Source organism: Brachycentrus maculatus, unplaced genomic scaffold, assembly GCF_059751285.1.
Source record: "Brachycentrus maculatus isolate JH-2025_06_01 unplaced genomic scaffold, ASM5975128v1 h1tg000424l, whole genome shotgun sequence".
Lineage (NCBI taxonomy): Eukaryota > Metazoa > Arthropoda > Insecta > Trichoptera > Brachycentridae > Brachycentrus > Brachycentrus maculatus.
Genome location: NW_028281172.1, coordinates 1 through 62,500, shown reverse-complemented (window position 1 = coordinate 62,500; position 62,500 = coordinate 1). Strand labels below are relative to the sequence as shown.

At 34.5% G+C, this 62,500-nt stretch overlaps 3 protein-coding genes across 11 annotated transcripts; 2 read left to right on the top strand and 1 right to left on the bottom strand.

The window, feature by feature from the left end:
- Positions 1 to 1,000: 1,000 nt before the first annotated feature.
- LOC148302649 (uncharacterized) lies at positions 1,001 to 27,777 on the top strand. 9 transcript variants are annotated; one of them, XM_088271291.1, is made up of 23 exons: positions 1,001 to 1,131; positions 2,821 to 2,974; positions 3,998 to 4,213; positions 6,287 to 6,394; positions 6,518 to 7,707; positions 8,151 to 8,254; positions 8,704 to 8,900; positions 9,099 to 9,203; positions 9,285 to 9,505; positions 10,491 to 10,604; positions 12,892 to 12,958; positions 13,073 to 13,186; positions 18,102 to 18,249; positions 22,963 to 23,075; positions 23,164 to 23,609; positions 24,350 to 24,589; positions 24,675 to 24,904; positions 25,175 to 25,293; positions 25,373 to 25,491; positions 25,571 to 25,667; positions 26,144 to 26,266; positions 26,381 to 26,549; positions 26,632 to 27,777. In XM_088271291.1, the coding sequence occupies exons 2-23, from the start codon at positions 2,840 to 2,842 to the stop codon at positions 27,042 to 27,044; spliced, it is 4,788 nt and encodes a 1,595-aa protein (XP_088127417.1). In that variant the 5' UTR covers positions 1,001 to 1,131; positions 2,821 to 2,839; the 3' UTR covers positions 27,045 to 27,777. The 9 variants fall into 9 exon arrangements, with proteins under 9 accessions (XP_088127417.1, XP_088127411.1, XP_088127415.1 ...); XM_088271285.1 differs by having other exon boundaries at positions 6,284 to 6,394; positions 24,338 to 24,589; XM_088271289.1 differs by having other exon boundaries at positions 6,284 to 6,394; positions 8,701 to 8,900.
- Positions 27,778 to 35,583: 7,806 nt separating this feature from the next.
- LOC148302648 (coiled-coil domain-containing protein 6-like) lies at positions 35,584 to 45,075 on the top strand. Its single transcript, XM_088271297.1, has 12 exons — positions 35,584 to 35,900; positions 36,342 to 36,477; positions 37,343 to 37,433; positions 37,758 to 37,907; positions 39,225 to 39,368; positions 39,604 to 39,743; positions 40,062 to 40,139; positions 40,522 to 40,636; positions 41,983 to 42,078; positions 42,696 to 42,788; positions 44,266 to 44,349; positions 44,464 to 45,075. Exons 1-12 carry the CDS (start codon positions 35,876 to 35,878, stop codon positions 44,650 to 44,652), a joined length of 1,341 nt encoding a protein of 446 aa, XP_088127423.1. The 5' UTR covers positions 35,584 to 35,875; the 3' UTR covers positions 44,653 to 45,075.
- A 6,813-nt stretch (positions 45,076 to 51,888) lies between these two features.
- Positions 51,889 to 54,790, bottom strand: LOC148302647 (uncharacterized). Its single transcript, XM_088271295.1, has one exon. The coding sequence runs from the start codon at positions 54,492 to 54,494 to the stop codon at positions 51,978 to 51,980; it is 2,517 nt and encodes an 838-aa protein (XP_088127421.1). The 5' UTR covers positions 54,495 to 54,790; the 3' UTR covers positions 51,889 to 51,977.
- Positions 54,791 to 62,500: the final 7,710 nt, after the last annotated feature.

Here is a 62,500-nt window from a genome sequence, read left to right as displayed (position 1 = left end):
TTTGTAAGTCTTCGTGTATTTCACTTATTAGCACGATATCGTCTGCGAATAATAAGACAATTAGAGGACTGCTCATTCCTTGGTTAAATAAATAGTTTATGGCCAAGATGAAAAGTAGCGGGCTGAGCACCGATCCTTAATGTACCCCCACTTTCATAGGAAATTCTGGTGAAGTTCCCAAAGTGCACCTCAATTGCGTATTTACGTTTTCATTCATGTTCTGGATACTAAGGAAATATTTTTCCGGTTCACTATGGACTCTTAGTGCTGCCCATATCAGGCTTCTAGGAACTATGTCAAAAGCCTTTTCTAGATCTACGAAGACCATGTGAAGGTCTTTTTTGCCATCTCGGTATTTTTCGGCAAGGATTCTAATAGTTTGGATTGCGTCCACTGTTGATTTTCCTGATTCAAAGCAACACTGATTTTTGTTTATTTTCACCAGATTTCTAATTCGTTCGTATATTTTAATAATGTGGGACATCAGTTTCATACCCCTGTAATTTTCGCACTTCCTGGAGTCTCCTTTATTTTTATAGAAGGGGAGAAGAGAGCTTTTTCGGAATCCATCAGGCATTTAGTGATGCTCGAACTTCTTGCGCCCAACCAAACGCTGTCCAAGAATATACTTAAACCGACACCAAAAATTAAATGGTTCAATATCTCCAAAGAAAAAGGCAAACAACTAACATCTAAAGTTGTCCGATCGCTGGACTATATAGTACCTACTCTGGTACCTAGATAGACATTTAAACGAAGAAGATGTATTATAGACAATAAAATAGAAAAACTTCCACTATTTATGTGTATTTTTTATAATAGGTACCTACTCGTGTTTTATAAGAAATTTTATTAGGATACGTTTACAAATTTTCAGTAAGTAAACGTATCTATGAACGGACCGTTACGTCAGTAATTTTCTATAGAGAAATAAATGTTATCAAGCCAAAGAAGATTTTTGAATAAAGCGCCAATTTCGACATTTTTATGTACAGATGGCGCAGTTTTACATACACGCCATAATGTAATGAGCGTGAACTGCTATTTATTATAGGTTTTTTGTAATTAAACTGTATTAGCGTGTTTAGAAATACAGTAAACATTATAAAATAATGATCACAATTATAAAAGGTATGTGAATGATTGTATTTTATCCAATATGGGCCGATATTTTTCCATTTACGGTCGGTTTTAAAATGTCAATGTAGGTTGCATAGGCGAATTTAGGGCAGGTTGTTATGATGATTGAAGAAATACAGTTATGTTCGGTTTAATTTTGCATTTCATCCTTGCAGAAGTGGTATATCTTTAATTTTATCGTTCAAATTCCTGTAATTTATAGAGATTTTTAACTTAGACCGCGATATTGACGTAGACGTACCTTGTCGATTGTTCAACACACCGATGTCATCAGACAATATTCTTGACCCGAAGTTTTTTAATATCCACAATGAAAATACTGTGGTTTTCTCATGTATTTTTATTATCTATCCCCTTATATTTCTAAAAAGAAACATTTAAACTAGTTTTATTTTCAATATTTCAATATAAGTGTCATTAACTTTTCGGGATCGGAGTATTTATAATGATTAGTGTCTTTACTAGTAACCTTTATTCTAATGATGTTATTACGATACTAATAATGGTTTTCCTAGATATTTTTCTTATATTTACTTCATAACGGTTAGTTTTATTTTTATTTTGCGACCCTAACACTTGCGACCTGTCACATTCTAGGTGGCAATGCAAGTTTTTTTTGTTAATGTCTTATGTTTAGACTTATGGAATTTTGTTTAAGGATGTGTCAAAAGAGCCTTTTAGAATTAAATATAATCTATAAATGTACCTACTGTAAAAACGTGTAATGCAGTAACTGAAAATAATGCTCTTGCAAGAAGTGCATAATATATACATTAGTTTATACTGCAAGCGGCTGCGCTCATCTACAAATCTATAGGAGTAATAAATGTATTTCTTGTACTGAAATATATTTTTTCCGTAATCGTCTGTGTAAATTTTGTGTATTGGTGAAATCGGTTTTTAACCCTTTGCAGACCGTGTTTTTTGTGTTCTCTTCGTTAATGATTTGTTTGTATTATTATTGTACAATTCTATTTACAGACGTTTGCACAAATCACATCATTTAGTCTATTTCCATGATCTGGGTGTAGCAATATAAAAAAGAAATAGCAAAACTTGCAATTATTGTTGATAAAAGTTGAATTAATTAATTGGATCATTAATCTTCTTTACTGTCATTACCACAAGCATATAAATCTGCGGATAGTTTAATCATATTATTACACCTTAAGTGACCATATTACACCTTAAGCGACCATATTACACCTTAAGTGACCATACATTCCATGTTAGTTGGAACTGTTTAAATGTTGTTAAGTTTTGGCCAGTTTGTCATTTTATCCTGCAGCCCGTTATCAAAAACAGTTATCAAAATGCGGTACAGTGGTTTCAAACCTAGAGTCTGCAACGCTAACCGCTGGACCATGATCCGACTGCAAACATACACCTTAATATCAAGCATTAAAAATATTATTTTGATAAAACTCCAATATTCTCTGATGGAATATTAAAATATAAATTATCATCGTGTTCTGAGGATTTGTACAAGTAATCAACCTTAAGCTACATATAAGACTCCTTTATAAAGTGAATTTTTGTATCCTTAATATGTGACGTATTTCAATTCTGAACCTAATGAAGAATCCAAAATATGTAAGGGGATCGAGAACATCCCATTTAATAAGGGTAGGAAGGTGAAGGAAAATAAGGAATCACTTAAGGTCTTCTTAATTTTGACAGATTAAGAAAATTGATCCCAATGGCGCAGTATTACCAGATTGTGCCTAATCAGGTGACACTGGAAGACCTGCAGAGGTTCTATCCCAATATCTGCGTGGATGGTTCTACAATCCAGTATGTCCTCCCTGACGATCAACAGTTTACGCAGCAACAGGTAATCCAACATTCTTAACTCTCTTTTTTCCCAACCTACTTTGGTAACGGAATATGTATATATTTATATACATAAAAAGGGTGTTTTTAAACTGGCAACATTGTTTTTACAGACTGTCAATTTGATAGTTGACAGTTGATTTGTTGTCAGTACGTTTTGCCATTTCACCTTGAATAGACTGACGCCAGAACAGCGCTTTCAAATTGTGCAAATGTATTTTGAAAATCATGGTTCGGTTCGCCAAACTTATCGTGCAAGTGATTCGGAAGACCGTTGATCGTTTTCACACCACGTACACTCTAGTGGATAATACACATCCACAAAGACGACAAACAGTGTGCACAGAAGAAGTTATTGCTGCTGTGGAGCGTTGTATTAAGGAGGATCCGAATGAGTCGATTTGCCATCGTGCACAGCAATTGGAGCTGTGCCCATTCACTTTATGGAAGATTCTGCGGAAAGATCTTGTCTTAAAAGCTCACAAGATCCAGCTTGTGCAAAAGTTGAAACTGCGTGACCATGTTGAATATGCGTCGTAGGCTTGGTGAATGGGCGGAAAACAATATTCAGTTTGATTATCTTTTTCAATGCAAAATTTTGTTCACCGATGAGGCACATTTTTGGTTAAATGGCTATGTCAATGAGCAGAATTGCCAAATTTGGAGTGAAGAAAACCCAGAAGTGTTGGGCCTCACTGTTTGGTGTCATTTATGGGCAGGTGGAATCATTGGCCTATATTTTTTGAAAGACGATGCCAACCTGATCGGTGCAATCAGTGGAGAGCGCTACAGAACCGTGATTACTCACTTCTTCATACTTCAGTTGAATGTCATTGATGTGACAGAGCTGTGGTTTCTACAAGATGGCGCAACATGCCACACTGCAAGTGCCACCAAGAATTCTCTGTAATAATAATCAGTGTAAACATAGAAACCCTTATCAAATAGTACTCGATGTGTATGTTGTGTCTGATGAAAAGTCAGGAATCTAGATTAAGGATAATAATGTTTTCCCGGATGGCAGGTGATATTGTCGGGGGAGCAGAACCAAAGCATCATGGTCGGAGCGCCCCTGGAAGGGGGCGAGGTGGAGGGCTATGCCGCGCCTCCCGTGCAGTATGTCCTGCAGCGCGAGCCACCACCAGCTCCCGTGCCCCCGCCTCCCGCCCCGCCGCCTCCTCAGCCGGTCCCACAATCCCCTCAGCCCCCTCCGCCCCCTCCGCAGCAGCAGCAGCAGCAGGTATTTAGCACTTCCCTTGTAATATGGCAACGTTTTAGCATCTTTTCCCGCATCCAAACAGAGCATAATTGCTCATTTTTGTGGGATAAATACGTATGAAAAAATCACAAGACGGTCAGTACTGTCCTTATTCGAATCTTTAAAGAAATAAGGGAGATACAAATGGTTAAACTTCCTAGATTTCAATTGGTGGGAGATCACTCAACTTAAGAAGAGATAAAAGAAGATGTCATTATGTGTTTAAATCTTCTGGACCACTGTTCAATATAATAAAGTTTGTGCAAATATTATAAAGTAATGTACTGCCAACTTACTAAAATGTATTTTTTCCATAATTTTTTTATTTTTATATTTTCGGAAACATAGAGAACCTAAGAATGTTTAATATTCCTCGGGTCTAATAACAGCCAGTAAGTTCACTCGCGAGTGCCCAACTAGCAAACGAGAGAATTATATACCTATAATACATAATTTTCCCGTTTCAGCAGGTGATGGGGCGCTAGATCCCATCTGATCTGACCCGTATCACAATATAAAAAGAATAGCCAAATTTATAGAAATGCAAATAAATTTTGATACGTTTTTGATTTTTAATTTTGAGCTGTTCAAACTGGTTAGCATTCCTTAACTTAGTTGTGAAATTCATGCCAAATTATACATTTTAAATATTGATTCTTCAAATAGTTTTTAATACAATATTACCTATATGTATATAGAAATAGTTTTTTATTTATTTCTTTGGACTCTCAATCAAAACTGGTTAGCCTTACTTGAACATCTCTAAACAGTACATTTATTGACTTTCAAATTTTTATTCCTAACTGTTTTCAAATTTCAAAATTTTTTTTTTCTAGATAAAATGCCACATGTAAAGGATATTTGTTTTATTATTGTTTACATGTATTTTGCAACCACATGTACAGCACGTTCGTAGATTTTATTTTAAAAACACAAAAATTTAAAAATAAAAAATGCATGGCGGACTCTTCAGCTATTCGAATGTGATTGGGTAATACACCGGGACTGTTCGTGTTCAATGAAATTTTTAAGTATTGTTTTATTATTTTAATTCGTCCGCCTCCTTAGTGTAGTGGTTAGCAAATTTAGGTACTATGCTGGAGGTCTCGGGTCCGATACCCAGGGGGGTTGAAATGGGGTGTTTTTTCACTATAATATTTATTTTGTATTACCCTGGATTGCTACCTGAAGCGCAGGACTGATCACCTTGACTTATATATAATAAACGATTGAATCAAAATCGCATCAATTTGATGCAGTGACCTATGCACCATTGGGGTGGGGAAAAGAGTCAGTAGTAATAAAATATTATATTAATATTTACTATTTATATGGAACTAAATTGGGGATTATAATACTATTTTATGTATTACTTTTAAATCAAACACAGATTTTTTGAGTCTACTTACTTGTATTTTATTAACAAAAACACATAAAAAATTATATTGTGACAATTGTTTCGCCTTGTTAGGGCATTATCAAACGAATGTGAAGATCAAATGGACTATGGTCCTTATGTAGCTATACAATTCTAAGTGACAGTTTTAACACGTGCAGCAATAATTTATGGGAGACAACATTAGCTAATGGGGGATGTAGGTATCTACCCTTGTATTTATTTTCTGGGAAAGGAAGAATTTATTGACATGGCAATTTTTTTAGAGAATTAATATTTTAAAGCTTAATACAATTGTTGGTAATATTATTTTTAAGAATTTATATATGTAGATGTAATTATTACTTTATCAATAACGCATCATGCAAGCGTTTACATAGAGAGAGATGATGTACAATAATGGTCTATTTAAATATGTTTAGCAGTAGTGAACACATAAGGTTGGTTTGTTCATTAGGTAATGGGGGATGCAGGTATGTACCCTTATATTTATTTTCTGGGAAAGGAAGAATTTATTGACATGGCAATTTTTATTTTTATTTTAAGAAAGAATTTACATATCTAAAACAAATAAAAATAATAATAAAACTTATCGTTTATTTTATTTAGTCTTTAACTTCATGTGTTAAAAAATCAATAAATTTTTGTCCTTTCAGCAGATTTACTATTCTGGAGATCTACCGGTAGAAACACAAGTTCTTCAACAAGCGCAGCAAATAATTGATTCTTCTCACATGAACCACCAGCCCCATCAGATTCAGCAACATGTGAGTTTTTTTCTGCGAAAATACATGCTCTGATATAAGAGTGTGCCATACAATAGATTCTTATTATTATCGGGCAACAAACAAATTGAATATCCCCGAAATAATTTAATTATCTTCTTTTAGCATATTCAAGTAGGAAGCCAACAACCGATCCACCATCATTCTCTTCTGCACATGCCTCCTCCACAATCACCGGTTGCCCAACACCAGTCCCCTCTTCACTACACCGATCAGCGGAATCAAAATCCTCAACTGGCTCAGCAGCAACACCAACTTCAATTGCAACAGCAGCAACAACAACAGCAAAGGCAACTTCAACATCAACAACATCAACAACTGCAACAACAGAGACAACAGCTGCAACAACAGCAGCAGCAGCAACAGATTCAACAACAGCAATTACAACAACAACAGCAGTTGCAACTGCAACAACAACAGCAACTGCAGCAACAGCATCAGTTGCAACAACAATTACAGCGACAAGTATCTCCTCAACACATTCAGCGACAGAGTTTGCCGCAACAAGGGCAGCCCCGGCTCCTGAACCACCTCTCGATGGTGGGGAACTCTCGACTCGCTTCTCCTCAAGGAGCTAGACCGCCGCGTCCACCCCGGCCTCCGCGCTCCGCGCCGCGCCTGCAGCAACGCCCGCCGGCTCGCCTGCAGCCGCCCCCGTCCCCCCGAGCCGCGACCCCCGCTCCGCCCCTGCCGCCACCGCCACCGCCGCTGCTGCAGCAACCGCCGCAACAGCAGCACGCCAAGGTTATAAACCAGCAGCGTTTCATCGTACAGCACGCTCCCGCTGCGACTAAAAGAATCCTTTTGAACAATCCCACCGGCGATCCGGATGATCTAGAGGAAAGTATCACAGCCGCCGTTTTGCAGAAAAACCCCACAACCGAAGTTGCCTCCGAAATGATCGATCGCCGCCCTTTCCAGAGATCACCCGTACTGCAGCAGCAGCAGGCAGTAGGCGTCAGGCAAGCTCTGCCGCAGGGGCACATAGCCCAACAGCAGCAGCGCGTATTTGTTCAGCAGCAACAGTTCACTAGCGGAGGACAATACCCGCCGCAGACGCAGCAGGGCTACAGCGCAGATACCTTCCAGGAGCAAGGGGCGGCTCGCCAGGTCCTGTATGACTCGCAGCAGGGAAGGATGAATGTATACGAGGGTGCAGGTCAGCTGGAGATGGAAGAAGATGGCGATGATTCCGGATTCATTACTCAATCCAACGGACAGAAAGTCTCCATGGCAGAGTATAGACGATCCCATCTCCTGAAGAATAATGTCCAGCAACCGACTACTCCTATTAGGTAATTTATTATAATTTATACAAAATGTCTGTTGTTGAGATAGCGTGTATCGTAGTAAAACTGATTTATGTATTAATTTTTAAATCAAACACAGATTTTTGAAGTCTACTAAGTTGTATTTTATTTTAAAAAAACACACCAAAATTAATATTGTGACAATTGTTTCGCCTAGTTATGGCATTTTTAATTTATTAAACTAGGCGAAACAATTGTCACAATATTAATTTTTATGTGTTTTTTTTAATGAAATATACAACTTAGTAGACTCAAAAAATCTGTGTTTTTGATTTAAAAATTAATACATAAATTAAAATGGAGTTTTACAAATGAAATGCCAAATTATAAATAAAACTGATTTAAATTGTGTTTTCTTAGCAGGATTTGTTCATCTTTCCTAAAGCTATATTAGTAATGTTAATGTTATTTGTTAAATTATGTTACAGAGGTACTATGCGCGCCGCTCGTGGTGGGTCTGCACGCCAAACTCTGGTCCCCAGGAAACAAGATCTGCCAGTTCAAGTTGTTTCACCCTTCAGGCCGCATCAAGGTTACCTATTTTCCAAATCATTTCCCACTCTTTGGCACAGCAGCTCATTACCACCTGTTCATTGTGCATGTCTGTATATCGTTTGCAAGGATTTGGTGTGTTTTACATGAAGGAAATGAAACCATTTTACAATGAGGTGTATGTATACAATGGAGACGTACGGTGGGCAGTAATGGGTTAAGTATCTTACAAACTGACCTCGCCGTATTACATTATATATTCACAGTTTTGACATTTTAATCAATAGAATTAACACGATTCCGTGTATTTGCATGTTCTATTGATTTCTATAAAAAATGTGTTCAGCCAAAAATGTTCGCAGCATTGAATCAAAAGTGAGGATATTGCACCACAAGTGTCGAGTTCATATGACATTTTATTTTAGTGGTGCACTTAGCATTAAGAATATGTATACCATGGCAGTTCAAATGAATTGTTTGCAATAGAAGCATGCGGATATTCGAGTGAGCAGCAGCAGCAACAACAGCAGCAGCAACAACAGCAACAGGAGCTGGGTGGCGCGTCGGACGGTGCGGTGGAGCCGCAGAGCGCGCGCATGCTCATTCTGCTGCAGAACGGGGAGCAGCGCCTCATTACCTTCACGCTGCCCAAGGAGAGTTGTACGGTGCAGGAACTACTTGAACAGGTCTGTTAAAATAAATATTTAACGTGTGAACCAATTATATCGAAAAAATAAATTCTTTTTTTTTTTGTAGTTTTGTTAGCTATTTTTGAGAAAAATTCACCTCTAGGATGTTTATATCAAATTTCACCCTGTCATCATTTTATAAATTTCTGTATTTTACACCTACAAATTTCTGTTTATGCAATGTTTTGTTTTCAGGTTAATGTGCCGTTCACAGCTGATACTCCAATAAAGTGTATTTCTAATACTGGATGCGATATTGACTACTTTGTATCCATCGGCTCCCCGACCAAAGTGGAAGACGTGAGTTGATAATTTACTTAAATTCTCTATTATAATTTCCAATTTAGTTTAGTTGTTAAAAATTGAGTATTGTTAATGCAGGTAACTGAGGCGGCCAGTCCCTTGACCTCGGGGGGCAGCAGCGTGGAGCCTTCCCCCGAGAAGAGCGCCCCGGCGCCGCTGGTGCCCTGCGCCGCGCCGCCCCCCGCCGTGCCCGCCCCACCGCCGCCCCCGCCCTCGCCGCCCCCGCGCTACGTGGACGGCATGCTCGCCCTCTGCAAGTTCTGCGGGTACACAGGATTCGACTTCACCAAATGCCAGAGGTGAAAACTGCCTGCACCATATCCATTATTTCTGTGACGTCACAAAAGAGTGATCCTTTTCATTCTGATTCTTTGTTAGCCCAGTAAAGCTCTTAATTTGAAATTGAAGGCATCATAATTTAAAATTTTTTTTTTTTACTAAAATCACCCATTTTCCATAAATAAATTGATGCGCTGGGATGTTTTAAACATAATTTATATTTTTTGTTGACAACACAAGCAGTTAATAAGATTATAAGTTTTTTTTTCTTTTTTTCTTCTACAAATTAAAAGACTCTTTTTTCATGTTTGTTAATCACCTGTTTTTTTTTTTTACCAAAAAGGTAAATGTCTATATATAATGTCAATTAAAATGTATTAATGAATAAAACATGTAAAACGTATCCTTAAAAACACAAAAATGACTAGAATTATTTTTAAATTCATTGTTTTTTTGTTAAATTTTTAATTCAACATAAATATTTCACTTTGTAATATCAAGAATAAAACCAAGGTGGTATGCACTGCGAACTGTCATATTAGTTGGCAGGTTTGTTTGATACTTTACATTTTTTTCTTAATTTTATTTTTGTTTTATTGAATTTTTTTTTTATTATTATAGTAAATTCAAATTATTGTTGTTGGATTCATTTAAAAGATTTTGCTTTAATACTAATTTTTACTTACATATTAACTTGAACTAATTATGAAATTTTTCAAACTAGTATAAAAACAGTGTTGGAGGAACCAGAAAATTGTATTATTTTTTTAAAAATTAAAGTAGTTTCAAATTATTGTTGTTGGATTCATTTTAAAGTTTTTGCTTTATGTACGTGTATGTACTAATTTGTAATTACATATTACCCTCCAGACCTATTAATAACCCATTCTGTTTGATCTTGATCTGTTTTGAGCTTGAGTTTGGTCTTATCATATGGTATCGGTTAGTTGTAGGTTAAAAAGTTATGATTACATATTTTTAAATTGTTTTTTTTATTTCTTATAGGTGTCGGCGTAGATTTCCAGAAGAACCTAAAGCAATTCCAATCGCTACAAATAAAAAGCCTGAAAAGAAAGAACCTGAAAAGCTTCCTGTGACCCTGATCAAAGAAAACATTAGGTATTTTTTTTAATTGTCATATTTTTATTATATTGTCACATAATATATTTTTTATTACTGTTTCAAAACAATGATTCCCTTATAATATTAGGTTTTACTCTTTTTAAAAGAAGAAACCGCATTGACATTATTATCTAATGCCAATTTTATTTATTAATTTTAAGTCTGGTCTAAACATTTTTTTTAAAGTTTTTTTTTGAAATAATTTTTTATTATGCATTCATAGTGTATTGGAAATGTACAATGCAGCAATCTTTCGGTATTTGTTAATTTACAACATTTTGCAAGCTTTTAATTGTGCTTTGAATCCGATTAGAATCTGAATAGTACCTTTTTTACAAAACTGAGTAATGCTATTTTTATTTATCTTCATACTTTTAATCATGAAAAAAACATAGGCATTCTACAATTTACTATGTATTTCAAAAATTTACTGGACTAAAATTCGTAGGACTTTAAAAATATCAATAATTTTTAAATTAGTGCAAATTTTCTTGAAATTCTTATGAATCAGCTAAAGTTATAATATCTACACTAAATAATTTTTTTTAAATTTCATACCCCTTGCTTCAACATATATGTCTCCCGGCCTTCTACCTCTATATGCAGACAAAGCATTGTCCATTTGTTGAATGATATTGTTTCCTATTGAAATGTTGGTAAAATCTTTGCATGCGTGTTTGTAGAACAATAACTTACTGGCTGAGGGTATCACAATACACCTTTTATTAAATTTATAGATAATGCGTATCTCAGCATTGCATTAATTCTTTATATCACTATTCGAACATATATTATACATCGTTTTGCCGCACAATCGTCTGAGTGATCGCATTTCGACTGCATTCAGTCTACTATACCCTTCTTTTGCCAACTCCTTTTTCTTATGTTTGATATTGTGACAATTAGATAATTATTATGATGAGATGTATGTTCACTGTTGGTCAATCTATTTTTATGAAGGACTTGTATATGACATGCAGACTAATATTATTGTACATTATATCTACTGTTTTTATGAAGGACTTGTATATGACATGCAGACTAATATTATTGTACATTATATTTACTGTTTTTATGAAGGACTTGTTTATGACATGCAGACTAATATTATTGTACATTATATCTACTGTTTTTATGAAGGACTTGTATATGACATGCAGACTAATATTATTGTACATTATATCTACTGTTTTTATGAAGGACTTGTATACGACATGCAGACTAATATTATTGTACATTATATCTACTGTTTTTATGAAGGACTTGTATACGACATGCAGACTAATATTATTGTACATTATATCTACTGTTTTTATGAAGGACTTGTATATGACATGCAGACTAATATTATTGTACATTATATTTACTGTTTTTATGAAGGACTTGTTTATGACATGCAGACTAATATTATTGTACATTATATCTACTGTTTTTATGAAGGACTTGTATATGACATGCAGACTAATATTATTGTACATTATATCTACTGTTTTTATGAAGGACTTGTATACGACATGCAGACTAATATTATTGTACATTATATCTACTGTTTTTATGAAGGACTTGTATACGACATGCAGACTAATATTATTGTACATTATATCTACTGTTTTTATGAAGGACTTGTATATGACATGCAGACTAATATTATTGTACATTATATCTACTGTTTTTATGAAGGACTTGTATATGACATGCAGACTAATATTATTGTACATTATATCTACTGTTTTTATGAAGGACTTGTATATGACATGCAGACTAATATTATTGTACATTATATCTACTGTTTTTATGAAGGACTTGTATATGACATGCAGACTAATATTATTGTACATTATATTTACTGTTTTTATGAAGGACTTGTTTATGACATGCAGACTAATATTATTGTACATTATATCTACTGTTTTTATGAAGGACTTGTATATGACATGCAGACTAATATTATTGTACATTATATCTACTGTTTTTATGAAGGACTTGTATACGACATGCAGACTAATATTATTGTACATTATATCTACTGTTTTTATGAAGGACTTGTATACGACATGCAGACTAATATTATTGTACATTATATCTACTGTTTTTATGAAGGACTTGTATATGACATGCAGACTAATATTATTGTACATTATATCTACTGTTTTTATGAAGGACTTGTATATGACATGCAGACTAATATTATTGTACATTATATCTACTGTTTTTATGAAGGACTTGTATATGACATGCAGACTAATATTATTGTACATTATATCTACTGTTTTTATTGTTTTAGTTCTCCGATTGAACCCGTTAAATTAAACTTATTGAAATCTTCTCTGAAGGTGGTTAAAGCTTTAAATGTAAGTATGAAATCCCAATATTGATGTTTTCAGACTGTTCAGATCTGTATTTCTAAATCCAAGAATAAGCGCTACATTAGAATGATTAATTACGCTATTTTCTAATTGTTTCAGGAAAAGAAAGTCAAAGCCCGTAAAGGAAGATTGAAACAAATAGATCCAGACCCTGTGATATTAACTCTTAGCTCAGATGATGAGGATTCCAATAGTTCTGCTCAAAATATGCAGGTATGTATATGTATGTGGGAGCTTTGTAGTTATACAGTAAAAGCTTGTAATTTCAAATTGACACGGAATAATTAGAATAAAATAACATAACATTTAATTACAAATAAGCAATTTAAAAAAAATATGCGTGCAGCACTGTACACGTTACAGAAGTGAAACTTTAAAAAAAAAAAAGAATAAGAAATTTTATGTGAGAGACAGTGAAAATCTCAAAAGAAATACAAAAATACAAATTTTGCATAAATAATTCAATACTTACGTTGTCATCGATAAGTGTTTCAATTGGTAAAAATAAATATCAAGCCAGGTATTGAACTTTTTACTGTGCAATAGATTTTTTTAGTTAAAACCTGAATGTTTTTTCTCCATTTGAAAAACATTTAGTATATTTAAAAAAATAATTAAACAATACCTTTTCTTCAAAATGCTAAAACAACACTTTCTGCCCTGTAGCGGGTAAATATAAAGTTGAAAATTTGCCGCTTTTGCTGGGATAAAGTACATTTTCTGGGCATTCCGAAAACATGCGCAACTGAAAATTTAAGATTTTTGATATGTGACATTGTTGAAGGGAGTGAGCGAAATGTGTAAATTTTCATCAAATATTGAGAGATTTTCGTAATTCTTTCGGTTGTGTGTAGGGAACATATCAAAGTACTCAAATAAAATATGGAAAATGGAAAAAATTTGGTCGAAGGAAGTTGCAGGAATGTATTGGTATCAAAACCGTCTAAAGAAATAGAATCATCTTCGGAAGCTTCACTTTTACTACAAATACGCATTCTTAGATAATGTAAACATTCTGATTTCATTCTCACTTTAACCAAAAGAAACATTTTCCAAGTTCCACAAGTGTTTTCATCATCGCTACTTGACGAATTCGACATTGTATGAGAGAAATCAACAATTTTTACTAATAACAAATTCAAAAATTAATCTTATTTTCACGGTGATATACTTTTTAAAAGATTATTTATGATTATTATTGACGATTTAAAAATTAATTTTGTGCGCGCACCGCTACACGTCTACACAGGTCGATTTCTAAAATCAATCTGAGTACAAGTCGATATTCCGACGGTACACAGTTTTCACGCAGTAACAAAGCGTCGATATATGGACGGTCTGCAGTGAAACGGTTAAACAATACTAAAAATACATTGTACTTATTTTAATAAAATGTTTTTCAACCATGTTTGTAATATCCTAGTTAATATGATTCTAGAAAACCAATAGTTCCTATTCGAAACTTGATTTTCATCAAATTATTTGGTGAAAATTATGTTTTGAAGAGTGATTTGAATCTTTACCATGTAGGTAAAGATTAAGTTAGAACTAAATCATTGCAGATTTCACTAATAGGTTTTTACATGTATTTTTATGTAATTAAAGAAAACACTTTGTTTTTTACCACTTGAGTTTTTATTAAAGACTACATGTTTCAGAAGTTAAACTTCCATCATTCAGGTCTGTATAATAACTAAAATATAAAATATAAAATTTTTCTATAAATAAGGAGAGGGGAAAGTAAGGGGAAGGGGTTAGTCAAGGAACGGAGTTTGAAAACAAAGGAAAAATTGAAAGCAATGGCGAAGAATTTTGAAACAATATATTATTTAATAAATTATCATTAGAATTCAGGTTTTTTTGTATTTCTAAATTTTCAAGATAATTCATAATTTGGCCTTTATATGGAACAAGGTGTAATAATTTTAATTTATGAGAGTGAAATGAGTGATTAGTATCTATTATATGATTTGCAAATTCCGAAAAATAATTACTAACAAGACCGCTATGATGTTCTTTAATTCTAATCTTCAAATTTCTCGCAGTTTGGCCAATATATTTTCTATCACAATCTCCACACGAAATTTCATAAACACCACTTTTTTGTAATAAATCAATTTTAGATTTTGAGTTATCGAGGATTTTATGTAAATTATTATTTGTATAATATGCAGGTTGTATATGGGAGGGTAAGATTTTTGAAATATTTTTAGTTATTGAACCCGTATATAAAATTTTTCGCCAAGATTTATTTTTAATTGAATCATTATTAGGAGCTGAATATATGTATTTTTTGGTTAAATTATTTTTAATTTTATTTTTTAACATTTTATCTATTAGCGCGCTATTATACCCGTTGTTTTTTGCTATTATTTTAATTGTGTTTAATTCACGATTATAATTTGAGTTACTGAGGGGGATATTAATTAGTCTATTTAATAATGAATGGAAACTGGCCATTTTATGTGAAATGGGATGAATGGAATCAGCTGGAATGACTGTGTCAGTGTGTGTTGGTTTACGATATATATTAAAATCTAATTTATTATTTATAACTTTAATCGATAAATCAAGAAAATTTAGGGTATTATCGTCATTTTTTTCCATAGTAAATTTAATATTATTATGTAATGTGTTGATGTGAGTAAGGAAAGAATCTAGTTATCTATTGTTGTATTAGCTGATATGTTCCTTAATGATTTTGAGACAGAATTATTAAATTCTAGTCTTCCTATTGTAAAAACATGTATTTTTAGATGGTTTAGATACGTTGATGACATTTTTTGTATTTTTATTTTTTATTCCATTCATTATTAAATAGACTAATTAATATCCCCCTCAGTAACTCAAATTATAATCGTGAATTAAACACAATTAAAATAATAGCAAAAAACAACGGGTATAATAGCGCGCTAATAGATAAAATGTTAAAAAATAAAATTAAAAATAATTTAACCAAAAAATACATATATTCAGCTCCTAATAATGATTCAATTAAAAATAAATCTTGGCGAAAAATTTTATATACGGGTTCAATAACTAAAAATATTTCAAAAATCTTACCCTCCCATATACAACCTGCATATTATACAAATAATAATTTACATAAAATCCTCGATAACTCAAAATCTAAAATTGATTTATTACAAAAAAGTGGTGTTTATGAAATTTCGTGTGGAGATTGTGATAGAAAATATATTGGCCAAACTGCGAGAAATTTGAAGATTAGAATTAAAGAACATCATAGCGGTCTTGTTAGTAATTATTTTTCGGAATTTGCAAATCATATAATAGATACTAATCACTCATTTCACTCTCATAAATTAAAATTATTACACCTTGTTCCATATAAAGGCCAAATTATGAATTATCTTGAAAATTTAGAAATACAAAAAAACCTGAATTCTAATGATAATTTATTAAATAATATATTGTTTCAAAATTCTTCGCCATTGCTTTCAATTTTTCCTTTGTTTTCAAACTCCGTTCCTTGACTAACCCCTTCCCCTTACTTTCCCCTCTCCTTATTTATAGAAAAATTTTATATTTTATATTTTAGTTATTATACAGACCTGAATGATGGAAGTTTAACTTCTGAAACATGTAGTCTTTAATAAAAACTCAAGTGGTAAAAAACAAAGTGTTTTCTTTAATTATTGTAACATGTCTTACCACAAAGTTAATGCCGAATCAATAAATAAAATATTTTTATGTATGTTAAGATCTTAGCACATCTTTTGATAAAATTTTATTACTTTATTCTTTATGAAACATTCAGTAGCAAGATTGCTATAATTTGCTAAATAGTGTGTTTGTGCTGTGCAATAAGCTAAAACATGGAGAATGATAGCAAAAAAAAGTCATTTTATTTTATTTTTATTTTCGTAAAGGTCATGCATCACAAGCTCACAAAAAGTTATGTGTTGTGTACGGTGATGAAGCCCAAAAAGAATGGCAGTGTCTGAAATGGTTCACCAAATTTTGTTCGGGTGATTTTTCAATATAAAAAGACAAGCGCTCCGGACGTCCAGTTGAAGTCCATGGTGACCAAATAAAGGCCATAATTGGTATCCATTGCCATAGTTCAACACGGGAGATAGCAGAAAAGCTGAATGTATTGCATACATGCACTTGAAACCACCAAAAACATATTAGTAGTCAAAAAGTGATTGGTTTACCTCATAAACTTAAAGAGCAAGACTTGACGAGGCGTACCTTTGAAATATGCTTCTTATACGCAATGAAAATGACCCATTTAAAAAACACATAATTATTGGAGATGAAAATGGGTCATTTATGATAATATTGTAAAAAAAAGATCCTGGACTAAGCAAGGGGAACTAGCTCAAACAGCTTCTAAGGCTGACATTCATCAGAAAAAAGGTCATGTTTTTAGTTAAGTAGGATCATAAAGGAATTATTTTTATTGAGCTTTTACCCCGTAAGCAGACCATTAATTCAGAGGTTTATATTGAACAGCTGACCAAACGAAACGATGCAACCAAAGAAAGTAGCTGGCTGAAAGAAAAGGTATCGTCTTTCACCGTGACAGCGCCAGACCTTACAGAATTTTGGTCACCCGGCAAAATTTGCTGGAGCTTGGTTGGGATGTGTTACCTCATCCACCTTATAGTGCCGACTTAGCAATATCAGATTACCATTTATCACCAATTGTCGCGAAATTTCTTACATGGGAGTAAATTCAATGATGACAATAATGTACAAATTCAGTAAGAACAGTTTATGTAAAAAGAATAATGATACTACCTAAAAAATGGCAAAAGGTTATAGATAATCATGGACATTATATTTGAGATTAAAGTTATTCTATGTATGGAAATACGTTATTTTCTTTTCTTTGAAAAATCTGCAATGAATTAGTTTCCAACCCAATAATATTTATTAGTGAGTAAGATAACGTAATTTTTCATTGTGTTATGTATGTTCATAATGGGCTGGTACCTGAGCCGTATGACTGATACAATAAAATGTACCATATGCACCATTGAGTTGGAAAATAAAAAGCTTTTCTTTGCATAAGTGACAAACTAAACCCGTTGTTTTCCAAAATGTACTTTGGTGGCGGGTAATTTACTTTTAATGTTCATGTTTGCTTTATCTCCTGTAGGGTTCTGGAGACATGGTACTTGGGATGTTAGCCACTAACCCAGTCATCTCCCACGCTGCTAGCTTGAAAGAGCCAAGTCTTCAGGATCTTGAAACCACTCCAGGCAGCGCCCTCAATAATGCTCACCAGGATACTGGGCTATTCCAAGGTAAGTCAACCCTGTTATTTTATTTGTTTTAATGCTATCCTTATTTAGCAAATATGTACATTAGAGTACGCCGTTGATGTATGAAGAAAATTATTTTTTTATATATCAAAGACAAATGAGTCTAAAAAGTTGCATTTTGGATTGCACATAACGTAAAAAATATTTTTTTTAAATATTTGGCCCTCAAGTAGAGCTCAAAGTTTTCGGAAAAGCCATTTTTTGCATTTTATCAGCTGTCATTTCGTATTTTAGTAATATAGACAGCCTAATTAAATGTTACGATATGTAATACAATTTACTTAATCAGCACATAAGTTACACTTTACATTTTTTTTAAAAATGGTTAACGTTGTTTTAGTAAGTCATTGTTTCCATCAGTATTCGGTCGGCGCGCGGCGCTCAAAGGGATTGAGCGCCGCGCGGATTGAGTTGCACTGTCCGTATTTTCTTTACATCCCGGTGCTTTTAAAATGTGTTGAAATTTTATGTGTGATTTAGTTTTAGTTTAAGATTATCTTTACACACAATTAAAGTTATTTTAAATACATAATTATGTTAATTAAAAACGAAATGAGTTCATCTAAACCCTGTATAAAATAAAACTAGAATTATTTTTTAATCACTTTTATTATTAGTGTTTTTCTCCAACCGGTTTCACAAAGACCCTTGTCATCTTCAGGGATAGACATGCAACATGACCCCTTTCATTGTTGAATTCGCAAAAAATTAAGAATCGGCTCACCTGATGTACAAATATAAATTGCTACAGATATTATATGTTTTTAGATTTAAAAATGATATGGTGTTCAATAAAAATGCAAAAACTTGGACAAATATCAACCAATTTTAATTATTCTTCTTTTAATTGTACAAGTAAAGAAAGATATTTACACTTAAAATACTATAAAAAAAACGACACATTTACAACAATAAAAATATAAAAATACAAGATTATGTCACTTCACAATTCTGTTTTCCCGCGCATAGTCCATGTAGCCCCCTTTTCAGCGAGCGCGTACAAGGTTGGATCACCTGATATCATTTCTTTTGCTGCACATTATGCACTCGAGTAAATTGCGCCTGGGCAATTTTTCTAAACATTGATAGTTGGATGAAGCTGGATGTTTCGGTTCACAGTTTTCGCGAGCCATCCATTCTTTTTCAATATCTTCTATAATTTCAAATATAAACTGAAATTATTTCTGTCGTATGGTAATTTTTTTCTGTAGTAATGGATTTACATAAAACATAAATGTTTAGCACCATTCTTCCCAATATGTTGAATGCAATATTTTTCCAGTATTTTAGTATTCTTTATTCATCCAAATATACATACAACATTTTGTCTGATTCGTCCACTCCTCTCATGTTTTTATTGTAATCATGAATTGTTGAAGGCTTTTCTTTTTCTGATTCAAAATTACCTCGATTTTTATTTACGGTTACATCTTCTTCTTTATGTAGATCCTAGGGATCTGTTGTGCCTCCGCATGTCGCTCTTGGGATGTCGACTCCCAGCTGTCTTTCCATCTTTTCGGAGGTCTGCCTGGGGGTCTGCTTTCTTCAGGGTTGCCTTGGAAAGCGATACGTGGAAGTCTGTCTTCTGACATTCCGTTTATATGTTCCTTCCAGTATCGCTTTCGTTGTCGTCCCCACCTCACGATATCCTCCGTCTTACACATGCTTTGAATGTCGGGATATCTTACTCAGTCTCGCAATGTGTTTCCGTTTATGGATCGGAGAGTCTTCATTTCGGAGGTTCGAAGTCGAGATTTTGTTCTGGAAGTATCTGCTCTTGCCTCAATTCCATAACTGGCTATTGGTCGAACACATGTTTTGTTGTAACACGGTTACATGATTTACAATAATGTCACTACTGTGGTCACTTTCTCTATTTATCGGAATTTTTTTTAATTGTGTAAAAATACATTTTTTTCTGAATCGTCCTGTTGGTTTTTTGTGGGACACGTAAATATACGGGTTTAAATGTAGGCGCAAAATATCACATCACAACTAATGATTCAAGTGATAACTTCCAATGAAAACACTACACTATGCAGGGTCAGATATGCCACGTAATCAGACTGTCAACAGTTTCATCGATATTGAAGCTCAATGGGGGTAGTCTAACTGGCAAATTCCGCAAACATTTGAAGGTTAAATACTTTCTGGGTTATTTAAGTTTGGTGTCGGTCGTCTTGCGTGTTAGATTATTGTTTTACAATTTTTAGTGCTATTTGTCATACTTTTTATATTCTTAGTGTAATACACATATTGTATTATAAGACATTTTTCCCATAAAAATGTATTCGGAAAATAATATAGTGACAATAAAATGTTTGCAAACAATTTATTAGATTGTTCTTGTGACAATGATGGTAAAGTGTTATTGGAAATTAAATCTTGTAGTGATGACGAGGACATACCGATACCTAAACAAATTTAATTTTTTTGCAAAATACATATTAAAAAAAAAACACCTACTCTGCCACTAATTAACCCGCATATCCCCCCGACAACAATTTATTGTGAAATTGATGAAAAATTGCTGTAAATTTTTCAAAGATAAATATTATTACATGTTTATTATTTTTATTTATCTCAAAACGGAATACAATTCGCATTTAAATCTATATATTCCTGCTATAATTAATCAAAAGTTTTTTTTGTGTTAGTCTGCCTATGCACGCGAGTTTTCCGCCGGCTTTTCTCTCGAAAAACGTACCAGTGAAAAACTCGTGTGGTAACTAGCTGTCTTGGACATGGACATGAAAACTCGCTACGTGCCCTAATTAATATAATTTTTACAATGTAGTTCGAAAATAAATACTTTTCCTTATGGCATCCCGTTCCGTCTCGTTCGATTGTTTTTTTTTACAATTTGTAGATTTAGTCGAAGGGTGTAGGGGTCTAGAAATATTTAATAAAATACATTAAAATCTCGTGAAGACGAGAAAAAAATTACAAATACTGTGCATAAGCGGGTTCGTAAATAAATCTGTGATATAGAAATAGACAAACACTGTCGTGTTTGTCGTGTCGTGACAAGAATGAGAGGCCGACGTGCCGAGTGAAGAATGCGTAAAAAGGGTATGAATCTGAATATAGGCCGGCTTGAGAGACTTACTGGGTATCTTAACCTTTTTCATAAATTTTGCGTGTAAAGTGTGAGCAGCCGTGACCTAGCTTTTTTGGAGCGAATATATATTGGTGGTGAAATACATGTTATTTTATTATTATGTAATACAATAATATAGCAAAAAAAAAAACAATATACGTGCTTCCGACCTCCGTTTTTATTTTAATTTTCATATTTTACCGCTGAATAACCGCCAGGCCGCGGATTGTTGGAGTCGGCAGTCATAATTTAGTTTATGGTTTATCTATGCTTAAGCGGCCATATTATAAAATTTCCATCTGACGTTTGGTATATTTGAGGTTTTCATTAAAATAATGTCCGTCGGGTCTTTTGTAAAGAAAAAAGGTTAAAATTGTTTGTTTTTTTCTTGGATATGAAAATTATATGCGCGTAATTAATACATTTTTGTGACGCCATTTCGCCGTGTCAGAACGGCGTGTTTTAAATTTTGACATTTCGGTTAAATAACGTGGGGATTATTATTTTCATGCGCTCGCGTGGGCATTTCTTTTTTATATTAGCCAACAATGTGTACTTGTAAACATTTAGATTTTATTTTTGCTGTAATGTGTATTGAGTAATATTAATAAACATTTCCCGTTTATTATGGCGGGGACCTTCGCTTATCCTTAGATTTTGTTCATTTCTCTTCTTTACTATCAGTTATTTCAGTTGTAAAAATGTGTTTCAAAAGTATATCGCCTTAATTTTATTAATAATAACGCAGTTATATGTACGAAACACGGAAATTTTATTTAAAGAAGTGTGTGTTTGTTTAAGGGGTGTCCTGGATGTTTAAAAACGGCACTTTTTGTAAAAAAAAATCTACGGGAAAGAATGAAATGAAGTTATTGAATTTTGAGGTTAGATTTTATATAAAATAAATACGAAAAAAATATTTAATAGATTTCTAATCCTATTCCACGGGCGTCTTGTTGCTGCATTCTTCAATCTGCGTGAAAGATTCCACCTCGTAATTTTGACTGAATCGGAAAACTAAAACAGTATTAAATTATCGTATATGTCTTCTGGGTAAACTAAAAAAATAAAATAAATCATCGGTTATTTTATGACACCGTTTGTCAACTGTTTCTTACCGCCGAGCTCCCATTCTTTCTTTATATTTTGAAGTAATGAACCCATGCGTTTTTGTATGTACCCCATGCACTAGTTTTTCGCAACAGTACAATCATCAACCTACGGCTTTATCTTCAAAATATCAGCAAAAAAAATTAAAAAGTGCTACCAATATAAAAATGTATTTTGTCAAAATTTTTCATAAGATCTTAAAAATATTTCTGTGGTAGAAATCTGACCCTAAAATTTACATAATTTTAGCTTTACTCGATGTTTTATTTTATAAAGCTTTATAAAATGTACCGTGAAGTATTTGCAAAAAGCATTAAAAAATTATTCTTTTTGGTTGAACCCTTCAAATAAAGCCCCAAAGATAATGCCCAGTGAATAAATAGTAAAATGCGTTTATTTCATTTTGTATATGTTTTGTTATTCATACGTATTTCTTTTTGTGAGGTTGTTTTGTATTTATTATTCATTTAGAATGTTTCCTTTAGATGAGGAGAGAGAAGATGTAACAGAGGATATGGATCAAGCCCAAAATCTTTGTACTGTACTGGAGTGTCGAACTGTTCGGATTGGTTCACACAGATTCACTCCTAAAGACAAGGTTTGTACTTAAGTTTATACATATAATATTGGAATGCCTTTCATTTTGTAGTGACGGCAGTTAGTATAGTAAATGTTGCGGTGTGCAGGTGCTAATATCTAGCAAGGGCGTCCGGATCGTGGCGCCGATGGTCGACGGGGGTGGCTGGGCCGAGCTGCAGCTGCAGGCGCGCGAGGTTGTGAAGGTGCTGCTGCACGCCGGCAAGGGCTTGCCCGTGCTCTTCCTCTACACCATGCAGTGTTGCGGGGCCTACGTGCGCAAGACCCTGCGCATGACCGACACCAACGGGCCCTACTACAACTCGGTAGCCAAAGAGGAGCAGTTCAAGCGAATCACACTCCTGCCCAATGTCATCAGCGACGACACCAAGATCAGCCTCAAGCAGATATTCGGCTCCGCCATCGAGGACCTCAGCTCGCAGGAAGCTAACGACATCCTGATCAGGACCTGCCCCAAGGAAGTCCAGCAGACTGCAAAAATGGTCACCCGAGCAAATAGCATTCATATTGCCTCCACTCTAGGAGGAGCTAAAAGGTAAACACTTACCTTTAACCCTTCCCTTACGATTCTAAAAACTTCCGCATGTACCGGTGATATGTATTTTGTACACCATATGAAAATGTTTAAAAACGTGAGTATTCCTAAATGTTGCTTTTATTGACCATATTTGAAGTTGAAATGTAACAATTTTGTAATGTTATCTCTGGTAAATCTAAATAAAGGGGGGGGGGAAAAACATCGCAAGTAGCTAGCGTAATATACGCTAGCTAAATAGCCAGCGTAGCGTCACGACCGCCATATAAGATGATTTGCGCAATCCTGGCGGAGTTAAAGTAAACACACATGTTACAACATGCGCGTATGCATATTTAGAAAAGACGCCACACGCACACATACTGAAATGTTTTGTATCGGTGATTTTTTTCCGATTTTTCACAAATTATTTATTTCCGTCGCTGCAAATGAATAACTTTATATTATAATACTTTCATATAATACAAAATTATATTACGAAGGAATACAAAAATTCTGAGACCATATCTATTATATTTTATATTGATATTCTCAATTGAAAAGTCGAGTTGTAGTAAATACATATCACCGGGAGGGGAAGGTTAATAATACTCATATCTTTGTTAATTGCTATTGGTACAGAGATGATATCCACTACCGTACAAATACATTAGGGTGTTTTCATAATATAATTGTAGCCAATTGTTGATATTAAGTATTGTAGAGTAAGTTCATTACATCTTAAGAAGTATTGTTTTCAGTATAAATCCTTCGGAAATCCGCCAAATACTTATTTATCCCCCTGGCAAGGGAGGTATCTCCATCAACACGGAAGATTACATGTGCCTTGCTCAAGACCAGTTCCTCAACGATGTCATTATTGACTTCTACCTGAAGTATCTATGCCACGATGTCCTCTCTGTCCAGCAAAGGGAAAAGACTCATGTATTCAGCACATTCTTCTACAAGAGATTGACTACTAAACCCACCAAAGCCAACAGGTACGCAATTCTCTCTACATATCTTCGCAGTAATTTGCATTGGTTTTTTGCATTAAAATATATTTCTGTTATTTTTTCCTTCTAGAAGATCGAACCCCCATGAGTGGGATTCTTCACTTACGCCCGCCCAGAAAAGACACGCAAGGGTCAAATCTTGGACAAAAAATGTGAATATTTTCCAGAAAGACTATGTTGTCGTTCCTATTAATGAAAATTGCCACTGGTTCCTCGCCATCATCTGCTTCCCCGGGCTAGATGGATGTCGCTCCATAGAAGGGGATCGCCTCGTTTCTCCGCAGGAAATTAGAAAAAAAGGTAAAAACTAGTTTTCATCTCAATGTAACCTTACTTACATACTAGTAAACAATTTTAGCCATTATTTTTTTAAGCTATTTTTATTATTTGAAAAATCTTTTATCGTATTTACATTTTAAATAGAAGACTGTATTACTTAAATACAATAGTCCTAATTTTTTTATTAAGATTAAAATTAAAATTTAATACAACTATTTTGACACATTTGTATGGGACGTGAGGTCCGAATCGCTGGTTGCTCGAATAAATGAATTAATTGTAAACTTTCAGACCGAAAAACAATGATACAAGTTGGAAAGTCCGTAGTTACGCCAATCCTCAAGCAAGAGCAAATAGGACTCAACTGTGATGGAGACAATCTCAGTGAAAGGGATGAGGCGGAAGCTGAAGTAAGTTATATGATTGAGTCTGCGGCATTTAATACCCAATGAGTGATGTTTTGTTCAGTAGAATACTCTTATGTTGTAGGAAAGTGACCTGGATATGCTAGGTAGTGAATCTGATAATGAGGAAAGTGAAGCAATTGTTAATACTTCTGTCGCGAAAGAAGTGGAGGACTCGGGTGAAAAGTGTGAACCTATTAAACAGTAAGTAAATTAGATTTATTAAGCTACTACTGCAGGTTACAGTAGAGTGAGCTACAAAAAGGGGAATTCTTTGTTACAGACCGTGTATACTGATATTCGACTCGTTGGCTGGAGCTTCGAGGTCGAGAGTGGTAGCTACACTGCGTGATTATCTCACCTGCGAGTTTCATGCCAAGGTAAACATATTTTCTTTCAATTTACTCTTCAATACTAAATTACAGTTTGCTAGTATTCAAATATTCATTAAAACTTTAACAGGTTAGTAAGTATTTGTAATATATGGATTGACATGCGGGTGTGGACTATCCAGCCCGGTCAAGTTATATACGTATATATATATTTTGTCTGTATAGTGTGCACCTCAAGCAGAAGAAAGATGAATATTGCTCTGTGTGATTGACAACTAAAATAGTATCGCATCTATCTGTATTCGTGCAAGCTTGTGAAGGCTTCTAATAATATAAACTATATATTGTATACTGTGCCCCTTATACACTATTCCAAGCAGATAATAGGAAGAAAAAATATACACATATTGTTCAGTTCATTTGTAACATTCTAGTTAGTGATTCGGTGTTTATTTTTCTAATATTTTGAAACTTAATAAAAAAATTCTTTGGGCATGCTTAAAATATGATTTGATTTGTTTCAGGTGTCATCAGAAAAAACTTTTACAAAAGATAATATTAAAGGTTCCTGTCCTAAAATACCGCAGCAAAATAACTTCACTGATTGTGGCCTTTACTTGCTTCAATATGTAGAACACTTCTTCAAGGTAGGTATTTACTTTGGCCATTAGTTTCCATCTGTACTGCTGTGGCTGGCACTGTGATAACATAAAAAGCAAGATCTGAACAAATTGTAATCACCATTCCTATTTCACTTACAGCACCCGATACTAGATTATCGCCTTCCTATCAAACAACTCTCTAATTGGTTCGATGAAATAGTGGTGACTAGAAAACGGGAAGAAATATCCAATCTACTGAAAACCTTGATGTTGCAGCGTAATGCGGAAATGGTCTTTCTGCCTGATATTTCTTTCCCAACTCTGGATGGTATGTGTGCTTGTTATTTGCTTATTTCATTATGCTTTTTGTGTCAAGCTATGGGTTTTGTCAACGCGTAGTCATATTGCAGGGAAACTGGTAGAGTCCAACGAGGAAAACGGAGAGTCGAGCGATCCGCAGTCCAGCGACCCGCAGTCCAGCGATCCGCAGTCCAGCGAGTCCGGCGCCAGCGAGTCGGGGAAGGCAAACTCCAGTAGCGGAACTGTCGCAACTCTTTCCATGCACCCTCACAATATGGCCGTTCTCAAGTTCATTTCCGACTCGCAAGCAACTATTAAACATCAGGAAATGGTCAAGGATATACAGAATTCTTTAATCAATCATAAACTCAACAGTGATAAAAATACTTTAAACCAGAGCAGTGATAATCCTTTAGATACCTCCACAAGTGATATAAACTCTCAAAAAATTAGGCGATGTAATAATAAAAGTGACAGTGGTGCTACGGAAAGTAAAAGAATTAAAATTAGTGAATTCAATTGACTTCAGACACATTAAATCAATGTGGAAATATGTGACTGCAACTTTTAAACTAACTGAAGTTGTCATGTGATGATTTTATATTGTATCCTCGTTGGCTTCTTCATTTTTCCATTTTCATAGTTGGACTACTTTTGAGATCATAAATGCGACATTATTAATCCTCTCATTAATGTTTAGGACATTTTTGTATTATATATGAATATGCTCATTCGCATGTGACCACTCAGGTGGCAAAGCAATATTGTCTTGCACAAATGCATAGCTGGTGGTATATTATCGAAACATACTTTGGAGATATTGACACTATTGTATCGTCAGGTAGACGCATTTCCAAATCATTTCTGAATCTCCAAACATTCTTTATTTGGACACATTTATTTTAATTTTAAAAAAACCTCATGAAATGCTGCTACGTACCCCGAGAATTTAACTTGAACAATATTAAGATGAGCCATCATTAATTTTATCATGCATGAACTTTTGTTATTTGAAGTATCACTATAATTTTAAAAACGTCACAAATCTTCTTTCTCAGAGGAGTATAAAACAAAGAAGCATAAATCTTTCCCCTTAGTTGAAGTAAATAAAAAATGTATACAAACTACCAGAAAGTGACTGCCAAAATTAAACCTTTAAATTCAAGGTTTCTTGATATTGGTTAAATCCCCTTTGTCCACTATCTGGGATTATAATGGAAATATTTTTATTGAATTAAAGATTTTTTTTAAATCTACATATATATTTTTTTATGAAGTTCCGGGTAATTTATGTTTTTAATTCAAATATTATAAATAAAGATTGTATCATTAATTTATACTTTTTTCCTATACATAATCTGTTTACACTTTTTGTTCAAAAGTGTACACAGTTTTAAAGTACTATGTATTATTAATTCGCTCCAGTTACAAAATCCACTTTGAATTCTTAGTGGATTTAGGTAAAATTGATCATCATCCACACACAATCAAACTTATATTGTTAATCTTTATTTATCAAACCTTATTGCCACATTATAATTATCCTTCCTAGGCAGATTTTCATAATACATATTATTATTTTTTTTCAAATGTTTGCATCTTTGGATGATTAATTTTTGTCTCAATTTAGAGGAATCTGATTATTATAATTATTACAATGAAATTGTGTTCGGGATTGTTTTTAAGGATTCCAAATATCTTCTTCTTCAAACCCTTACCGCACCACAATGGTGCATAGGGCACTGTATCATATAAACATAGTATTATCTTGATCGTTAACACGCGAAAGAAAGTACATCAGCCTTCCGCTTCAGGTACCAGTCCAGGGTAATGTTGAATAAATATTAGAGTGAAAAATCACTTATATTTATTTGACCCCTTCTGGGAATCGAATCCGGGACCTCCAGAACGATGGCCAAGCGTGCTGACCATTACACTACGGAGGCGGACAAATATAAAAATATCTAGCACTATCTAAAAAAAAATTATATAAAAGACATCTATTTCCTACTGGTTGTTAAAAATAAAGATTTTGATTTGATATTTTTAATTGGAGAAAATGGGAACTAAAGGTTTTTTTTCTTTTATAGTCATCAATGCAATATATTTTGATACAAACTGTTCAGATATACACATAAATAAATAATTATAAAAAAGCTCTGATTATTTGAATTATATTATTGAACTAAATGTATTTTTTGAACAAAAAATAGAAGATTTTGCATAGATTGTGTACTGCCTTTTGTGTATGTAATATTAATGTGACTTCATATGGCTTTTCTTTTAAAACTCAAACCAGCAATAACTGTCTTGTGTACGAAACTGATATATCTAAAAATGTAAAATGCCTAAATAGTGGATCATATCTTTAGGTGATTATGGAATAGGAGCTTTTGTATTATTTATTAATCATTTTCACACATATTCACATTAGGGTTTGATATCCTGCTAATGTAGTATATTTTATTAAATCGATTGAATGTTAATTAGATGAAGTAGGCTTTCATTTGTAAATAAAAGTGTATATGCCTAATGTATATAAATACTGAATACAATAATAAGAAAAACTTTTAAATAATATTTTATTCCTCATTCACCCCTATCAATGCATTTTTTGTATATGAATTATTAAACTTTGCTCTGTAAATATGCACTTTTTAAAATCATTACATGGGATGGATTATGTTGTTTTTATTTAAATAACATTTTTTAACATCAAAAGATATCACAATTTTTTTTTAAACAGTAAGCGGGTTAAATATTGAGTAAAATTTAACCTATTGAGATTCATTAGTATTTGAGAGTTCCACTATTAATAACCTTTCAGTTCTCAGATGAACATTTTCAGAGTCATAGATGATAGGCTTGTATAAGTGCTGTTATGCAATCCCGAGCACTCTATTCTCCATTTCCTATGATCCATTGCTATGATTCTCCATTTCTTCCTAATAATTAGTTTTTACTGTGCCTACTCTATTTCCTTCCCCATATAGAAGTAATGATATTCACCCTGAGCTACTTCATTTAGGTCATCTGTATCATATCAAATATATTCCACTCCCAGATCAGGATCCAGAATCCTAGATCTATGGTTGCAGGACTGATGATCATCTTCCCTTTATATAATAAATTAATTTTGTCGATCCAATTTTATGTTTTATGGACTATTGGGTGAGCGAAAATATAAATTTGGTGATTTCACACTTTATTGAGTTATCTGCCTCCACGGTCTAGTGCAGTGGTTCCCAAACTCTTGACCCATGGAACCCTTGTCATAGTCAAATAGAAAACTACATAAATGCGTAATAGAAAAACTACAAATTTAACATTAATGTCTTGAATGGTAAATGGTGATATAAAAATAAAATATAAACAAAACAAATTTTTGAAGAATGTCAGTTTACATACATAGCAAATAACAATTCTTGGGGATTTATTTCTTTTTTTACAAATGTCGCATAAGTAAAAGTAATTCGTTTCCTGGTAACGTTGACTCGTCAAGCTGTATTGAGAATTCATGTGTTTTTAAATAGTCACATAAAAAGCTTTCTACACACAGCCATTTCACCTATCGTGCTTCCTACAGTATTATTACTCAGTGGAATTCTTTTTATAATATCAAAAGCTGGTTAGTGCAATACGGTGCGTATTACCTCACTTACACCTGGTGGAATAAGTTTTTCGTCAATAGTGTGCGGCTTTCTAGACTCTAGCAATTATTAAAGATAAATAAAAATGTGTCACAATTTTTTTATTAACTTGCGTGGCCCCCTGACATGGTATAGGGACCCCCGAATCAATTTTAATATTCCACGGACCCCCTGAATGATCCTGGAACCTCTGGGGTAAGGATTACCTTAAGGAACCAATGGTCTAGTGGTTAGCACATTTGTCTACCTACATTAAGCCCAGGTTCAATACCCAGAGGGATAATAATGCAGCTGTGTTTTTCCCATTTTAATGTTTGCGTCTTTCATATTTCCTAAACTGGACCTGAATCGCAGAACTGGTCACCTCGTCATTATTTAATCAACAATTAACATTGTATTACTCAAATATGGTGCCTTATGTAGCATTCGGAATGGATATAAATATAAAGGTACCTAGCTAAGAAAGTAAAAAATAAAGAAAATTTAAGACATTTTGGACATTTATGAAAAAATAAATACACAACTTCAAGAGCATAAATCATCAATAATAAAATAAACAGGAATTCCTTATTTCAATGGTATGAAAAATATTGGAAGGGGGAGGATTTGATCACGACCAACTAATAAGAAAAAAATCTGGAAGGTATAACTTTTTTCTGCAAATTAAATAAGCTGTACCGCATTTTGAAATTGCATTGTATGAAACACAAGCATCTAGGGGGGTAATAATTCCCTTCTGGGTATGACATTGTGAATAACTGATGAAATCGTAATTTTAATGTTTTAAAAAGCACACTTTTTTTTTTCTTCATAAAAATATGAAAATAATTCGTAACTATTAAAGATAACTTTAAAATGTAAATGTGTAAAATATTTACACTACGAACACTATACAATACTGTTACGCTTAACATATCAATTTAACAAAATATTTATATTATGCTTTGTAATTTACAATATATTTGCGTACGGTGCGTAAAGGGTTAATGTTTTGTTTTATAGGTTATGTTTATATTAAACTGTCAAAATTTCAGGTTATGTTTTATGTCACGTGGTATTTATTATGACAGATAAATGTCAACACTCCGTTAAAGTGTAAAAAAAAAACTATGTTAACACGTGTCCATTTCTAGCTTATTTCTTGAATATCTTCAATTCTTTTTAGAGAACCAAATCAATATAGCTCAGTGGACCGTTAAAAATTTTAAATATTCTTTTTCACTCTATATTATTACATTTATAAAGAATTGTCACTATTTAAAATACATAACCTCACAAAAATCCGTTAAATTTGACCTTGAGTATTTTTTTTTTATTTTCTCGCTTTAAGACGAATGCGTTACAGCCGAAGTAGGATACATATTTTTTATCTCACTCGCAAACGTGTAAATTTCTAGTGCGGTCTCTATTCTGATTTTTTAGCTTTTACACGGAACGTACTATACGGTCCGTTAGGAAATTTAATATCCGGATATTAATTAATGTCACGTATAGTTTTACCATAGACTAGGATTATTAATCTAGAAATGGAACATTTTCGCAACATATAAAGTCCAAACTGTCAATAACCATAGAAACACACCACAATGCTACGAAATAAACAATCGTATGTATCATTATTTGGTATATATGTGCGTGCCTACGGCAGTAACAGGCAGTAACCTGCGGGATCAAAAAAAAACATTTCAACCCGAAAATTTTTCGCGCCATAAAAATTTGAGGGTATTTAAAAATCTGTACGCAATCGTATATTTTTAATAAATGCAATCGAGAGTTTTTAATATGTTTTCACACACCATACTGTTTGAATAAATAGATTAAGTTTCTAACAAATCCCAGAAGCCAAGAAAAAACCCGTTAGTTATTAACGGCTGCTTTTAAATGAGGACTCGGGAATAATTCATGATTTAGAATGGTTTAAACGACTTGTCAAACGGTAAAAACCTAAAAATAATTTATTAAAATTTATATGCATAGGTACTTTACTAATAGAAAACAAATGTAATTATATTTTACCATATTTATTCGAAACAAATTAACAACACGCTGATTATTTGGGATTACTATTTGGACATAGAGAAGGGGTTTGATCGATAATTTCGGAGGGAAATCATCCTGACGGCTACGTTCTGGAGAGATAATGGGGGGAAATCGCCATTGATCGTTCTCGCGGGGCGGCGAATACGAATTCCGGGAACTCGATTATCCGCGGAAAAGGAAGCCTCGTGTATCGTGTTACCCCGTTAACCGAGTTATAGACTTACAAATAATTAAAAGTTAACAAAACTAATTATATTATGACTTATTATTAACTAACTGATTCTTAATTAAACTGACTATAATAACTAGATTAACTTATAATTATTATATAAAATAATTTATTAATAGAGACTCCTTTCAGAGTAGTGGTTGACGCGTTTGTCAACCACTCGAAGTTCAGGTTCGATTCCTGGCAAGGTTGATTTTAATTTTATTTTAATATTTATTTATTTATTTTTATTTATACATCCATATGTATTGCCAGTACATATGGGAGTACCTTATGGACACGTACAAGGAAAGATGGCGGAAATTAGACAAGGTAGTGTGGCGTTCTATCCTCTCTCTGCCTTCCACTCCCGAGAGGCGGCGAGAGGGTAGTTACAAAGGGCGGCTTAATATTTATGATCGTAGCTTTGGGTCCGTGGGTCGGCCCGTTTTTAACGACCCTAGACGCGGACGCCGAAATGCATTATTGCTAACGGCCGAAAATTCCCTAATTGCCGGTCTTACCCATCGTAAACATTGATGGTCTGTTATCATTGTTCCGAAGAAAAAATTTTTTACAATTCCAAATTGTAAAATATATTTTTCTAAAGAAAGGTTAGGCTTTGAAGAAACCCGCCGTCGTTTTATTATTATTTTTTTTTGTCTGATAACGAACAAATGATCTATCTGCGCGCCTAGAAGTGAAAATTTTAATGGGAAGAAAAACGATTTTTAATGTACATAATATTTTAAACACCCAGATTATGCAATATATCAAATTATATTAATAAACCCTTACCGCACCCCAATGGTGCATAGGGCACTGCTTCATATAAACGCAGTGTTATCTCGATCATTTACACATGAAGGAAAGGTGATCAGCCCTCCGCTTCAGGTACCAGTCCAGGGTAATATTGAATAAATAAAGTAAAGTGAAAAAATCACTTATATTTATTTGACCCCCCCTGGGAATCGAACCCGGGACCTCTAGAACGGTAGCCGAGCGTGCTGACCATTACACTACGGAGGCGGACAACAATTATATACTTTTGTTATAACAATGTATGTAAGAAAAATAAACTAACTCACCATCACGCCACTTCCTCGTAAGGGTAGGCAGAGAGAATAGAACGCCACACCACTCTATCTTTGTAAACATTCTTCGCCTCTTCGCCTCTTCGCCTCTTCGACACTCATGCGTCTCCTCATACACACCCGCCGATTATTCCGGCAGCTTTCAAGTATTTGACACACCTGATCATGCTAAGTTTTCCTCGGTCTTCTTCTGCTTCTTTTTCCAACTACACCAGAACGGTCCAAATGTCCAAACCATCTCTCAACATACATTTCATAATTTAATTGATAATGCTTATCTCAGCTTTGTATTCTTTCATTATTTCTCCATTCGAACATGCATCATACATCGTTTTGCCGCACATTCATCTGATGGATCGCATTTCGACTGCATTCAGTCTGCTTTCATTCTTTTTTGGCAAACTCAATGCTTCGCTTCTATACATAAGGGTTGGAACCAGGACTCCGTTGTGTACTGCCAGTTTAACTTTCGCTGGTAGGTTTTTATTTGCTTTAACTGATTTCAATGCACAGCAACGAACAGCACTGAAGCATTGCGTTTCCCTTTTACGCAAAATTATTGTTTAATTTCGATGACAGCTAAATGATAAATAAACTCTCCAAATTTATCTGAAGAAATTCTTGAAAGTGCCACTGTCGTCTTATATGTAAAAAAATATTTTACAGTGAATGATATTTTCAATTTATATATTCGCCAAAGCCAATTTTTTAAATTACCTAACGTCTAAGTGACTCTGATATCTAGGTACGGCTTATACAACACCGCTTATCATGCGGTGTTGTGTGTGCAGTGTATGCAGTGTCATAGCTCTTAGCAAAGATTATATACTAGCTCTTAGGCTTTAACTTTTTAAGCTTTATTGCCTACTCGTGAGTGGATTTACTCTTTATGATCAAAGTTACTATAATTTCATGTAATTCATGAGTGAAAATTTTGGTTGGTTGGAAGATATTACTTTTTAGCAATAAGTCCGCCAATGTACTTATTTATTTTCTGTACATGAAGTTTGACTTTTCGTATTTTATCATATAAGTATTGATGGATTTTACCCACCACGTATTACCTGCTATCTCGATCTACGAGTTAGGGTATAATTTATTAAAAAGAACTGTATTTACTAATTTCAAGGGACAGGTTTATATGTGAAACATTGCTCTCCAGTTATTTTAATCAGTGAAAAAGTGTATTTTTTTGTACTTTTCATTTAAGTCTTCATTATTTGATATTAAAATGCCAAAAATGTGATTTGAGTGAATCTGAGCAGTCTCAAATAATTTAATTGAATTCGGAAGGGTTGACCCGGGTAAAAACAGCTAAAAAAAATAAATGCTCCCAGTGTGCGGTCCAAACAACATTTAAAATATTTTTTGAATCTGCTTCTTATAAAAACCGCCCAAAACTGGCTGAAAAGGGATCACTTGAAGTCGCAAAGACTAAATATTAGTTAATGAATAATTTAAAAATCGTCTTTTAAAGCTATCTGCTGAACTGAAAAATGAATGCAAAATAAATTTTTTGGCACGCATCGTAAAGAGACGTCTTCAAAAATCTAGATTAGTAGTATGCAAAGCGAGGACGGAACTATGGCTTTCTGGGGTCAATAGGATAAAAATATTAATCTGGACACAAGAACACTAAAATTGGAAGACAGAAGATTGGAATTAAATACTTTGGTCCGATGAAACTAATATTAAAATAAGTATATTAATCTAATGATGTTTAAATAAATAAAATAATAATAACACGCAGGTAACAGAAAAAAGCTGTGTTAGTAATGTATTAGTGCAAAGGGAGACACAGTTTTGTATCAAAAGTTCATGAATAATCTCATGTCTGATTAATTTGTCGAAGTGAGTATAGAGGGCTATTTTGTGCAAGTAAATTTGAGTTTTCCGAAAAATGAAGACTAACAGCAAATAAAAAAATAAGCGCTGTCAAGTGCTGATTTTTTACTGTTGTAGGTAAACCTAAATAAATACATTTATATTTGAGTAGGTACTTGCCATCATTCATGCTTTACATAAAATCATCCAATATTTTCACAAATCTTTACTTTTGTCTTTGGAATTATAGTGGACAGCACAAAAAATATTGAAATCACGGAATAAAATGAAATAATAATACTATATAGTTACGGGACGAGCCTTTCAGAAAATCAAAATACTGAAAATGTATACGCAATAGTATAAGTAATTTTAAATTCATTACACTGCTGCAAAAAAGCAGTTTTACATTTAAAAAAAAAATTGACGTTTATTTTAGATAAAGTTTACTTTGAAACTTCAAATAGGAGTGGAGCTGCACGGGGTGTTATAAATGTCATAAAGTACATTCAAATAATATAAAATACCTTCGCTAAAAATGGATGTAAATTCACCTATACCTGGTAAACACACCTTACTCACATTGAATGCTTTTATTAGAGGATATTTGCTTTATAATGGAACCCGGATCTGCATAATTTTATTTTTCCATTGTGGCACGGACTTCTACCATTCTATTTTAGGTTATTAAAATATTTAATGGTATGGATTTTATTTTATCATTACTTTAAAAAATCAGAAGTTATGTGGCTTATTTGTTATTTCATTAAAATGGTATTTGTACGTCAAAAAAATGATAGGTATGTCTGTTTTCTTATTCCAAACCTCCTGACTATTAGGCGCTGTATTGGGCTAATGGCGAGTTCTCTTGATGTTAATTAATATTAACTATGCGATCTGTGATGTAACAGTTACTTGTTTAAAAAATCACAAATATATATTATAACAATATGTCTCGGTGCTAGTGAGGTGAAAAGTAGGTGTAAAAGTTATTATTGTTTTAGACCCTGGCAAGATGGCAGATTCGGCATCTGAAAGTGACTCCAATTCATTAGAAGGAGGTGCCATAATGCTTCCGCCTAGCCCCGTGTCCCGGGATCAGCTTCAGAAGAGGATAGATTCTCTCCAGCAGCAAAACCGGTATTCTTAGGCTTTTAGATAACCGAATTAATAGCAAATTACCTATTACATTAAACAGACAAGTTTTCCCCACTATGTATCGGGACTCCTTTCTGTTGTCAGAAGGCTGAACAAAATACGTTGAATTTCTAAGGTTACATTAAAATTTATTGCAGGAACAACTGTAGTTTAATTTCACTAGGGTAACTTGCACGATTAAATAAAGTATAGGTTTTATGCTGCTACAAATAAGTTATATAAATTAAATAGATTTTCATGCCTGTTTTTACTGTCTTTCGATACTTGTGCCGAAGTTCCAGCCACCATTGCAGGAGTTATCGTCAGGACCGTGTGTTAATAAATATTAGGGTTTATAGATTATATATTAGGTGTAGACATCTGAATATGGACTTCGGTGAAATCAAATCTGTGATAAGTCACAGGGACTTATCGAGGAAGGTGGTGGCACTCGCCATAAAGCTAGTAAATGACACACAATGCTGAACACTTAAGAAGTGGAACGGAAGGTCTGGCATAGCATTGCCAAGCAAGTGGCAGTCCATCTTCTCTTGTTAAGTTTCCTGTGGTTTTCTCACCACTAGAGGAAGATGTGGAGAAGTTCCTATGAATAGGTGACAGCCGACTATCCTACTCAACCCTCAAGCAAAGCTGATCAAATAGGATAAAAAATCATTTTACTTTCTACGTCATAAGCGAGGCTTAATAACTTCAACTCTAATATATAAATATCTTAAGGCTGTATGTATCGGCACAACAGCATAATATATTTTTTAAAAGTTACTCAGGATTTATTTTGTATTTATTATTTAATTCTTTACCAATTTTCTAACTACCATTGTGTAACTACCATTTATTTTAATTTCAGAGTGCTAAAAGTTGAACTAGAAACCTACAAAATCAGGGTTAAATCATTGCAAGAAGAAAATCGAACCCTTAGGCAAGCATCAGTCAGTATTGTAAGTATTTTTAGATGTGCTAATATTTTATTTTATTTTGTTGACTTACTATTTCCTTAACTTACCTGGCTGTCCATTGTTCGAAGGCAAGGTGGCCTATCCTGTGCCCCAGATTCTTGATCTTAGAATATATTTAATAGGATACAGATGATGGTGCAGGCGAAGAAGCTTAGGGTGAAGGATATTTTAGCTAAATGTGAAAGGTAATAGAGTATGATTTGTAGGTAGGAAAAGGAGCATAGCTGCTATTTTCAGGAGTCTCAGGGTTGCATAACAGAACTCATACAATGAGTTTAATAAACCTTTGTCTTTCCCTAATTTCAGCAAGCTAAAGCCGAACAAGAGGAGGAATATATTTCCAACACACTTTTGAAAAAAATTCAGGCTTTGAAAAAAGAAAAGGAAACCCTGGCTCATCACTACGAAAGGGAAGAAGAATGTCTTACTAACGATTTATCCCGAAAATTGAACCAGGTTGGTATTTCATTAACATAAGTTTAAAGTGCAATATTCAAATAAAAATAAATCCTGAAAAAAAAAATCTGGCACGCGAGAAGTCTTGTAGATTCCATCTGGCACTATTGGAATCGGGGTGAGATGGTGGTGAGATGTCTCGTGAATCATATACATAGATTGACTTTTCAGCATTGTAAAATTTTTGTTACATAAGTAGGGGCGACCCATTTAACTGTGACAACTACCGCAACATTACGCTACTCAGCGTACCTGGGAAGGTTCTTGCCAACATTATCTTACAGATAATTCGAGCCCCCATCATGCAAGTACTCAGAGAAAACCAGGCGGGGTTTCTGCCTGGTAGGTCGTGTGCAGATCAAATCCATAATACTCACCACATTCTACAGCAGAGCCAGGAATTAAACAGTTCTCCGGCTATGTGTTTTGTAGACTATGAGAAAGCATTTGATAGTCCGCACCGGCCTACACTCAGAAAAGTGCTGGAAGCTTATGGGGTGCCTACAAAACTAGTGGAGCTAATTAAGTCCCTTCACCTTAATAGTGAATGCCGTATGAGAGTTGACGATGTTGTCATGGATTGGTTTGGGGTCTCTACCGGAGCCAGACAAGGCTGCGTCCTTGCGCCGTTTCTCTTTATCATCCTCATGGATTTCATTCTTCGAAAGTCATTACCATCTGACCAAGGTATAACCATCTCCCACTCCCGGAAACTCTGCAACCTAGAGTACACAGATGATGTTGTTATAGTTGATGAAAAACTTACAATAAATGTTGTAAAAACCCATGTGTTGTGCAACAACTCATGCCTAGATGCCTAGCAACCCTTGACGTTGAGTAACCAGCTCATCCAAAGGGTCAAGAGTTTCAAGTACTTGGGAGTGTACGTGACTGAAAATGGCAGCCTCCAAAAGGAATTGGGGTGCGTTTAGGACTCACAGGGTCCGCAGCCGATAGAAAAGCCTGGAGGTAGTTTGTGGACTCCATATGCTTTACTTAGGGAGCGGATATGGTTTAATTAATTAATTAAAATAAAAATTTCATGTAGTGATTGGCAAGATGTGCCGGGTTGTCGTCCCGTGGTTAGTGTCGCGGACTCTCAAGTCAGAGTTTCTCGGTTCGAACCCACTCTACCACAATTTGATACCTATTTCTAATAATGAACTGCTTTGCTCACAGAAATATTGTGAAATTGAAGTATTTTTGTAAATAATAAAACACAAATATTTCTCTTTTTTCAAAAAATAAAAAAGATGTACTGTATATGATTGTATTATATTGATTTTTACCGATACTTGATTTTTTTTTTTTTTCCAGTTGCGCCAAGAGAAATGCAGACTGGAGCAAACTTTAGAACAAGAACAAGAGTGTTTAGTTAACAAACTAATGAGGAAAATTGAGAAGTTGGAGGCGGAAACCCTCGCTAAACAAACTAACCTAGAACAACTACGTAGGGAGAAGGTCGGTACCCTGTGTAACCCTGGAATTTCTTCCATGCCCCACTCCATTGAATTTTATTTATTGATTTGGGAGTTATCTCATGTAAAATCTATCTATTTAAAAAAAATTACATTTACTTGCTAAATACCGCTAATTATTCAACTATTTTGTGACACATATATATATATACAGTCGGCCTCGGTTATTACGAGGTAGATGGGACGGTCTGAATTCAGTGATTTGGAAATATTTATAGGTGGAACTGGAGAATACATTGGAGCAAGAACAGGAAGCTCTGGTTAACAGATTATGGAAAAGAATGGACAAGTTAGAGACAGAAAAACGATCTTTGCAGATTCGTTTGGATCAGCCGGTTACTGATTCTACTGTTCCTAGGTAAGTGTTCATAAGTATGTAGTTGTTATGGTTAATAAATCCATGTGTCTCCTTGATTAGTCCAGAAAGCGTAGTCGATAATCTGATTATCTTAGTGTCCTTTATTTATCCAAACACAGGAATGAATGTGGACAGCTATTACTAGACCGTTGTGTGGTCACTTTATCATTCAGTATTGGTAAAATTAAAAAATAGTAACAAAATGACATTGAGGTATTGTAATTATGTAATCATATAAAATTTTGGGATAAAATAAATCAAAGACTTACTTAGTAGTTAAACCAACAAACAAATAACTCTGTACTTTCCAAATTATAGTGACATCAGCAATGGAGACACTGCATCTAACTTAAGTAATCACATCCAAACACTGCGCTCAGAAGTAGTTAAACTTAGGTAAGTAAAACTTAATTTCTAAACATGAATTATACGTATTATTTATAATTTAAAATAAAAAATGCTTTACTTTTACTTTTTCTGTATGATTATATATACTTATATCCAGTACTTGCATTGTATTGGTGTAGCTTTATCATGAACGACACAATTGGCTACACGCTTCAAGTGTCAAGTGACATAATTTTAAATGATATAATTCTGTTCTGGATCTAATGCACGGGGCGAGCAATTTAATTTGTCTTTCTTGATTATTTTTTTAGTTGAAATAGTTCAAAAGTGTAGAAGGGCATAGAAATATTATCTATAAATTTACATCTATATTCGACTAATGAAATATATCATTTTCTTACACAACAATAGTAATTTACAATGTTTTTAGGAATCAACTAATAATTTCCCAAAATGAGAGTAAGGAAAAGATGCAACGTTATGCCATGGAAGAAAAAAGTATTCGTGAAGAAAATATACGTCTACAAAGGAAATTACAATTGGAGGTTAGTCCACTAACAATTAAGTAAAGAAAAATTCAAACCTTCCATACAAGACTTAGATTCTAAGTGTCATTAAATAGTTTTATTAATTTTTTTTAAATTGGCTACACTTTTACCCTGAATCCTAATTTCTTACGCATTTTGAGAACAAATTGAGAAGTGGAGAATTTACTACATATATACATAAGGGTGTTAATTGAAATTTGCCGGTTTTACTCATAGATGTCGCTAGAGATATGTATACATTTCTATGATTTGCCATCTTTGTCATATTTTTCTATGGACATTAACCTTCAAAAATACACAAGTTACATTCTGCCAAAATAATAGTGTCATAGTTGTTTACCTAAGTGAATATGTCGAGTTTCGTTCCAAGTAAATCGCATTTGCGGCATGCGTTGCTTTTCTTATTTCATCAAAAGAAAAAAGCAGTTGAAGCTCATCGGTTGCTGGTAGAAACTTACGGTGAACATGCTCCAGCGATTAGAACAGTGAGACATGGTTTCGTCAATTTAAAAGTGGAGATTTCGATTTAACAGACAATGAGCATCCTGGTGCAACGAAAAAGTTCGAGGACGAGGAATTGCAGGCGTTATTGGATGAAGACCCAACCCAATCGCAACAACAATTGGCCCAAACACTTAATGTGACCCGAGAAGCAATTTGCCAACGTTTAAAAGCCATGGGAAAGTTCCAAAAGTATGGAAAATGGGTACCACACCAAATGAACAAGAGACAAATCAAAAATTGTCGCAACCAACGCACCGTCTGATACAGCTAAAGTGGTGAAGAACACTCTCAAAGCTTTGAATCGGGAAATATTATCGCACCCGCCGTACTCTCCAGACCTTGCCCCGTCCGACCTTCACCTTTTCGCATGGATGGGACAATCACTCGCAGAGCAGCGCTTCGCCAATTTTGAAAAAGTAGAAAAATGGCTCGTCGAATGGTTTGCCTCAAAAGAGAATTTTTTTTTTTTGAATACCATCCATGATTTTCCTCAAAGATTTTTTTTCTTTCTGTTTTTATCATCTTGACACAATTGAGCCATTGAAATGTGGAATAAGTCCATTTTTGGAAAAAAATAAGTTGAGTTGACCCATAGGGTGGAGACTGACCGGAGCCATTTCATCGTAATGTAACACGTTACGATGCGAACATTCTTATAGTCAGTACAGCGAGCCGAGTGCTCCATCCATAGTTTCGGATGCCCACTAATACTCGCCGCGAGCGATGTTACGACGCTACGTTATGACGAAATGCTCCGGTCAGTCTCCACCCTTAAATATCTCAATACATGAAAAAATAAACCTTTCAGTTTAAAAAAAGATTCAATTATTGGTTTGCAGGTAGAACGTCGAGAAGCACTATGTCGTCATCTGTCCGAGAGTGAGTCATCTCTGGAGATGGAAGAGGAGAGACAATTTAATGAATGTTTGCAAAATGTGAGTTCAAATAAATATTGCTATTCTGAATACCCCCGTCTATCTCTCTACCGATACGCCACAGCAACTGGCCATAAATGTTACTGAATCCTGCCTTCAAATCCATAACCATCCACATTAATATCTAGGCCCCCTAAATATTATAATTGTAAAGTAGCGCCATTTTTACAAGATAATTTTAATGTGTACATAATAGCTATTTAACCTCTACATACTTATATCTCTGCCAAATCAATTCCTATAAATTGAAAAAAATTATAAATACATTTATTTTTAGTATTCATACATTGTTCTTAATTATAAATGCAACATGCCACAATTTGTTTATCATTTATAGCCAAAATTTATTATTGAACAAAAGTTAAGTTTTATCTCTTGTTTTATAATAATTTATGTACTAAGTATGCTTGCCTTTTTAAATTGTAAAGATTATTTTTTCACTATTGTGTATCCTATTCCCTTTGTATGATTATCATTAAATGTAACAATTTTGTTTTGTAACACATATCGTTCTGAAGATGCCTTAGGCGAATGTGCCCATGCTTTCTAGTCAATAATTAGACTGAAGTATGTATGTTCATATGAATAGATTATATCTATAAATGAATATATTTCAGCAAGCCAACAGGGTCCGTGGATCTCCAGGTGCTTCTCGGCCTTTGTCTCCACAACCCCCTCACCTCCCGCACCGCTGCTACCACCCTCCGCAGGTATTCATACTCATTTATCTATTACGTATATAACCTAATTACATATTAGATAAAAAACTGGATTCAGGATTAGTTCTTAAAAGATTAGGATGGTATCAAGCAAAGGACTTAGATGCTGACATACCTAACATGGAATAAGATAAGCTGTATTACATGAGGTACAGTGATGCCCCGCATAACACTGTGCAAAACGAACTTTCTGCGACTTCTTTCAACACAGCGAATCTCGCTTCACACAACAGACTGTATTGTGTTTCATCTTGCTGCTCCAACGCTCCAAGGTCACATGCAACCCATGCACTTGTACAAACATTGAGCTGGCAACTGAAGAGCTCCAAGCTTTTTTAATCCGGCAACATGATGAAGCTCAAAGGGAAGCTTCATCTGACAACGAGAAGGAGCAATCGAGTCAATGAATTTGAGCTACTGCCATCAAGGACATCCTGGTCCAATGGGGGGAGGTTCAAGAGTTTACCACACTTATTTTCCAAATTCAGCTGAGGCAAACAGGATCAACGATCTCTACAATGACACTCTTGCCCGTTATTTACAGTAGGTGTTGAAAAATTTGGGGAAATAGTCAACCTAATAAAGGTTTTTCAAGAAGCCATCAGTCAAGAAGTAAAGGATTGTAACAAGAGGATTTGACCCTGCAAGCCTCGGTAGACTCTTAACCCATTGCACTTCTATTAAAAATTACATAATTTGTTCATACAACGCACTATTTAATTTTGACACATTTTTTTGTTACAATAACATAAATTACACACAAAATAAAAGTGGTAAAACATAAAAGCATAATTTTGTTTGTTTGTTCGTAAGCTAGATCGTTATGGCTCATCCCCAGGTAGTTTTGGAAGAGTGTGTTCAGTTCAGAGTTGTGAAAGTTATTGTCATTCAGTTTTAATGTAAAAAAAATCACTTCAAAGACAAACCGGCGAATCGCCAGCTTTGTGAGTCAGTGACAAATTGACCTTGGCCGGCGATTCACCAGCTTTGTGTTGCAATGGGTTAATCTGAGTATGGCTAAAAAAAATTAAAACCGGAGTTTCTGTTTTATGGTACAATACCATATTTTATGCTACATAATGATTTTTTTTAACATGTATTATGGGAAAATGTGTTTCACATAATGAACTTGCTCCTGGAACGAATTAAGTATGTTATGCGAGATATCACTGTATTTGACTTCTTGAGATACTAAGTAATTATAGAAAAAAATCCTATAAAAAATTATCATAGACAGGGAAAAGAAATTTCCAGAATGTCATAGAGCGAGGGAGGAATAAGTATATATTGCCCACTTCCCAGCCATCCCTTCTCTTTTCTGGGGCATCCTGAGCTCTCCAGCTTTCACTGGGGGCAGTACCGTTCCCATTGGGAACCTCGGGTTTGACAAAAGAGACTGATATTAAATTAATTGAGTTAGATAGAAGTTACACTGTATAAAAAATTATCAAATTTGTATAATGTGTAGCATCATGGAGGGCAGTGCTGCGCCGTACTCGCTGGAGTGTTTCATCCAATGGCTGCCTCCACACCCCCTGTTGCACATCTGCCGGTGAGTATCGAAATTATAACTTGTACTTAGTATTAATCCAAGACAGAACTACTGAAACAATACACTCATAATGAAATATGCAAAAATGCATGAAATGAAATGTTTATTTTTCAGCATGTTCGGAGGCCATCGGATCGCTTTGTGAAGCCTGCGGCACCTCCCGCAGGAAGCGCCCCCCCTTTGGCCCTCTCGCTGGTAGTGCAACCCCCCCTGTGCCCCACACCCCTGGCCGCACCTGCTCCCTGCGCCCCGCCAGACTCTCCCCAGCCGGCTAGCCCCATGGACACCTCGGCTAAGGAGTGAACTCGCAACTCGCTCCGTGCAAATTTGGAATCTGGGTTCGCCATCAGAATCCTCTTTTATCCTATTCCCAAAACAGACTCGGGATAAGCTATTTAGTCATTGGGATAAATATTGATGTTCTAAAAATGGATTTTTGATTCTTAAGCTGGTAGCCATATTGTACGTATACCCGAGTAGTTTAAACAAAATCAATAACCAGAAGTTAAGAATGCTAAACTATCACATTATAAAGGTTTTTCTTTACTTGGTGAATGTTTAACATAATGTTACTTTCATAATGGGATTTTACAGTTAATTTACAAAATTGGCCAAACAAAAAGCTTGTTACATTCAATCCTTTCATATAATGCAAGAAATCTTTAAACAAACGACTTATATTGCCGACTTTTCGTACAATAATAATAATGATAATAAGATAAAAAATTAACAATATTGAAGTTATTAATTTCATCATTTAATTAAAAACATTGCTTTATTTCCATATTTTTAGCCCTTTATTTCTTGTTAGGATAGTGGTATAAAAATTCAAACTTTTTGACCCTATTTTGTATATGTTGAAAAATGTTACCCAAGTACATATAATGCGTGTCCTTTTATTATTAAATTTGTAATCACGTAAAAATGGTGGAATTCAATATCTTTCTTTCTTTTCTTTTCTTCAATATGTTTTGTATTCACTATCTTTAAAAAATCACTTATAACATGTCCTATAAATATATAAAAATAAATTTTGACTTTCCAGTCAAAATCTGTTGTCAATTCCATACAACTTAGTAATTTATTCCCTTTTCAAAATTCAGCAGTTTAGTAATACCAACTAGCAATTCTCTAAAGAAGGTAGCAGTTTGCATTTTAGGCCCCAACATTTATGTCAAAAACTGTTTTTTACTACCATTGCTGTTAATAACAATAAATCTTTTGTTTAAATCTTTAAAATATAGTTTAATCCGTATGTAATATACTCAAATGATACTGAAAAAGCAGAAATCAGTAAATGTAATGTTAGAAGTAAAATCAACATTTTACTATTACAATACCAAATTATGTTGGTTGAGCGTAGCATCGCTATGCTCAGTAAGTAGTAATTTTGTGGTTGTATGTAAAACGTACGAACTACACCAGCACCCTCAATTATTGTCTACTCTTTTTTGACAAGCTGTAAGTTGCCTTATTATATGTAATACATATATGAATATTAATTATGAGGTGTTTTTGTTAATAGCTATTTTAGTTCTTTTATTGAGCCTCTCTATGAATGGTTTCGTTTTATGGGCATGTACATCATCACCATTTGAATGGGTACACATTTAAACTACAATTGCACTGAATGAAAGCTTCATGCTTCTCTTTTATTATTTTTTTTAACAATACATACTGATGAATCTTCCAGTTGTTTTATTAGGGTTGATGTTTTGTATTTACAATATTTCTCAAAATAAAAAAAATTGATTTGGGAATACTATAATTGATCATATTATGTATTTGTTTTTAATTTATAGGAATTTTTATAGAGGGTATTAGATGCAATATTAGGATTGTCCACTGAAGAAGTTACTGAGCTATTTGCGAAAACTACCAACTATTTTTTTGTTTGTTGTAAAAGCACTTTTACTCTTTTTTTGTTTTTTACGGGCGTATAATAACTTTATTTTGACGTCAATAACAATTTTATATAACATTAAGCGCAGGCATGATCACCTTGCCTTCATGTAAGTAACGATCAAGATAACAATTGCTTCAATACGATACAGTGTCCTATGCACCATTGGGTGCGGAAAAGGGTTAGTGTGGAGTGAGTTAAAATCAAACACTGATTTTTAGAGTCTACTAAATTGTATTTTATTATTTTAAAAGAACACATAAAAATAAAAATTGTGACAATTGTTTCTCCTTGTTATGGCATTTTCAACAACAAACTTACAAATTAAATGCCAAATCTATAAATAAATAAAAAAAAAAAAAGTGATATTGGTAGATAATCCTAAGCATGTTTCTAAATCCCTTGTATATCTTAAATTGTCATAAAATTATACTGATTCTGTCTACAAATTGTGAATGTTTAATTGATTGCAGCTGTTATTATTATTTTAGTGCCAGAAGTAATTTTTGTGAATTCTGTGGATGTTTTTACTGCATTAAAGTTTGTAATTTAAAGTGCTGTATGGTAGTCTTCCAAAAGGTAAGAATAACGTCAGATCTGGAGACATGGTGCTTTACAGAATAGCAAATAGCAATACACGTGTCAATACTAGCCAGTTGGCACAATCACGGGGCTTTGGCTTAATCTACCTGAAACTAGAAACCATCCCTTCCGTCATAACTTGAAATGTTAGTCCTTTAGTTTTATGAACCTATCGTCAAAAAAGTACCTAACAGATGCTTCAATTTTTTGGAAAATTATTTCATTGAAGCATTTAAAAAATGTAAGATTTTTTTCTTTATTCAAATTGATAGTACATACTAATGATATTCAATAAATTCATCATGTTTTGACTTTATCCGTTGGATGTGTTTAAATAGGTGAGAATAGTAAATAAAAAGTTTTAACTGTGTTGCTTTCATTATTTACTGTTTTGAGAATATTGCTCTCAACGTACCTATTTTATTTTTCTTTCATTTGAATGGTCAAATTTGAATTAAATTTTTAATTGTGCATTATAATTGGACAAATTTACATACGTAATACTTAACCTCATTTAGGCTGTATCTTCTTTAAGAATCAAATTTCTAAGTATTTATCAATTAAAAAATTGCTTCACCTTTATTTAGAATTGGGGTTATTTGGTAGATTTTTTTTCTTCACTGAATTGCTTTATTTAACTATTATCAAATTGTAATGCAATATATATATATATATATATATATATATATATATATATATATATATATATATATATATATATATATATATATATATATATATATATATATATATATATATATATATATATATATACATATATATATATATTTAAAATTTACTTATCGTATTTGTGTAAAGTGAAATCAAACTCTGAATTAATAGGGCTAAAATTGTGTAAAACCTTTCAATCCTGAGAGTTACATTTATATTGCATTTTCAGGGATCTAAATAATAACACTCATCGAAAGATGATGGTATGTACTTAGATCTCTTTATTCAATTTTCCAAAACATGTATATGTTAAATTTTAAGATTTATTTGTTCTTTTTTTTTAAACTTGTCAATATGCTAAAAAAAAATACTATGGCATTTGGTGTAAGAAAAAATATTAGTTAAATAATATTATAAACCTTGCTAAAAGTTTTATACTTGTATGTTTACTTACCATGTATGTTTTTTGTTGTTTTTGTTTTTATATGCTACCTCTTGCTGTGGATTTTTATTGCAAATATGAAGGAAATGCGGTATTTCATAGTACCATAATTTAAAATAAAACCTCCCGAGAGCAATTTTGGTAAGAACAATAATAAAAAACGGATTAAAGTCAATTGTCACTGTAACCTGCAAACAATATGACTTCTATGGTTTAGTTTGTTCCTTATCAATTTTTGTCTTACTTCTCTTTCTAATTAAATATATCCAGCTTAAATGTTTCTTAAATAAAAATAATGGCTGTAGAATTATTATTATTAAGAATCGAACAACTATTGTAGTTTTCCTGACAAGGGGTTGGGTTGTGCAGTCTTGGATAAATAAAGATTTATAACATCGTTAATTATAAAACAGAATAACAGTCGGTATTCTACCTTTTCGTGGCCCCATATCTTGTACTTTGAGGATCACTAATTTAGATCAATATTTCCTAAAATGCTGTTAAGTTTTTGTTTTATTATTAGTGGGAAGGTTGTGATAGTCAAAAGGATCGCTTCAAAAGCAAGGTAACTAATTATCATATAGAGCATACTGACACTTAAATAGTACGTGCTGAGCCATGTTGAGAGACTACAATATAACATGCAATTCTAGTGTATGTAGAACAAAGGTCGGTATTTCTGCACTTGTAAGAGATCGATCGCCTAATGTGTTATTAATTTATATGATTATTTGTGGTTTCTTGGAACTTTACCAATGTCAATCTTTTTATGGGGATTCTTGTACTATAATAAGCTTACTATATTCATAATTGTAATGCGTTCTTGCTTCTAAGAAGGTTGTTCAACCATGTCTAAGAATACGCACATGCTATTTGTATAATGAGGAAAATCACTTTTTTAACCGTACAGATGCCTATGATTTACATAAAATAGTTTGTAAGAAGCCTGATGGATTTATTCTGTATGACAGTCGCTTATTATTAAAGTAATTATGATGTATAATTTATCTTATATTTAATAGCATTAGATTGTATACTTTTTTTTTAAATAAATAAAATATATTTTATTCCATATTCTATAACTTTTAGTATTGAACTCCTTAATAAGAAACCCATAAGTTTGGAAATTGATTTTAAAAAAAAAACGGTTAAAAATCAATGGCAAAGGAAATTAACGCAAAACTCGTGTGTAAGTCGAGCCATACAGTAAAATATTTTTGTATCAAATATGAACAATTTTCCAATTTCACACTTCAGTAGAGTGCCTAGGGAGTGCTCAGAGTAACAAAAAGTTTTGCAACTTGAATAATTGGTCCCTCCTTTCCTAATCCTTAGGGATTTTAATGTCCACCAGTCTGATATCTTGGATGAACTGGATATGTGCATGCTTAATGATTGTTCCCCAACACGTCTTTAAATTCCAAACCAGCGACCCAGTGCTGTAGATTTAACAATCTCCAGCGCTGGAATTGTACCAACATTTCACTGGAAAACCTTGAAAGACTCTCGGCAGTGATCAATATCCTATCATTATCAATTTTATGTTCAATCATAAATATTGTAATCTGAACCGTTCTCCTGGGGGCTTACGTCGACCGAGGTATATCATCACAGACGCCAATGGGAGGGACTTCTCAAAACAGGGTAAAGAAAATGCCAACTCTAACAAGAGAGAGTGTGTTGGAATGTTACAAGATCCTGTAAGTCGTACATTATCTCTTCGAATCGAGGGTAAAACAAAGCATCTTTTGAGAAGCAAGAAGAGACAGCGATGGAAAAAGTTCTGTTACTCTATATCTTAAGATATACAGTGGAACCTCTCATAACGAGCACCTCTGATAATGAGGAACAAAAAAAAGTGAAAAAGTTGCTCCCTTAACAAGCGATGTTTCGCATAACAAGTAACAGAGGAAGGGCAAGTCCCTTTTTCACCACATTCATTTCTGAACCGGGACTTTCGCGGCTTGGGAAGGAGGTTTACCAAGAGGACCCACACTTCTGCAATATCATGGGAATCGAGGTGGATAACAACGATATCGAAGAGCTTGTGAAAGAGTACAGCCAAGAGCTGACCACCAAAGGGCTTATAGAGTTGCATAGTGTTTCACAGCAAGAAATTATGGAGAAGAGTTTGTTAATGGAGGAGGAAGTAGCAGAGCAACAATCTTCTAGCGCAATAAGAGAAATGCTGAAACCATGGGAAACTGTTGCATCGTACATTAAGAAGCATCCCCCTAATAAGGCGGTGGCTATTCGTGCTACAAATTTATTCAATGATAATACCGTGACACATGTCGGCAAAAACAAATGTCTTAAAACAGTTTTCTAGTAAAAAGGTCATAAATTTATATTTTTTTTACGTTTTTTTTCAAGTCTAAATTATTTTCTAAGTTTTTTCACTCCTTAACAATTTATAAGTAATTTTATTTGAATAAACGTTAAAAAAAATCAATAAAAAAAAAAAGAATTTTCTTTCGGCCTAGAATGCATTATCGTATTGTACATTGATTTGTATGGAAAAAATGTTTCGCGTAACGAGTAAGATCCTGGAACGAATTAAACTCGTTATGAGAGGTTCCACTGTATCTCTTTTGGAGGTTTGGAGTATGATCTGCCGATTATGTGACCTGAGACATCTGATCGGGTGTAAGTGTTCCAACAGACTAGCCCCATTGACTCCGAATAATTAGAATGAGACCTCTTACTCACACAATTTTAGAGAGAAACACTGGTTGGACTGAAGTCTCTCCTCAGCCGCCTGAGTGATTCATTCCCAGGTATTGACGGTATACTGTATAGTTTCATCAGACCTAACAGTGATCTTTCCCTTTCATATATCCTATCTATTCTTTGGATCCAGTAATATCACCCTCCTGGAAAATCCAATCAACCATCCCAATCCTAAAACCCAATTCTAGATCGGTATCTCCATATATTGGTGGAGGGTTCCGAAAACCCTCCCCAATTCTCAATTTGGCTCCAGGAAGAGGAATAGCACTATTGAAAGTGTTTCTGTCGTGACTTCCAATACAAGGATAGCATTCTCTAAAAATTAAATGGCGTTACAAATGCAGCAAAAATACCTTTTGCTGCATTTGCAACGCCATTCTCCGTAGACGTGAATTTATTGCCGGATATTTTACAAATGGAACATTGTGAAATGTTTGTGATGCACAGTTAAAGTAGAAATTCAATCAGGTTGGTTTGGTAAAGTTTAATAAGCAGAAATATCCTGCATTTTACAAACACGCTCTATCAATGATTTCCCTTTTTTAATTAATGTTTTACAAAGTAAATACCACTATTTCTTAAAATCTACTGTGACACGTGTTTCGATGCATTCCTAAAACATTAGTTAAAAATGGATAGATTTTACCACAAAGTGACTGCCGAATCAATTAATGAAATGATTTCCCTATTTGGAAACACTTACACGTGTGAAAAGCTTTTTAGTTGAATGGAACATATTAAATCTCAAATGAAAACAAGAATCACAGAAGAGCATTTGGAAAACTGTTAGCATATAGCAACAACATCAATCGTTATCAACATTGATGCAATTAGAGTTATGACAAACAAAATCACACGTCTCACTAAAATTTATTATGTTTTGTATATTTTTTTATTATTATTTTTTGTATATCCTAACTCTTATCTAATAAATATGTTTTATTCTCATTTTTGTTATATCTTCTTAAAAAAACATACATATTTCTTATAATGATTGAGGAAACACTTGTTTTTATACCACTCGAGTTTTATTAAAAACTACTAGTTTCGGAAGCTAAACATCCATCATTAGGTCTGAATAATAACTAAAATATAAAATAGTTCTATAAATAAGTAAAAGGGAAAGTTAGGGGGAGGGGGTTAGTCAAGGGGCGGAGTTTGAAAAAAAGGAAAAATGGAAAGCAAAGGTGAAGAATTTTGAAACAACATATTATTTAAGAAATTATTATTAGAGTTAAGGTTTTTTTGGATTTCTAGATTTTTAAATATAATAATGTTACTTGAAATGCAAATCTGAAATTATGTTCTGATGCGCTTACTTCTACGTATTTGATGATCATCATTCACAATTGGGGAAATAGTTTCATTATGAGCCATTGGAAATTTTTCTTTTTTTAGTGTGATATATTTTTTTTTATTTGTGGTAGTTATTTTATTTTTGATAAATTCTGAACTATCGCTTTGTTTGGATTTTTTTTTAATGTGTTTTTTCTTTTTGGGCCCTCCTTTGAAAAGCGTTGATGGTTTATCAACTTTTAATAAGTCATTCAGCTTTTTAATGCTACCATTTTCTACAAAATTTTCACTGCATGAAATTTTGTTGTTTGTATTTTCATCAAAGATATTTGTTTTAATAAGTGTAGGAATATTCGAGAGATTGGCAGACCAAGCGAATAGAATTTCAAATCTTTTTCTCCACATAGAGAAATTTGTTTCATATTTAGTGATAGTCTGGTAATTTGCATATTCTGTCTGGAAATTGTCACCTAAGCTATGTTTTTGTAACATTATAGTTTTAAAAGCTAAGACAGAATTAAGATTTGGCGGAAGCACATAAAAGTTTTCATCGGACAAAAAATTGTTACTATCTTTCCAGACGCTTCTCCCAGTACCTTGCTGAGGAACTGATGCCAGTGTAACATCACTTTTTTGTTTTCTCGAATAAGTTTTAACAGTTTTAAATTTGGAAGGAACATTGATTTCACCATCATTATTAAGCAGATTGTGAGCTATTGTTTTCAAAGGTGAATCATGATGAAATGACGTATTAATCAAGTTTTTGTCAAGTTTTGCACCCAAAACGAGTAGAATAGTTTTTAATTCCGATATGTCAACTTCTACCGGACTCAACTTCACGCTTGATGAATCTAACATATTTGCAGTATTATTTTTAAAATAATCAACGAATTGTGTATAAAGGTAACGTGGTGTAGTATTTGTGTTTTTATTATTCTGTACGTTTATTTGATTTTTTTGGCTATTCGGATTGTTTCTTAATTTTTCTAAGGCTTCCGATACGCTTAGAGAATTATCCCAGACTTTGTTTATAACCATTTTTCTACGTGGTGCCCTGGAAAGTCCTCTACCGGGGTGCTTTAATAACCAGTTCTCTAGTGTTCGAAAGCGTAATCTCACTAAATTTGCCGATTTATCAGTGAAGTGTTTAGCGATGGCAGAAAATTCAATATTATCCGCACTATATCTAGCTTGGGAAATAAGGTTTAAAAGGAGTCTATCTTCGGCAAACGTCCACTGTAAATGGGTTTTGTTCTTGTAACTCTCCAGAGACAAGAAGCGGTGTCGGACTTGCAGGGGGGTTCGACCGGGTAGTAATTCCGCAATTCGTCTAAAGTCCCGTCCGCACTCTCGCACGACAGCCATCAGCACGTTGTCTTCTTCCGCGGTGAAGCGGCCGCGAGTTCGGGCAGACAGGCGGTACACCCAGCGGTTGTAGATCTGCTCCTTGGTCCGGTTCTCCACGTAGTAGGCCACCTTGGTCCAAGGGACGAAGTCGCCGATGCGGCAGTGCTCCACCACCTGGCGCAGGTAGGCGTCTTCCTCCGGCTTCCAGGGCGAGACCAGGCGCGCGGCGCGCATCAAGCGCAGGCGGTAGAACAGGAAGCACTGGTAGGCGGAGCGGCGCGTGCAGCCCGCGCCCTCCGCGCTCGCCATCGCCGCCGCCAGCTGCGCCGCCACCTGCTCCCAGTTCTGCGCGCGCAGCTTCCGCGCCAGCAACGCCAGATGCCGCTCCTCGCGCCGTCCCCACGGCCCCTTGTTGATTTCGGGATGAAGGAAAACGCGCCACATGGTGCGACACTCTCGGGCGCTGTGCGCGATGGCAGGGTTCAGTTGCAGCAGTTCCCAATCGAATTCTTCATTTTGATCCAAAGGTAAAACTAACTCCCGTAACGATTTGTTATCAATATTTCGCAATGTCTCGGTACAATCCGCGAGTCTTTCGCAACGATCGAGTGTATGTGGAAAGTTGTCACTTCCTTTGTTCACTTCGTTCGCATTTAAAATTTCAGTATTGATTTTCTTTATTTCTAAGGAAATCTCGCTTCTTTTTTTATTTCTAGCTTGTTTCGTGATCTCCGAAAGCATTTCTTTCTTTTCAGAAGGCTTCCAAGAATTTTTTGCGGTACTTTGAAAAGAATTTGTGATGTTTTGATTTTTCATTATTTTTGTATCCGCATTCGGTGGCGATGGAAAATAATTCTGATCTTTAAAAAATGGCACTCCACATTGATAATAGCTAAAGTTTGGTCTGCTTCGTGCTCGGGGCGGATTGCGTTCGGAGTACGAAATCATAGATTGAACTTTTTGAATTTTATTTCTACAAGCAGCCAGTCGCTCTGTCAATTTTTTCTCCAACTCTTTTAATTTAATATCGCAACTCTTGTTAAGATTTAACGCGTCCAAGTATCTGATACTGGACATCGAAGAGTCGTTCGATAATATAGATTTGACGGATAAGTCTTCCATCTCGGCAGTATTTGTTTCATCCATTATCGTAGAATCATTATTGCATTCCATAATAACTATCAGATTTTTCAGATGTCGATGTCGACTTCAGATTTACATCGAAATAAAAACAAGAAATATTATATATACGTATCTTCGATCGTCAAATAATACAATCCGATGAATCAAATGAATCCAGAACCTGTCAGAACTGCAAAACTACAACCACTACAACCGCAACCGCAGACGAAATTTGACTTTTAAAACCACAGATCAAAGACCAATTGCCACAGATTTAGCCAGAATCTCTAAACTGTCACTTGGAGACGATTTGTAACTAGGTACCTACCTAGAAAGTATGAATTTCATGCTGGTCACTCACGACGAGGAAAATAGTAGATTTTGTTACATTTTCTCTGGTTTTGTAACGTTCAAGTACGAATTTTGGAAAGACGAAAGATTTCACTGCCAACCTGGCGATGTGACGCGAAATCGAATACCTACAGCGCCATCATTAGTATATGATATTTGTATATAAGCTTCGTTCGAGTCTGGCCGGGCGACCGTCATGAATTCATTGCACAAACTAATTTATATAATTCATTGTAAACGATAAATGACACGCCGGGTGATCTCGTGTTGAAAATAACTATTATGTATTGGAAATGTGAGTACTTCATTATTGGTAAGGCGTTTCCTCTCATTCCGCCGTTTGCTAAACAGCTGTCAAACAAATTACGCAAGAAATTTGTCTCGACTGCTGCTCAAATAAGCGCTAATTAGAAGAAATATGTATTCTATAACCTCCCGAATGACCCCATCAACAGCATTGCAGGTAATCAACTGTTTTTGTTGTTGTTTTTCATGCCTGAAAAACTGTGCAATCTTCTTTGTGTGAAATGTCATTCTGACAGTCCGTTGACAGCGAGTCTGTTTTTATTATCGTTTTTATGTTATATTTTAGGTAAAGTACGGACAACCGACTCTGAGCTGTCGGCAGAGCCACCTGGGAAATTTCGGAACATTGTCGGGATGGCAGAAGCCGAGTTTAAATATCCTTTAAAGAAAATACCCTGCGTGTCCAGCGCTCAAGAGGTGAACGATTAAATGTTATTTGAAGCCCACCTTTCATAAAGAGTTACACTAATCGCGCCATATCATCCGAGCATGGACTCGTAAGAAAGAAGCCAAACATAATTACAAGTACATTTATTGTCATATAATGTTGTTTATTGCAATATATGCATATAAAATAAGATTCAACAAACACAAAAGATGTCATTCAAAAATAACTACAGCACGTGGCGTATAGATTTTGAAATGGTTTTCCAGTTTTACTTATACAGTTACAAATGTCAATTTACTAGTGGGTGCAATGCTTGGCCATGTTTTGTTCACAAAGAAATAGGTATGGATGATAATTAATAAATAATATTCGATATATGATGTAAGAAGACCAGCCCGCCGAAGCTTGCAATCGCAATACCGGACTGGACTCTTGATGCTGACAAATTTTCAGCCCCCATCTGTGCTCCACGAGCAGTTTTATGATGAGGTTGGAACTCTTCATATCAGCCCCTCCGGGAAGCCTGCCACTGTATACCTTATAAGACCATCTCAGTGTATACCGGTGTCTGATATCCTCATAATCGGAGATCGCTCAGTGGGTCGTAATGCTCGCAATTATTTTTCAAACATATAAACTAATTCTGTAACTTTGTTACCTTTTCAGACTCGTACAACTATTGGCAAATGACTTGTCGCGGCAGAAGGGTTCCATTTCCCCCATTGTGTTGGCGCTTTGGACAGTTTCATTTCCTAGCGCTGGATCAGAATATATAAACTACAGAGGACGATTCGGCATTGTTTTATTTGGATGTGTAGCCAGTAATTACTGTTTTAGTGTTTGCAGATATGTATAGGCAGATAGATGATATAACCATGAAACGTGTGTTATTGCACAATTTTCTTGGGAGTTATTCATCGTGACTAATATATGTATACTCTCCCCCCTGAAAATAAACATATTATGCTCTTAAATATGTTTTTATTTTGTTCATTAATGACCGAGATCCTTGAAAAGTATCATCCTATCCCGCTCTCTGTGATCTTACAACATTGACCTTAATTTTTTACAGAAATGCAATCTAAAGTAACTAACTGACCATCACGCCGCTTCCGCAGGGATAGGCAGAGAGAATAGAACACCACACCACGCTACTCTTGTCTTTGTACACATTCTTCTTTACGCATCCCCTCACACATCCTCCTCCCAACCCTTATCCGCACCCCAAAGGTGCATAGGGCACTGCATTATATAGAAGCAGTGTTATCTTGATCGTTAAATACACGAAGGAAAGGTGATCAGCCTTTCGCTTCAGGTACCAGTCCAGGGTCATATTAAATATATATTTGACTGAAAAATCAATAATATTTATTGCGACCCTCTTGGGAATCAAACCCGGGACCTCCAGCATGGTAGCCTAGAGCGCTAACCGCTACACTATGGAGGCGGACCTCATACATACCCGCCGATTATTCGGATTCCTGAATTGACCACTTTCAATTATTTTAAATACTTGATCATGCCAAGTTTTGCCCGGTCGTCCTCTGCTCATGTTCCCAACAAGATTCGCCTCATAAATTTCTTTTACAGTCCTTTCTTCACTCGTTCGTTTAGATCTTTTATAACTAACTAACTAACCATCACGCCGCTTCAGGCAGAGAGTATAGAACGCCACACCACTCTGTCTTTGCAAACATTCTTCGCCTCTTCCACGTTCATGCATCTCCTCATACATACCCGCCGATTACTACGACTCCCAACCTGACCACTTTCAACTATTTGGCATACCTGATCGTGCCATGTTTTTCTTGGTCTTTCTCGGCTCCTTTTCCCCATTACATTCGCCTCATAAATTTGTTTTACCGTTCTTTCCTCACTCATTCGTTCCACATGTCCAAACCATCTCAACGCACCTTTCTTAATTTTATTGATAATGGTTATCTCCGCTTTGCATTCCTTCCTTATTTCACTATTCGAACATCTATCATGCATCGTTTTGTCGCACATTCTTCTGAGAGATTGCATTTCGACTGCACTCAGTCTACTTTCATCCTTCTTTTGCCAACTCCATGTTTTACTTCCATACATTAGAGTTGGAACCAGGACTCCGTTGCGCACTGCCAGTTTAGCTTCCGCTGATAGGTTTTTATTTGCCATAACTGATATTATTAGAGGGTATTTCTTTTTCATCGACAATTTTAATGACTTCCTTTAATCTGACTCTATCGAATGCTTTAGTAAGACCTGCAAAGCAGAGGTAAGCTGTCTTATTGAACTCTCTTGCTTTTTTAACTATTTGTCTAACAACAAATATGTTGATATTATTTATGTCCGAGTTCACTCGGTTTCTCACCGTCACATATTTAGCATATTCTTCTGGTGACGGTGAGCTTCTGTATTTCAGATGGTTTTTCTTCGGCGAGTTCCTTGACTTCATCAGTACACCATTTTATCAATAATGATTATCTCAGCCCTGCATTCTTTCCTTCTTTCACCATTCGAACATCTATCATACATATTTTTGCCTCACATACAAATAATGTAAATAAAAATAAAAATAATAGCACAACCTGGCTGAACGGTGGAATACGCGTGAATAGCCAATAAATAAAAAAAAGACATTCATAACAACAGCAATGGGGGCGCGAGATAGAGACAGGCATGAATTAGAAAGAGATAGAAAGGCATTCGCCGGAGCTAGCGATTGAGTTTGGCTTAGTCCCCAGAACCAAAGATCAAAGACGAATATCTATTTACTTATATTTCTTCTTTTTTTATGGCTGTTCACGCTTCTAGCCAATGCGAGTTATTTTTTATTTATATATTATTATTTTACACTTTTTACAGTTTAAAAAAAGATAATTGTTTGAGTTTTTATTATTTACAAAAAAAAACTTCAATTTCATACTATTTCTGTGAGCCTAAGCGGCTCATTATTAGAAAGTGGTATCAAATTGTGGTAAAGTGGGTTCGAACCGAAAAACTTTGATTAAAAAATCCGAGACACTAACCACGGGACCACAACCCGATACGATTTGAATTCAAATGCAATTCGCCGCGCCGCACATAGGGGCAAGATGACTCGAAAACAACAAAAGCGCGGTCGTGCGGAACAGCTTTTGAAGATAGTTCTGAAAGATGCAATCGCCGCAGAATTGAAAATCTAGGGAACTCCACTCTACTTTCACAACTAGGTTATGCAACGACAATGAATCTGAAAGCTTCTGGATAGCCAGTTGCATCCAAATTATTAGCAGAAATAAAAATTATTGCAAACAAGTTTGGGAGGTTAATAAGGTTGAGATGTTAGTGGAAAATGGAATGCTAATGCTGGAGAGGTCTGAAAGGAAGCAGTCATTAACTCTAGAACACTACCCTCAACTTTATAGGCATGAATACTACCGTGGGGTACCTGAGTACCCCGTAGATATTTATGAGTTAGAAATAAAACTATAAATTTATCAATTAATTTCTTGTATTTACTCAAATGTACTATTACTTAGGCCTACAAATAAAACAAATTGAAATAATTTTTAAAATTTTTGTTTGCAAAGATTGCATATTTTTATTTGATGGGTGCACAAATATGACGACGACAAGAGGAGCACGCGGTCCTCGATTTCCTATCTTTTATATGCGGACAGAAGCAGCAGCGATCAGGTTTGGTATCTCGAGGGACTGGTTCAGCAATGTCCATTTCATTTTTTAAAATACCATGTATAGATTTCCTTATATCCCGGGGCAAACATGGCCATTGTAATTTTTCTTGCATATACGGTGTTATAAGAGATTTTGCCATTTCCTTAAAAAATAGACGTCTTTTCGGAATGAGTTTCTTGTCTGGACTTCTTGACATAGTATAAAAAATCCAGGAGTTTACTCCTACTGTATTTAAGAGGGTATAGAAAATACACAAAGGCTATCTTCTCGTTTTTTCTAGACGTAGAATACTTTTTACTCATCTGGTCAAAAACATCTACCCACATTTTATTTTATTATAAAATGCTATAATTTCTGGCAGTAGTACTTTATTTTCTTCATTGATACGATACCACGAATGTCATCTTCATCGCCACTATCAGCGTATTTGCAAGCAACAAGAGTGGAGTAGTGATTTTGAGAATTAACACCAGGCTCTTCTAAAAGCTAAAATCTTGAATGAGGTCATCCAGTTCATCATCTGAAGCACCTCTAGTATTCATCTCCTCATTATCCAAATCTTCTAAAAACACTGCTTTTTCACCATCAGTTCTAAGACGTCGATTTGATCTATGAGACAAATGACTAACAAAAACGTAGATTACTTGTCATGGAAAATAACAAACTTATAAACATATGTAAAAAGAATAATAAAAACACGATTTTAAGTGATAATAAAAACATAATATACCTAATAAAAGAGTTAAATATTTATTTCAAGAATAATATTTAATAAAACTTACCAATAAATAACAAAGTTCAGCCGCCTTCGAATTTGAAAAAACTTTGACAACTACTACCGTGGGGTTCTAGAGTACCCCGGAACACCCGCCCACACGTCTGTACCTGCGCGACACTTCGATGGACAGTTCGTCGCAGTAACTAATAATTAGAGATTAGCTTGAATGGCGCAAGTGTGGATACGATATTTTTTTAAATACTGGGTTTTTAAAATCCTGTGGGGTACTCCAGTACCCATGGTAGCGTTTAAGAGTTAAACGGGTGCCCAATGAAATAAGATCTAGGTCTCCAATTAATGCCCTGCAAGTGCAGGCCTCTGACGCCCCCTCGGAATTATTAACTATCATTTTTTTAAATCAGAATATTATATTTTTTAGTCGAAAATTTTAAGATAAATTTATATGTCAAGTATTGTCTTCTCAATCCAATTCCATTTTCTACTAACATCTCAATCTCATCGACCTCCCCTAACAAACAAAATTAATTGAAAATCATTTGTAAATGTGTATGAAATATATTAAATAACTCACTAAACAAACCAACTTAATAATGAAACTAACCCCAATTACAGGAAAACAAACGATTTCAATTCAAATCGTATCGGGTTGTGGTCCCGTGGTTAGTGTCTCGGATTTTTTAATCAAAGTTTTTCGGTTCGAACCCACTTTACCACAATTTGATACCACTTTCTAATAATGAGCCGCTTAGGCTCACAGAAATAGTATGAAATTGAAGTTTTTTTTTGTAAATAATAAAAACTCAAACAATTATCTTTTTTTAAACTGTAAAAAGTGTAAAATAATAATATATAAATAAAAAATAACTCGCATTGGCTAGAAGCGTGAACAGCCATAAAAAAAGAAGAAATATAAGTAAATAGATATTCGTCTTTGATCTTTGGTTCTGGGGACTAAGCCAAACTCAATCGCTAGCTCCGGCGAATGCCTTTCTATCTCTTTCTAATTCATGCCTGTCTCTATCTCGCGCCCCCATTGCTGTTGTTATGAATGTCTTTTTTTTATTTATTGGCTATTCACGCGTATTCCACCGTTCAGCCAGGTTGTGCTATTATTTTTATTTTTATTTACATTATTTGTATGTGAGGCAAAAATATGTATGATAGATGTTCGAATGGTGAAAGAAGGAAAGAATGCAGGGCTGAGATAATCATTATTGATAAAATGGTGTACTGATGAAGTCAAGGAACTCGCCGAAGAAAAACCATCTGAAATACAGAAGCTCACCGTCACCAGAAGAATATGCTAAATATGTGACGGTGAGAAACCGAGTGAACTCGGACATAAATAATATCAACATATTTGTTGTTAGACAAATAGTTAAAAAAGCAAGAGAGTTCAATAAGACAGCTTACCTCTGCTTTGCAGGTCTTACTAAAGCATTCGATAGAGTCAGATTAAAGGAAGTCATTAAAATTGTCGATGAAAAAGAAATACCCTCTAATAATATCAGTTATGGCAAATAAAAACCTATCAGCGGAAGCTAAACTGGCAGTGCGCAACGGAGTCCTGGTTCCAACTCTAATGTATGGAAGTAAAACATGGAGTTGGCAAAAGAAGGATGAAAGTAGACTGAGTGCAGTCGAAATGCAATCTCTCAGAAGAATGTGCGACAAAACGATGCATGATAGATGTTCGAATAGTGAAATAAGGAAGGAATGCAAAGCGGAGATAACCATTATCAATAAAATTAAGAAAGGTGCGTTGAGATGGTTTGGACATGTGGAACGAATGAGTGAGGAAAGAACGGTAAAACAAATTTATGAGGCGAATGTAATGGGGAAAAGGAGCCGAGAAAGACCAAGAAAAACATGGCACGATCAGGTATGCCAAATAGTTGAAAGTGGTCAGGTTGGGAGTCGTAGTAATCGGCGGGTATGTATGAGGAGATGCATGAACGTGGAAGAGGCGAAGAATGTTTGCAAAGACAGAGTGGTGTGGCGTTCTATACTCTCTGCCTGAAGCGGCGTGATGGTTAGTTAGTTAGTTATAAAAGATCTAAACGAACGAGTGAAGAAAGGACTGTAAAAGAAATTTATGAGGCGAATCTTGTTGGGAACATGAGCAGAGGACGACCGGGCAAAACTTGGCATGATCAAGTATTTAAAATAATTGAAAGTGGTCAATTCAGGAATCCGAATAATCGGCGGGTATGTATGAGGTCCGCCTCCATAGTGTAGCGGTTAGCGCTCTAGGCTACCATGCTGGAGGTCCCGGGTTTGATTCCCAAGAGGGTCGCAATAAATATTATTGATTTTTCAGTCAAATATATATTTAATATGACCCTGGACTGGTACCTGAAGCGAAAGGCTGATCACCTTTCCTTCGTGTATTTAACGATCAAGATAACACTGCTTCTATATAATGCAGTGCCCTATGCACCTTTGGGGTGCGGATAAGGGTTGGGAGGAGGATGTGTGAGGGGATGCGTAAAGAAGAATGTGTACAAAGACAAGAGTAGCGTGGTGTGGTGTTCTATTCTCTCTGCCTATCCCTGCGGAAGCGGCGTGATGGTCAGTTAGTTACTTTAGATTGCATTTCTGTAAAAAATTAAG

What these genes read in the sequence shown, in the direction of transcription:
- LOC148302649 (XM_088271283.1), top strand. Translation starts at nt 2,840, where the DNA reads ATGGCGCAGTATTACCAGATTGTGCCTAATCAGGTGACACTGGAAGAC. An exon ending in GATTCACTCCTAAAGACAAG is followed by an intron (nt 23,076 to 23,163) that starts GTTTGTACTTAA and finishes TGCGGTGTGCAG; the next exon opens with GTGCTAATATCTAGCAAGGG. An exon ending in GCAGGAAATTAGAAAAAAAG is followed by an intron (nt 24,905 to 25,174) that starts GTAAAAACTAGT and finishes GTAAACTTTCAG; the next exon opens with ACCGAAAAACAATGATACAA.
- LOC148302647 (XM_088271295.1), bottom strand. Translation starts at nt 54,494, where the DNA reads ATGGAATGCAATAATGATTCTACGATAATGGATGAAACAAATACTGCC.
- LOC148302648 (XM_088271297.1), top strand. Translation starts at nt 35,876, where the DNA reads ATGGATGTAAATTCACCTATACCTG. An exon ending in GGCAAGCATCAGTCAGTATT is followed by an intron (nt 37,434 to 37,757) that starts GTAAGTATTTTT and finishes CCCTAATTTCAG; the next exon opens with CAAGCTAAAGCCGAACAAGA. An exon ending in AACAACTACGTAGGGAGAAG is followed by an intron (nt 39,369 to 39,603) that starts GTCGGTACCCTG and finishes AAATATTTATAG; the next exon opens with GTGGAACTGGAGAATACATT.